Below are 72,089 nucleotides of genomic sequence, written 5' to 3'. Positions count from 1 at the left end.
ATAGCAATATAGTATAATCACAAGATGCTAGAAAACAGTCACCATTTACACAAACGTAATACACTTAAAAGCCGCAACGTATCCACTTAACTTGCAGATTAAGAAAATGCCTTACTAATTCTCCTTATTTGCAATTCAACCGAAAAATAAAGTGAATTAGATAAATAAAACACAATGTATAAAAAACTAAATTCACCGGATCAAGGTCAACGGATTCCAAATATGGATGCTGCCATCAACGAGGCCACCAGCAATGAGCCCGAGTGAAAACTCGTCGGAGCCGGATCCGTTCTTCCCCCAAGCAAGGCGGTTAAAACGCTCTGAGCTGGGGCATTGAACTACCACGGGAAGCTCCCGATCTTCACTCTGTAAATCAAGCTTGAAGATCTCGAGATTAGCCGATGAGCTGAAGGAAAGATCGACCGCCCCAGCCATTGTCCCCGCCGCCATGTACGGCGCGTCCGGGGCCAGTGCCACTGAGGCCGATCTATTGACCCATTTTATATACGCCATATGACTAAAATGCAAAAATTACGGTTTCTTATCCTCCAAAAATGCCCGTCAGTATATCTGTCGATACAGTGAAAAAGAAACAAAGATGGGTAATAATTATTCGGGCGTAAGTGATTGGAGCGTAATAACTACAAAGAAAAAAACTGATTTGGATTAAGATGGAGAGAACTCGGGGAATTAGGTTTTGATATGTTTTGTGGATTCAGAGAGATGTAGGCCGAGGACAAGGAGTAAGACTAGGAGGCGGGAGGGAGACTAGATTTTGGGTTTTCATCAATGAATCGATCCACTCGAAAGTCTGAGAGGGCAAGACTTTTTTTTTTTAATGATCTCAGTTGAAAATAAAAATTTAAAGTAAAAGGTAAAACTTGAACATTTATACTTTTTGCTAATTTGTCCAGACATGATATTATTGACCAATCCGATGATAGTAGGAGACAATTTCTCAGTACGTTACATAGCAAATATCAATTAATATTAAAAAGTATAAATAAATAAACTTATTACCAATTAGTCATTGATTTGGTGTGAATTTTTAGTTACATCAGTTACATTAAAATTAAAAATAGCGGTTATGGCATTAAATACTATAACAATAGAATTAAAATGTATTTAAATTTAATAGCAACTATAATAATGAGGTAAGAATAAAAATTAATTATTAAAGATATTAAATTAAGAATAATATATAATAAAAATGATAATTTATTTTATTTTTATGAAATTATTAAAACATGTTAAATTGTAATTTTATGTAATAAAATAATAAGTATCATAATATTTTTATAATACTTAATTATTAATTATAATAATTAATTATTGACCACATTAGTTGAAAATGAATTCATAATATAATAAATAATTATTTAAAATCATTTTATATTAAAAATAATTTATGTTTTTACTAAATAATGATTAAAAGTATTAAAACCACCTGTATGTTAAAAAATTAAATCATTTAACATGATTTTATTTTAAATAATAATTTATATTATATTTACTATAATAAAAATTATCTATTTATTGAATTATTGTATAAAATTATTTTTTCTATAATTGTTATATTATAATTCACTTTGAATATTCATTACATTTATATCTATATATATTATGTAGTAATATTTTATTTTCTATAGTATATACATTACTCTCAACCTGAACATGGGCTTTAAGATATGAAATGTTACATTTTTTGTTGAAACAATTACACTTTCATTTCAAAATTCAATAAGTCAGTTCATACAAGATAGTCGTCATTTAATACTTCTAAACACATCATTTATTCAACTCCGAGTTATAAGTAGGCTTACGAAAGCTCTCGTGATATTTTGGTAACATTTGAAAGGCTAAAATGTAAAAAACTATTAAAACAAGAGGTATTGTTTTGACATCATTGAGTAAGCGTCGCAATATTTTAGACAGTAATTTTATGTTGTAACTTTAAAAGAATTGAGTCATGACCATGAAAACAGTAATTTAATAGGCGCAAGTTGCAACTTAAAGAGAGAATTAAGTTAAACTATAGTTTTAGTCCCTTTTTATTATGTCAAATTTTAAAAATTTAATATATAATTTTTAATTTGGTATGATATTATTAGTAAGTCCAAATTGATATGGCTATTGTTCACTATCGCATTTTTATGAAGTTATCTTAAGCATTTTATTAAAATATAAATTTATTATTGCTTAAAAATAATTAACTAAATTTTCAAGTGCTTTTGGTTGTGTGGTTGAATAAATAAAAAATCATGTGTCTAATTATGAAAAATCTCTCTTTATTATGTTAAAAAAACAAAATCCATCTCGTCAAAATAATTTTTTCAAAATCCAACTCGTTACAAATTTTTTCAAAACTTATATTGTCAAAATTATTTTTTCCAGAATAATACTTAACAATTAAAAAAATTAAACCCTAAAATTCTAAACAATTAAAAACCTAATACCCTAATTTAAATTTTATTAAATCCTAATCAAACTTAAAATTCTAAACCTAAACCCTAATTTGTAAATATCTCACTAGAGATTACATTATCAAAAATATATCCACCTCAACACGCTTTTACCTAATACAATAAAAAAAGCGCTAGAAGCATTTTTCTAAATTATCCCCTAAAAATCCATCACTGTCAACACAATTTTGAATTTTTATCCATGCCTGTTATTATTTTTAAAAATAGGCCTATTTCCATAAATAATTTTAGAAATAATTTTAGAAATGTAACTTTATTGATCCTAAACCCAAGTTTGGAGTGGTAAATATTTCATTATGCCCAAAAAAAAAATCAGATTTGACTCTAAATAAACTCCATCACTCCCTGTCATTAAAAGGAAAAAGAAGCTGCAAAACTGCGTTTTGTTTGAGTTAGTGAAGTGAGGTAGTCAACCCTAGGTCTTCGTCTTCCTTGGAGACGCCTCATTCAGATTCTGGCAATAGCATACTAGAAGATACAGAAATTTCCAAAACCACAACTACTTAAAGCGATACTGCTCTTGAGTCGGGTGCTGATTAGAGATGAGTGGAGCAGAAAAGGTTGTGTGCGTAACTGGAGCGTCTGGTTACGTAGCTTCGTGGCTCGTTAAGTTTTTATTACAACGCGGCTACACTGTTAAAGCCACTGTTCGTGACCCAAGTCTGTAATTTTCTCTTTTTCTTTTACAAGAAAAGAAATTTCCCTGTCCCTCCGTTTCAGTTTGACATCAAAATGGTATGTTTGAACATGCAACAGATGATCCAAAAAAGACACAGCACTTGCTTGCCCTTGATGGGGCTAAGGAAAGGCTTCATTTGTTAAAAGCAGAATTGTTGGAGGAAGGATGCTTTGACTCTATAGTGGATGGATGCCATGGTGTTTTCCATACAGCCTCCCCTGTCATCTTGTCAGCTACCGACCCACAGGTCTATCCTTCCATTTGTAATGTCTTTGACTTTCTTTTGTATTGCACTTAGTTGAACCACTAGGATGTGGGTCTGGGAACCTAGTTAAGGGGGCAAAAGACCACTAAGATTGTTCTCAAACTGTTGTGAGAAAGGATCAAAGGCTAAAAAATAGAAGCTAAATTTCACTTATATATACAATTTTGGGGGCAAGCATGCACATTTCAATTGCAGGCTAATTGACTTTGGACTCCAACACAACTACAATAGATTTATGTTCTAATGATGATGAGTTATTGTATTGTAAGCTGTATGGTTGCACTACATGTGATTTGACCCTCTCTCGTAAGATAATGGCCAGGCCACTCTGTTTAACTTATTGTCATTGAATTTTATGCAAACCGTTTTATTTTTTCCCTTTTCAGGCTGAAGTAATTGATCCAGCAATTAAGGGTACGCTTAATGTTCTTAAATCATGTGCAAAAGTTCCGTTCATCAAGAGAGTTGTCATAACATCTTCTGTCGCCTCGGCTCTGTACAATGGAAAACCTTTGACTCCCGATGTGGTGGTCGATGAGACTTGGTTTTCAGATTCACGTTTTTGCAAGGAGAATAAGGTAACTTTTTATAATATGTCTTGGAAATGAGTTTTTTTTTTTTTTTTGTTTATAGTGTCATAGTTAATATAGTAGCATATATGCTTCTTGAAATTCCATGAGTGAACAGTAATCTCGGTTATACCCTCTTCTTTAATTAATCTATGTATAGAAAATGTTAATGGAGGTGAGGTTTCTAACTAAATTGCACTTTGATCAAAAGTCCTTGTAAATCTTATGCTGTCAAAATTATGTCAAGTCTGATTTTTATCGCCTTTCATCTTAAGGGTTCTATATTTTATCTTTTCTGAACCTTATGTTCTACTGGAATAGGTTTAGTTTATGATAAATCAACATTTTCAGATGACAAAAGAAAGTATACATAATGTCAAAGTACTTACTTCTCGATCTTTGGTTTTTCCAGCTTTGGTACATGGCCTCTAAAACTTTAGCTGAGGAAGCTGCTTGGAGGTTTGCAGAAGACAATATGATCAACTTGGTTGTACTTAATCCAGGATTCGTGATTGGTCCTCTTTTACAGCCAGCTCTAAATAGCACTTCAGAGATTATTCTAGCCCTCACGAAAGGTACTTTTTTTAACCTATTGAGGATGATGTACCTAAATATTCTTTCTCATTTTAATTGTTTGGAAGAAAAGTTCTTCATCTGTTTCATTTTTGTTCCAAAAACATTTTAAATCTTTTGAATTCAGGAGAATGTGCTACTCCTGGTTTTAGGTTTGTTGATGTTCGAGATGTTGCATATGCACATATTGAAGCATTTGAGATCCCTTCAGCTACTGGCAGATATTGCCTAGTCCAGAGACATGTACAGTTTCCGGAAATTCTGAAGACCTTGAATGAACTTTATCCTACTTTGGGCCTTAAAGAAAAGTAAGCAATTGGATTATCTTGCTTTTTAGTATCACTCTTTGCAAAGTTGCCAAATGCAACTTATTATTCTTTCACTGGATTCTTGTGTTCCATCGTTGTTTCACTCGACTGTCCTCACTTGGTAGAATGGTAAGAAAGTCTGGGGTAGTTGGATTATGTTAGTTGGCTCTGATGCAAAAACCTCTCAATCTAGGTCATAGGGAACTTTTAGATTGTACTCAATTGCAAAGCAATGGCGTGAAATTTACATGAATGAACTGCTGCCTGCATTTTAGAAGGTTAGAGGGCTAAAAGGAGTCTCATCATGTATTCATATGGATTAGAGTTGATATTGTTGGGAAGTTGTTTAGCAATAAAGTTCTTTAAGAGTGTAAATCAGCTCTTTTCTTTTTTCTATTAAACTTTTAGTTGGATAGGATTATGATCACTCGTTCCACGGCAAGTAAAGTTTCAAAAGCCCCATTGCATGCATGATTGAGACTTGAGATCTTACTTCTCTACCTAAAATTGTGATGTCTTGTTTAATTAACGACAGGTATGAAGATCATGAGAAGCCTCTTGAGCGTGTTTTCCAGATATCCCAGGAGAAATCAAAAAGTTTGGGTCTCGGCTTCATTCCTTGGGAGGTGAGTCTGAGGGAAACTATTGAAAGCTTTAAGGAGAAAGGCTTCTTGAGCATCTGAAGAAGTGTTGGTTTTAATGTTCCATCTCGTTGGAACATGTTATTATTTCCAGTATGTACCTGTGACCATCTGCCACTGCCGCCTCCAGGACTGTATTTCAAGTATTTGCGTCTTGGTTGATAATGTTAGGTTTGCTGTCTAAAGTGAATAATTAATTATGTTGACTATTAATATGGCAAATCAAATTGTTAAATGCTTTAATTAACTTATGAAAATAACCACGTGTTATAATAAAAGTAATATTTGCTTGAAGCATGGTAGATTAATTATATAAAAATAATAAATAATACAGATACTCCAAATAAAAACTCAGCTTCAGGTTGCTGCAAATAAAAATAATAAGAATAGAGAGATCTGAATGAGTTATCTGACTTTGGAGAAACAAAAGTGGAATCAAATGAAAGAGTTGTTTGATAACATTTACAGTAAAATGATAAAAGGAAAGGACTTTGTCCCTAAATCTATGGAGGAATTTTTCTGATAGGGGATCAAAGCGGTTTTCCTTGGAGATGGAAAATTTGCCCGCAAATCAGATGGTTCTATTTCTCAATCTTTCTAAAAAGATTGAGAAAAATCAAATGTAGAGAGAAATGATTTTCTAAGATGTGTAGTTTTTTGACGATTAATCAAAGCATCTAAAAGTGTAAAACCAACAAAATAGAAATGAGTAGTTTTTATGGGACATAAATCATGGTGATTTTAATCATGAAAATATATAATATTTTTTATGGTGAATATGGTCAATATCTTATTAACCTCGCAGTTAATAAAAAAATTGACATCTGTTTAATAGTTGTTAATTATTGCTTTCTATATGAATCATTATATAGTAAAATTTATATGAAAACCCCAAAAAGATTTTAATTGGAAGCATACTGAAAATTCTCGAAAAAATAATTTAATACACTTGCATAAATATTGATAATGATGGAAACAATATGGACGTATGTGGTATAACCGACTTAGTTAATAATAATTTCAATCATCAATTTATACCAAGCAGTTCAGGTTTTGTTACGGGCAAGACTTTGGTATGTTTTGGCTATTTCGGTGTGTTTTTAACCTGTTTCGACCAATTCTAGCTTATATCAATGCATAACGCCTCGTACATTTAGTACAAAATTTTGATTTTTTTTTGTCATAATCAAAGTATCCACCACCTGTAGTAGTGACTAATCCCTCACCACAGATGCTCTCCAAAAAGAAAAAAAGTCAACCATAAAATGTGTTCAACTCCTATGAGGCGGGATCCAACCCCTGACCACATGGTTAAGGAATGACGTGAAATTTTTTTTGATACTTTAAACTTAAATTTTTAGTTTTTATTAAATCTTAATCAATTTTTTATAGTTACATTTAAAATTTAAAATATAATTATCAGATTAAGTTATTAAACCTAATTAATAATTTTAAAGCTTATATTTACATATAAATATATTTATGTGGATGCAATTGAGATATATTTACATTTATATTTAATATAAAATTTAGTAAGAAATTAAAATTAGTCAATAAATATATATGTAAAAAAAATTAAAAATATCAATAAATCCGAAATGGTACATTAAAACACATAGGTATTGGTATGTATTAATATCAAGACTAAAACAGTATACTTATCAATATGATACTGACTACCTTGAATAAAAGTAGAGTTTATGACATATTTTGAGGCTACAATTCATGTATTATGGTTACAAAACTTATTTTAGGATTTCGGTTAGTCCAACATTGTTACCAAGTTGCTGAAAATTTATTATAATGATTTCACAACATTATTTTCTCCGAGAATGACAAATACTATAAAAGTGCAAAACATATGAAATTAACATAATTTGTTGTTAAGGAGGAAATTTAGAAGCAAATAATATCAACAAAGCACATTTGAATTGATCTCTTTATTGTAGATCTGGTGGCTAAAGACTTACAAAACAAAACTTTTAAAGAATAAGTATACAAAATGGGTTTTTGTTGTATTGATGGATGATATCTTATGGTAACGTGATATTTGCGCTAAATTATCGTGTTTTTAATATAAAATTAACGTATTTTCTATTTTTTATTATTGCGTTCGTGTAATTTATATGAAATTATTTAAAACAAAAAATCTTTTTAAGATATTTTGTGATGGTGATGTGATATATATGTTACTTAAGGAACTATTATATTGATTGTAACGTTGTAGTATATAGAATGACATATCACAATGTGATATATATGTTACTTAATTTGTATTTGTAATTCACCATAATGAATATTATATTTTGTTACGTGAGCTCTATATTTGTGCTATTAAAGATTATATTTTATCGCATTTGGTCAAGTAGAAAAATGTAAGATTTTAGCTCAAATTTATGGTCTAATGAAGTTTCAAATCAAGTGATCTAATTTAAAGTGGTTAATTTATTTACTTTAGTAAAAATTAAATTTTATCCGTTAATTTGGTTACTTGATGGGTGTACCGAAATAAATGTTGATTATTATAAATTGATTCTACATCTACTTATTAGAGTTACACATAAAAAAAAACTAATAGAAAGTCCATCATTAGGATATTTGTAACAAAAAGAAAAATGTCAAGAGGAAGAATTTGGTTTAATGTGTTGTTTTTCTTCGTGAAATCTAAATATCTAATGATGGACTTGAATTCCACATTAAGTAATTCTCTATATTCATGTAAATTATATTATTTTGAAGATACTATAATTAATGTTTATAAAATCTTAAGTTTTAGTTTACATAATATAAAAAATTCCAACATTCTGAATGATCTAGTTATTTCAATTTGTAATGAGGTGGGTGTTGTACAAGTGGAGGACCTTGGTGATTATCTAGGCATGCTGCTGTTACATAAAAAAGTAACAACTAATACCTTTGATTTCGTGGTAGACAAAATCCAAGGTAAGCTTAACAGATGGGATGCAAGGAGACTATCAGTGGCGGACAGAATTACACTGGTAAAATTGGTACTACTTGCTGTTCCAAATTATTTCATGAGCACAATTCGTGTCCTTGTTTCAATTTGTAATGAAATTGAGAAAATTGCTCGTAATTCAAAAGTAAGGAGACAGACGTTTTTTTTTATGGAGAGACTGTTGCAGGCCGATTGATGTTGGGGGTCTCGATTTGAGAAGTCTTGCTGATCAAAATAAATTATTTTTGTTGAAGTTGAGTTTTCAGTTACTCACTAATACGGGTACTCTATGGGTTCAGATTTTGCGAAATAAATATAACATCCAAGGGGCTTTACCGTTGTCAATTGCAAGAAGTAATTGTTTATTCATCTAGAAATCTTTAATGGGAGTTTGGACTGAGGTTATTGATAATGTTTTTTGGTCTATAGGCGATGGCCAGCTCACGAATTTTTAGAATGATGTGTGGCTAAAACAAGTAGGTTGCCTTAGAAGATTTTATAGAGGGTTCGATCAGTCGGATTATACTTTGTATGTTTACGATCTTATTGATGGTAATGGCAATTGGGACTGGCATCGGTTGAGGAGTTTACTTCCTGATCATATTGTTATACAGATAGCAACTATTTTACCTCTTTCCTGTTGGAAGCGTAAAAAAAAATAGCTCAAATACTAATTTTATTATATGCAAATAAAATACAATACAAACTCTTTTTTATTTTATTTTTCTCAATACTAGCTGCTGCTAGTTTTTTTATACTCAAAACACCTTTTTTTTTTTCTCTCAAACTCACTAAATTTTCCAGCCCTCATGAGCTATACATACATATATATAGACATAGTCAGCCCATTTTTTTCTTGCCGTGCAAAACTTTTCTATATGCTGCCATCATCTTGAAGTTTCAGCATTATCTAATTGACAAAGTTGTATTCAATTTGAAAGCCAATTTGTATGAGGTAGAACCCAATTTGGATATGACTTCTTTAGTTGTAAATTTTGACCTTGAAAAGTTGGTTTGATTTCTAACACTTCCCTTGCTGCAGGATCAGATCATTTAACGTGGAAATGGATGGCGATGGATGTTTTCTCCATGGCAGAAACTTATAGAAGTCTTCACCATAAAGATTTTTGGGAGTCTTCCAATATGTGGAAGCTAATATGAAAGGCTAAAGTACTGCAAAGAGTTCGAGTTTTCATATAGCTTTTCTGGCAGGAGAGGCTTCTCACTAATGGGGAGAGTAGGAGACATATGACTAATGAGGGCGATTGTCCTAGATATGGTGATGTGTTTGAATCCGGTCTTCATGCAATACGTGATTGTGATTTTTCGGGATCAGTCTGGATAGCTGTGGTGCCAAGTTTTGTCCATTCTGTTTTCTTCTCGAAACTTGTTAAAGATCGAATCTTGTGGAATATGCAAAACAAAGGAAATTGTGGCAGCCAAGATATGGAATGGGAGACCTTATTTCCCATAGTATGCTGGTTATTATGGAAAAATAGGAGTATTTATGTTTTTTCTCAGAACCATAGTTATAAGCAGGAGCTGTTGGATACAGATGTAACGTGGGATAGGAGTTATGCAATGTCATTTTCTAATCCATGTCAACCTAGTTAGTCAGCTACTACTAAGTTTTGGTCACCTCCGGATGGAGGATGGGTTAAGCTTAACATAGATAGGGCGATGTCAATGAGTGGCTCGAATACGTCTATTGGTGGAGTTTTCAGAGGCCATTATACAAATTGGTTACGTGGTTACTTTATGACAATCGGTAGGGATACAATTTTTAAGGTTGAGACTAGATTATGTGTAGCATGGGAAAAAGGCTTCTGATAAATAGAACTAGAGTGCGATAACACACTTCTTGTTGAGTCCTTGTTGGTCGGTGGCGCGGCTAACAACAAGTTGACGGAGTTGCAATTAATATATCAATGGCTAGGGCGTAACTAGAAAGTACGAGTTCACCATGTTTCGAGGACTCAAAATGTTGCAGCGGACTGCATGGGTAAGTATGTGAACAAGAGACCTACAAATTTACAATTGTTTGATGCACCTTCGGATTTTGTACAAAGAGTATTATTAGATGAGTAGTATTAAGTCTACATTGATGTAATTATTGAATAATAATATAATGGTTTAAGAGTTGTCAGTTTCTATCCAATTTTTATTAATTTTTTTTAAAAATATTAAAATTCCCTTTAAATACAGAACAAATACCATAGAATAAAGAATATAATTATTTTTTTAATATGGTGGCATAAATTTATCAGGCCACATCGATTTTAACTTTTTTTTTTCTTTTCAAAATGACAGTTATAAAGAAAAAAAAAAGTTGACTTGTGGGTGTTGATTATACAATTTCAGAACTTCCGTTTGTTGATATGATGATAATAATCCAATTAGCATGCAGTGATAAAATTCAATCCCATTAATTACCAAATTTGAGTTTTGAGATTCAAATGGTTTACCATATATGATGATTTGTCATGAAATAATAGGTGCCAAATTACACTATAATAATTACATATATTTATTTTTTAAAATATGTATGATTAAATTAAAATTAAAATTTTAAATATATATTTGAATCATATTAAGAGTTTTACATATATGATTGTATTAAATTAAAATTTATATATAATTTTTAGATTTAATCCTTGTCGGTTGTAAAATCAATGATTGTCACTTAAATAATAGGATTAAATTGCATTATAAGAATTATATGTATTTATTTTTTTAAATATGTATGACTAAATTAAAATTAAAATTTTAAATATATATTGAAATAGTAATTAAAATTTAATGTGTATAATTATATTAAATTAAAATTTATATATAATTTTGAAATTTATATTTTTTCTCTTGCAAAATCAAGCGGTTGTGGGAGAATTAAAAAGGTGAATTATTGAAACATTGAGTTGTCAAAAATACTACAGTGAATCAACTATTTTTGTTTTATTTATTGTATTTATTACTTAGGGTAAATATATAATATAATTAATATCAATGTTGACGTTGGAAAAGATGTCTTGCTGTTGGGAGTAAAATTATCCGTGGTTTGTTACTTTTTATAACTTACAAAATGTTTAAAAGAAATTAGTAATGAAATTTCATGGTTAGGTTAAAAAAATTATAAATTAACATGTTATAAAAGGTTTTTCTTGATAATATCAAATTTGATTTATCCTATGTTAACATTTAATATATACCGTACGTGGTGTGAAAAATGCTAAAAATAGTATTAATTGTGATACATTGATTGTAAGATTTCACTCGATAGTGGCATAAAAAAGTATTTACTAATCGGTCTTGAGAACGTCATTATTGTTAATTCATCAACTATTTTGTTACCTTCTTTGAAGGTATGGGTAACTTTAATTATTCAAGGAGATTGCAACATGTTTTTAATAGTACATGTCATAGTTGAGTAATGTTATCAACTACATTTTCTTAAATAGCTTGAATAGCTTCAGTGTTGTCTAGTTCAAGAATTATTCATTTTAGCCCAAGGTTCTAGGCGGATTGGAGACCTTCTAGAGCTCCCCCGAGTTTAGCATCGATAATTGAGCAACAACCAATATTTCTTAAGAAACCAAAAATCCACATCCCATGTTAATCGTGGATCAGACCACCTGTAGCAACATTCCTGAACACCTTACAGATTGCACCATCAATATTCATTTTATGCCACTCACCATCCGGTGGAATCCATCTGATCAACTTACAAGTTTTAACTTTTGAATGCCTTCGAGCCTCATGGATCTAAAGTTTTTACTTGTTACTTGAGTTTTAAAAAAGTAATTTTAAAAGTCAAATGAATTATAATAAATGGTTTGGACTGAATAAATTTATGATTTTTTTATGGGTGGTGTGGTTAGTTTCAGTGAGATGATTTAATATAGCTATGAGATTGAAATAAAAAATGTGATATATGTTTGGATTAAATTACAGTTATAACAATATAGTGGAAATAAAAAATGACTATTAAAAAGAAATTATGTTAAGTTTTTGTATATGTAAAATAAATAATAAAAAATACATTAAATAATAAAACATATATTAATTTATATTTATGTTAAACAATAATTGTGTTGTTAAATTAGTAAAAAAATATATTATATTTGTATTTATTTTTTGGTTTTTTATTTAAATAATATAAATATACCTTGGATTTCCTCGTGGAGACTGTCAAGGACTAGGAAGTTCCCGTGTGCTAAAAAATAAATAATTACTAAAATGAGATAATATGAGTATTATTTATCAAAATAGGCAAATTAACTAGTAAAAAAAAGTCTCGCTTGACCAATCGGCGGTACCAACCTCACTTGCCATCGATCATTGCACTGATAATTAGTTTTTTAAAAAATATATAATTTTTTTTGGTGTTGCTTGAGCAATCGGTGGCACCAATATGTATTAGCCCCAAATGCACCATATTTTTTTAATGTTTCACGTAAAAATATTTTTTAATGGTGTCGAGCAGCATCGCAATGAAAAGGATCTACGTATATTTCCCATACGGTCAAGTCTCATCTACATACACAAGTGGCTTATAGTGGGGAAAGGCTCGAATGCATGGATTGAATGTTTAAAACATCCGATGGAAAATTCTTTTCCCCGAATGTAGTTGGTCGTCCCGATCGTAATAAGGTTAAGTCTGCAACTCAATGACAGTCCCTGGAACGTATTCCCACATTACGGCTATCCAGCCCTGAAGTTCGTTATACGATGCATCCCAATCTCCGTACAAATGATCCATGACCATTTGTTTAACCAACCATGCCTTCCAATATGAAACTTTGTATTGGAATCGTTCTTGCATTTTAGCTGTCAACACTGATACAAGAATGGTAGGCATGTCTTTAACCATGGGCAGGATGCAGTTGCAAATAGTTTTTAAATCAAGATTGCGGTGGTCCTGCGCTATACGTGCAGAAGTGCATATATAAGGTCCAATATATTTCTGTATCTCCCACTATTGGGACATTAGGATAAATGTAGCTAATACTCGCCACTTGCACCCATTTGTCAACCTCCAACATATATTATCGGTTTAGAGTCAACCACTTTACAGTCGATCGACACATTCATATTATACCGCTTAATAGCAACGACGCAGTCGTCTTTGCTTGTGAATCTTTGACTCATTAATAACTCTTTCAATTCGAGATCCACCAATATCAGGTGAACAGGTATTATGTCCAGGTACTCAGGGAATTTGGAAGCATGCACCGTATCGGGATCGACGATCAACATGCGGGCCCCAAGATTATTGCGTATGATGATTTCATAACTCAGGTTTTTAACGAAAGGGGCATCATTTACATCCGCACTTTCGTCGTCGATATCATCCAGGATATCATCTACGTCGTGGTCACTAAACTCTTCACATTCGTGATCAGAACGACCATTATTATTGAGTTTATCTTCACCATGCACATTGGTTTCAATAACAACTGGATGTATCTATAAAAGAACATGGTATGGATTTTCGACCCATGTTGATGTGACTCCACCACTGTATTGGTCTGAACATCCAATGTTGAGATCGATGTCAAAACTGTACACAGACAATCTCCTATCTATAAATGCTCTGGGAATGTAACACCTTAAACCCGTATCCGTCGTCGAGACAGGGTTACGGAGTATTACTGGACTTATAACTCAATCAATCAACATTTCATGTACATTTCTCATTCAAATAAAAAACCATTTATAGACATTCATATAATCCTTAATACGAGCCCTCGAGGCTCAAAATAATCATTAAAAATAGTTCGGGGCTAAACTGAGTACACAAGAAATTTTTCACAAAATTACAAAATTTTTCTTAGGTGCAACGGTTACACGCCCGTGTGGCCAGGCCGTGTGGGCATTTGATGTGAGGCACACAGCCATGTCCCAGCTTGTGTCCATACCCTTGTAACTCTCTGAATTGAGTCACACGGCCAACCATACGCCTGTGTGCTAGGCCGGGTGAACAATTAAGTTTTCACAATTTGGTGTAGAGGTCACACGGCCAATCCACACGCCCGTATGCTAGGCCGTGTATTGCATACGATTGAGACACACTCATGTCTTTGCCAGTGTGAAACTACCTAAGCATTTTGTTTCTCAATTTTTAAGGATACAGGTAACATAAGGCCAATCCACACGCCCGTGCGCATGGCCGTGTGTCACATAGGGCTAAGACACACGCTTGTGTCTCTGCCCGCGTGGACATAAATAGGATATTTTTCAAGCCATATTTCTCACCCAAAAAGACACCAACCTAAACTCAACATTATGCATATAACCAAGATATAATAGGCATTCAAACTAACACAACATCAAGCTTAAAACATGTAACATCATTACATAAAACCATTGAATTTGCTAAATGCATATCCTACATATATCATTCATATCCAATTCATTTAAGCAACATCACTTTCAATATGGTATAATATATCAACCAAGTATTTACAATCATATACACTTACCAAACTAATACTCTAGAGTTCACTAAACAAAAGGGACACTATAATTAAATATGCATCCTAGGTACATTCCAAAACACAAAAAGAAAACATCACCAACATCGAGTACGAGATTCCTGCAGGATACCGAGTCCAATTATACTATTTATCTAACCAGCAACATGTAAATCAATTTATCATTAATAGGTTCCATTTATTAGCTAAACACAATTTCAATCTCCATTAATATGGATTTCTAACTTAGCCAAATAAGATTTCGATTCTCTCGATAATTCAAGTAACTTTATCGTGATATCGGTTAACGATGTGGCAACCGGTGCCTAATGGTAAACCGCAAAGAAAGTTGCCCCCAGTGGTAGCTGGATTAACCGACAGAAATGAAGGCGAGCCCAGCTCTAGTTAGATAAAACAACAATATTTGCACCCAGTGCTAGTCGGATATACCAACGATAATAATTGTAAGCCCAGCTCTAGTTGGATAACCCTGTTAGAATTAAGTGACCCAAATTCTTATTTAAATAAGATACGATAGAAAATAAAATAAAAGTAAAATTCATATAGAACTAGACTTCTTTTATTTTATTTTAGAATAAGGTTTTTTAAACCTTATTAAACTCCATCTATTTTATATTGATCAGGATAAGGTGTTTCAATCCTACTAGAATATGGCTTTACAAGCCTATAAATAGACATAGTCTATTCCTCTTGTATTGATTCAATTTTTCGACATAGTGAATTTTCTTCTCCTCTGCCCGTGATTTTTTCCCGAAAGGGTTTCCACGTAAAATTTGTGTGTTCTTTATTTTTATTTTATTTTATTTTATTTTTTCTCAAACCCAACAATATTTGCATCCAGTACTAGTTGGATATACCGACGATAATAATTGTGAGCCCAACTCTAGTTGGATAAACCAACAATATTTGCACCCAGTGCTAGTCGGATATACTGACGATAATAATTGTGAGCCCAGCTCTAGTTGGATAAACCAAAAGTATTTGCACCCAGTGCTAGTCGGATATACCGACGATAATAATTGTTTACTTCTACAATTTTATCATTTATTTTCCTTACATTTATTCTATAATATGTATACAAATTGTGTCATGAGTAATTTGGCATTACTTAAATTAAATAATAATTAGAAATAAAATTAAGTTCAAGTCTACGAACTTACCTTAACAAAACAGTCGTAATAATGAGGTCGCTAGCTACTCCATTTCTTTCGTTTTTCCACAATTCATGTCTAGTTGATTCGTTCCTTATCCAAAGTTCATAATTTCTTTATGAACCCCAAAATCCTAAATTTAATAAAATCATACTTTGCTAAATTTATTTACAGCATTTAACTAATTTCTAGTCATTGCTAATCAATTTCATATCACAAAATAATCTATATATACTTAATGAACTTAGTAAATAAGTCCCAATTTTTCCAACACAGAATAATCCATTAAAACAGTCCCTATACTTCACCAAATTAACAATTTAGGCTATGTTATTTCAAATTTATAATCTTTTAGTCCCTAGGAATTATTATCAATAAAACCACCACTCAATATGACCAATTTAATCTACAAAATACACTACTAAACGCAACCTAAAAAGAGTTGCAAATTCGCACTGTTAAATAAAAAAGTAAGAATTAATATAGGAAAAGTACACAACCATTATAAAGACTTTTTAATATAATGAGTTGATTGCGGTTGTAATAGGCCAATTATGTCCTGGCCCTATTCACAATAAAAATAATAAATAAACAAAAAATTCCAGATATTAAAACAGTCCATTAACAGTTCAGCCCATTAATTAAACCCAAACCCAATACAAGCCCAAATAAAATAAACCTAGCCCCAAAATTACATCGGCCCAAAATATTTTAAACTGAAACCCTAGGGTTTCTGCTTCTTGTGCCGCAGCCAAGCCCCTACCTCTAGCGCAGTACGGCCTCCTGGCGCCACAGCCAGTACACAGCCCCGTACGCTAGTACACAGCCCCGTACACGCGCCACGCATACCCCGTACCTGCAAGAAGAGACAAACGCAACAGCAAATACAAAAAATAGAAAAAAATTGTATTTTTCTTGATTTTTCATCGGCTATAAAGCCCAAGACAGAAGGAATGTATTTTTTGACACACGCAATATAAACATATTGAAAAAAAAGGGCAATTTCTTGAGAAGGTGATCTCCGTTTTCGATATTCTGTTATTTATTTCCTTCGATTTTTCATCATTTACATTCAAAAAGAAAAGAAAAGGGTGATAATACATTGCGTTTAGGCCATCGGTCGTCCTTTGCTTCATCGAAATCGGAGTTTTAAGGGGAATTTCGAGGCTACAAAGTAGTCCTTTGTAGCCTAAGGATGCTGGTCGCCGTTCGTGGTAGCGGCTTGGTGTTTGAGGGAAAGGGTCTAGGGTTTGCTGGTGAAGAGGGAATGAGGCTAGGGTTTGGTTCGATCGAATGGCTTGGTTTTGGCCTTTATAAGGGACTAAGAACGACGCTATTTTGAGCCTGATTCAGTGGCTCCAAAACGACGTCGTATTGATTAAACCCAACCCGATCCGATCCTCTACCCCCTGGGATCCGCGCGTTTCTGCGGAGAGGGGGAATTGAGGGTAAGGCCCTCCCTTTTCGCGCTATCATCCAATTAGGCCCTGTCCACATTTTCTCTACTTTTTTCAATTTATCCCTGGGATTTGGCGTTATTGCAACTTAACCTACGTTTAAACGCAGCGCTTTGGAAGCTAGTATATTTCCAGCTTTAGTCCCTTGGCATTTACGCGTACTGTGCGTTAGCCCTCCGTTTAACTTCAAAATTTATAAATTATCCCTTTTCATTTTAATTTTATTTCAATTAGGTTTTTGTTTATATGATTCATTATTTTTTAGGAGATTCATTTAATATTTTTTTTATGTGTCAAAACTTTTAATAATTTTTATTTTTGTTTAAATAAATCATTATTTTGAAATCTTTATTTTATTTTACATTATGTGTAAAATTTTATTTAAATATTCATATTGAGCTTGCTATTTGAAATACTTATTATTTTAAAATTCATTTAATGTTCTTATATATGTGTTTTTTTTAAATAAATTTGCTTTGTTTTTATTTGTATGGTTATTTTGAAGTTGGTTTTATTATATTATTTTTAGCATTTTTGATAATGTTTCGTCTAAATTTTTCCGGATATATTTGTACATATTTTAATGGGTTTTTTTATTTAAAAATATTTATTGTTTTTAAAATTCATTTAATCATGTGTGTAAAGTTATTTGAGAACTTTGTTTTTTTGTGTTTATAAAATTTTTATTTTGAGATTCTTCTTTATATCATATTATTTTAATATTTTATGTAGTATCTCATTTAAATGTTTTTATATATTTGTACACATATAACCAAATTAATTTAATCTTATATGTATTATCATTTCTATGTTATTTTTACATGTGATTGCTTTTAAATTTATATATATATATGTGTGTATATGCTTTCAATCCATTATGTATATAGTATATTTTCTAAAATTCTATTTTATCATGCATTTTGGCTATCCTTTCATGTTTATATATTATTAAATTCACCTTTATTGCATGTATTTTTAAAATGTTTTTAACACCTTGTATATTATTTGATTTAAGATATTTATTCTATAACACTCATTTAAAAGATTACATATATCTCTAGTTTTTTTAAATCCATCAATTCATATATTATACATGACGTGTTTATCATTATTTCAAACTAGTTGTATACCACATTGTTTTCTAATTTTCATTTTATTTTGTATATCTTGTATTGATTATGTTATATTGGGCTATGAATATTATTGTAGCATATTTTTTCGTCCTTGTATTGTCATATCAATTATTCTCTATACATGATTGAAATTGGGTTATATTTTTTAGGTTAGTTATATTTAATTATTTATTTTGTTAGTTGATTAAATAAGATACATTATCCTCATTCATCAAGTATTATATTTTATGTGTATATTATCCCATATCATTGTTTTCCACTTGGTTTACGGGATGTTGTTTTATAAGATCCAAATCTTTAAGATTAATTACTCCATTTTATTTCTAGTCAAATTAATATGTTTTAAGTTGGTTTTATAATTATTCGTTTAAAAATTCTTTAAATCGAAGGCAATGTTCAATGTTTAGGAATTCGGTTAATCGTGCCCTATCGTGCTGGGTTGCAATTTCTCGTTTGTTCAAAATAATCAAATATTCCTTTGGAATCTCACTCATGTTTTAAAAATTCTTTAAAATGAAGATAATGTTTGATATTTGAAAATTCGGGGAATCGTGCCCTATCGTGCTGGGTTGCAATTTCCTGTTTGTTCAAAATAATCGAATATTCCTTTAGAATTTCACTCATGTCTTCTAAATTCTAAAACAAGGTAATGTTCAACGTCTAGAAATTCGAGGAATCGTGCCCTATTGTGCTGGGTTTCAGTTTTTTCGTTGGACTAAATAATTGGGCATCCTTTTGTAATTTTCAACATATAAACTTTTGGAACTCGAAATTTATCGTGTTTTCGAGGGTATAAAGGATCGTGTCCTATCGTGCTAGATGTGATGCTGTATTCCTCTGAAACAAGAGAATTTTGATGACCAACTTGGGCTATTCAAATGTTTATAAAATGAACAACCTTTTAAAAATATTTTTAAATCTTAGACATAAGGACAATATTTAATCGATTTGGTACCAATTTTGGGCGTAGTGAGGGTGCTAATCCTTCCTCACACATAATTGAATCTCGAACCCCTTTTCTCATATTTATGTAGGCCAAAATTGATTTAAATGGAATAAAATATTTTATTAGGTGATCCAATCACACTTAAACAAAAAGGATTGGTGGCGACTCAATTTCCGCTTTCAAAGTCAATCCGCTTTTCCCTAAAAAACAAAAAAAATAATTTCGACAACGGTAAGGATTTACAATATATATAATGCAATATTAAATAATTATGATAATTTATTTATTATTCTTCATTTCAGTTTTATAGGTTGGGTGATTTGAATAAATGTTCACACTTATGTATGTACAAATAAAGATATAAATAAAATAATTAATTGCCGTTGAAAAACACCTTTAAATGAGGATTCGGAAAGGTTAAAATTATTCATTTGGAATAAAGGCAAACATTTCCCGTTAATTATGAAATTTGAGTTTACCATATGATGAATTGTGGTGGAAAATTATATTATAAGAACTGCCATAGAAGTGATTGTTACCCAATTTGCTCCAAAGTTCTTATATATGAATGATTTCTTCTAAAATATGATTGGGAGTTGGAGAATCAATTCAAAAGATGTGATTTTTTGACAATCATATGTGATTTATATCATATGGGGTCGAGCTACAAGTGATTCATATTGATAAAATTTGTCTTTTATTTATTTATGAAATAATGCCAGTTTTGTAATTTCCATTTTTGTCAAATTTGGATGGAAAATGTATGGCCACTATTAGTTAATTAAACAACCAACATTTCTATTGATGTGACATGATTTTTTTTTGGTGATCTTGTTGGAGAATCAACTGTTTTTGTTTTTTCTTTATAACAGTCATTTTGAAAAAAAAGGAAGAAGTTAAAATCGATGTGGCCTCATAAATTTATGCCACCATATTAAAAAGATAATTATATTCCCTATCCTATGGTATTTTGTTCTGTATTTAAAGAGAATTTTAATATTTTTTTAGTATTGACTGAAGCGTTTACAACATTACTTAAAATTATTTTTTTTCAGCGGGAATGATTTCACAGTGATGTGGTAGATTTTAGGGTGGTTCCGCGTGGCACTGGCAGCACCTAATTTTACTGTAGAAAACACCTATTTTTTGTAATTAATCTGTAACATATCTAATTTTTGTAATTAATTTTTTTATTATATTTATAAAAAAACGTACATCTTTTGTCTTAATTTTTTTTTGCGTGAACTACACTAAATATCACTATATTATTAGTAAATTTATGTTTTAGTCAATTAATTTTAAAAAAGTTATAAAACAATCACTAAAAATATGAAAATTTTCATTTAAATCACTAAGTTATTAAAATTATTGTTGTATGACATTCTCTATTTGTACTACTTGCATCAATTGAAAGCTCACATTTTCATTTCTTTCTACAATTCAATTTTTTATTTATTTATGAAATAGCATTAAAAGTCATGAATCTACGAATCAAAATTTAAGCTATTTTTTTCTTTGATCTTCAGCATTAACTATTAGATTGACTTAAATTTAAGGTAAGTTCTTCTAATCATCGACGGGTATTGATCCACTATATCGACCGTTGAATTGCCACTTGGAGCACTCTAGCCAGACTTTTTATAAAGAAACTTAACAAATCAATGACTTAAATAAAAAATTTTTAAATAGTTCAGTGATCATTTTGTAACTTTTTGAAATTAAGTGACTGAAATGTGTAAACTCAACAATATTAGAAAATAAAATTTAAATTTGAAAAACCTTGAATAATTTTCTTATATATAAACACACACACACCCATATATCTCAAAAGGCTTCTCTCCAACGTAACTAATTAAGGGTGTTGGTCTGCTTTGGAGACGGCTCATTCAGATCCTAGCTAACGCCGACGCAACTGCTGATTAGAGATGAATGCAGCAGAGAAGGTGGTATGTGTAACCGGAGCCTCTGGTTACGTAGCTTCATGGCTTGTTAAGCTCTTACTACAACGCGGCTACACTGTTAAAGCCACTGTTCGTGACCCAAGTCTGTAATTTTCTCTTTTTCTTTTACAAGAAAAGAAATTTCCTTGCCCCATCGTTTCAGTTTGACATAAAAAATGGTATGTTTCAACATGCAACAGATGATCCAAAAAAGACACAGCATTTGCTTGCCCTTGAGGGGGCTAAGGAAAGGCTTCATTTGTTGAAAGCAGACTTGTTGGAGGAAGGATGCTTTGACTCTATAGTGGATGGATGCCATGGTGTTTTCCATACAGCCTCCCCTGTCATATTTTCAGCTACCGACCCACAGGTCTATCATCCTTCCGTTTTTATTTTCTGTCTTTTCAGCTCTTAGTTGGATGCGGGAACCTAGATAAGGGAAACAAAACACCAATAATAATTTTACGTAAACACGCATGTAGCTTCTTTGGCCAAAAAAGCCAAATTATAAATCGTTATTGGAGAGAGAACTACGCCTTATGCGAAGAGTGCTTTTTAAAAAACAATTTTTTTTTACGCGCCAACTCTTCTAGTCACACAGTTAAATAGTCTCAAGATTGATTTCTCTTTTAACTATATTTGTACTTTTTATTTCATATTATTTCAAGTATTTTTAATCAATATTTTTAATTAATAAATATATTGTTTTTAATTTTTTAATTTTTAATTTATTTTTTTAATTAATAAATATTTTATTTATATAAATAAAATAATAAATAAATAATTATTAAAAAATTATTATTTCAAATATAATTATTATTTTTATGTGTAAAATATTTTAAATATCATTAAAAAATAGAAAAAATCGTTTTAACTGGTTCAATTAATTTTTAACTTGGTTCAATTATTGTATTGAATTATGAATTAACTGGCTCAACTCTTATCTCAGGACCAATTCTTGGTCAAATTGGTTGGTCTGATCTAATTCTAAAATCACTGGATTTGATCGATGAAATAATTTTCTAATATAAAACTCTCAACAATGGGTTAAAAGCAAATGGTAGCTTTCTAAAATTTGCAATTATATTTTTACTTCATAAATTATTTTGGAATTACTTTTACATTTTTTTATTTTTAATACATATGAATCCCACGTGACACTTTCTAATTGGACAACATTTCAATTGATTTTTTTAAAAATTGTGGACTGAACCGGTTAATAGAATATAACTTTAAGTACCAATTTGAGCAAAAACAAATATAAGTAACAAACGGGAAAAATGATATAGTTGACAAATAATATTTTAATTAACAAATTATATTTTAAACTTATTTTTAATTAATATAATAAATAAATTTTAATGTAAATTCAACACTTATAAAATAATATATTTAATTTTACTTATCTCAGACTTGTAAATTTAAAATATTATTAGATTAGTTGTGACTGACAGTTTGATTTTAATCAATTAATCATTAAAAAGTACATATTATTTTACACCCTTATACATAATTTAAAAGATAATTCATGTTTCGATTTTATTATCTTTACTTAAAATAATAATTTAAATTTGCCACATCATCAAATTTTAAAATTTTAAAGATATAAAATTATTATTATATACTCATCCATAGAGAAATTATTTTATGAACCCTTTAAACCATATAATTCATGTTCCCTTCTCAATTATTTAATTACATTTCAACAACTTTTTCATGTCATTAACACATGGTTTTGATAATTTTTTATCCTGAACCCCAAATCCAAAACCTTGAATTTAGAATCTCAAACCCTAAACCCAAATCATGAGCCCATAATCTTAAACTTTTGAACCTTGAACCCGATCCCTAATCCTGAACTCGTACCTTGAACCCTTGAACATTAAACCATAAACCCAAATCCTTAACCCTTGAACTTAAACCTAAACCTTGAATCTTGAACTCTAAACCCAAAATCCAAACTCAAACTCAAACCCGAACCCAAACCCTAAACCTCAGGGTTCAAGGTAAAATAAATACCAAAATTATATGTTAATGACATGGAAAAATTTGCACAAAAATTATTAATTTTTTTTTAAAAATTAGTTGCGCAAATTTAAAAATATTAACTCATAGAAAAAATGATTAAAATTTGTAAAAAAGAAAAAAGAAAATTCATTTTTTTATAATTTAAAAAAATAATTATTTTAAGTAATTTAATTAAAGTTAAATTAAGTTGGAGAAGATATTAGATATAGGTGAGTGTATAATAATACTTTGTTATCTTTAAAATTTAATGTCGTGACACTATTTTATCGGTGCCTACAAATTATACTTTTTAGGATAATCCTAATATAATTTATTCCCAAATAAAAAAATATTAACTTATGGAAAAAATGATTAAAATTTGTAAAAAAAAAAGAAAATAGGTTTATTTATAATTTAAAAAATTGATTATTTTAAGTAATTGATTTAAAGAGTTAAATTAATAAGTTGGAAAAGATATTAGATATAAATGAGTGTATAATAATATTTTATTCCTAATAAATAAATATATAAAACAACCGATTGAGTCTTAACTCGATTGACATTGACATTGTTGCCAGTGAAGTAGGACGTAGATTTGAACGTGTTTAAGTACATTTATTTTCCTATTTAAGGGTTAGGGTGGGATATGGATAATTTTTAGTAACTTTTATTTATAGGATTTGGTCACCCATATAGGTGTAAGGTAATTTAGCTTTATATTTTTTATTTAATATTAACCTAAACAGAAAAAAGAATTTTTTATTAAAATAATATAAAAAATTTAATTACGAAAATAATATAAGATGTAAATTAATTATGAAAATATATAAAAGATATAAAATGAATTTAAATCATTTTGGTAATTAAATTTTTTTTATTTTAATAAAAAACCTGATAAAAATCTTCATAATTTTGAGAAATATTTTTTGGAAAACAATTTATATGACAAAAAATGTACCTAAATGACACTTACAATATACAATTTTAGGGGAAAGCATGCACGTTTCAGTGGCAGGCTAGAACTTTGGATTCCATCACAACAACAGTAAACTTATGCGCTAGGGAAGGAAAATGAATTTATGAACTGTAGAATGATGGCCACTTTGTTTAGCTTACTATCACTGGATTTACTGCAAACAATTCCAACTTTTCTCATTTTCAGGCAGAACTAATTGATCCAGCAATCAAGGGTACACTGAATGTTCTTAAATCATGTGCCAAAGTTCCTTCCATCGAGAGTTGTCATAACAGCTTCTATCGTCTCAGTTGTATACAATGGAAAACCTTTGACTCCTGATGTGGTGGTCGATGAGACTTGGTTTTCAGATTCACGTTTTTGTGAGAAAAATAAGGTATTGATGTCCACACTTGTTCTATCCCTTTACGATGTCTTGCAAATGAGTAATTATTTACATGGTTTTTCCAGCTTTGGTATGTGGCCTCCAAAACTTTAGCAGAGGAAGCTGCTTGGAGGTTTGCAGAAGAGAACAGGATGGACTTGGTTGTACTTAATCCAGGATTTGTGGTTGGTCCTCTTTTACAGCCATCTCTAAACTGCACTTCAGAGGTGGTTCTAGCCCACACAAGAGGTACTGTTTTTACCCTTTATAGAGTTGTTCATCTGTGCCATTTTTGCTGTAAAAATCTTTTAAAATCTTTTGGATACAGGAGAAAACATTTTTCCGAGTTCAATCTATTGGCTTGTTGATGTTCAAGATGTTGCATATGCACATATTCAAGCATTTGAGATTCCTTCAGCTACTGGCAGATATTGCTTAGTGGAAAGAGTTGTAGAGTTTCCGGAGATTCTGAAGACCTTGAATGAGCTTTATCCTACTTTGGGACTCGAAAGAAAGTAAGCAATTGTGCTATCTTGCTTATTTAATACCAACAATTGCTTGATTGATGATGGAATTGGTGATAAGAGTCATGTTTTCCTTTAATTAATGACAGATGTGAAGAACATGACGACCCTCTTAAGCGTATATACCAGGTGTCCCAGGAGAAAGCAAAAAGTTTGGGTCTCAGCTTCACTCCTTGGGAAAGGAGTCTCCAGGAAACTGTTGAAAGCTTGAAGGAGAAAGGATTCTTAAGCATTTGAATTAATTGTTACTTCATTTTAATGCTCCATGAAAATGTTATTTCTAGTTTATATTTACGATCGTTTGCTGCTGCCGTTTGTTGAATAATTAGCGACTAGAGGACTTGGTTTTAAGCATTTGTGTCTTGGTTCTGTTTTCTTATCAGCTTAAACCAACTTATGTAACGTAAAGACTTTGGCCATTATATATGGTTGATAATGTTAGGTTTGCTGATTTCTAAAAGTGAATAATCATCTTGTTTCCCATTCATAAGAAAAGATAATGACTAACGCAGTCACCATTCACCAACTAGTATCTTAAAATAAAACTTGGATCGTTCTGATATCTTAAACAGTGCCTTTGATTATCTTATTCTGATATCTAACAGTTCAGCTATGACTATTCTATCTGCAGGGCAACTAATCTAGAAATAATTTACATGATTGTTATATGTATGTTTGTATGTACCTGAATTGCCAGTAGCAGCAGCATTTGTAGTGGTAATAGTAACTATTGTCTATGGAGGGATGAGCGCCTCATCTTCCTCGGAGTGCCGGTGTTGTTGGATGACCAAGAGGGAACCATTGAAGTTCATTTCTGAAGATGCCAAGAGATCCCCAACCAACCCAAGCTCTGGACACTCCTCCCAATCACTCATACCAATTGTCAAGGAGCTATTCGCTCTCCCTCCCTTCCCTACTATCACCAGTGAATACATGTTGTCCAATATCCCTCTCAGAGCCACTAATGTCTCTGCCCCATCACTCACGTACTTCTCAATCAAACTGGCTTTACCCTGTGCCACATACCTGTTACAAAAGGTGTCTACAAAGACATTGTCCATCTCGTTCTCCGTTCCGATACTCGATATTGCCATGACCACCTCCTCATCCTTGTGGGATGCATCGCTAATCCACGAATTCTGTATACTTGAATTGGCTTGTATGAAGCGGAAGACCGTCAAACTAACTTGACTATGCATCAAAATTCTCTTGCTACATGCTAAAGCCTCACGATCATCAGGGCCACCAAAGAAAAAGGTTGCTATATTTTGCACAGAGAGAGAGCCATGTGGTTGCTGGAACCCGGTTTGTCCACGATCCAAAAATATACCGACCGAACATGGGGCATGCCGAATAACTTTTTGGTTTATAGTCCGTATGCCCTCCATGCTATTTTCCATTTTCCCGTCAACTCTTTGGTGCTTGTGGAAAGGAAGGACTATAATAGACACACGCAAGTCCACAGCACCATTGCACACATCTTGGTTTATGGTTAAAAATGATGATACAATCTTAGCTTCATGGGCCGGAATTTTGGTCTCTGAAATGAAGGAGTCGAGAGCATTCGTGATCTGTACCACATCATTTCCACCATACTCTTCGTCGTCGCTGTACTGATCACCATCTTCCAGTTGATGGTACATCAATTTGCTTTTCTTTTTCTTGGGAAGCTCCACTAGATGTGCGACGTAAGGATTGAGAGTTGCATTAGGACAACCACTCAATGCTGAGATCAGGCTAAGATAGCCTGAAACATGGCGTGGGATGTATGCACAAGCCAGCATTCGAAGCTCACTCTCTGGATTAAGTATTTCCAGTGTTGTAGGGTAATGAGCACAAAACTCTCCTCTGTTCAACCAAATGGCAACCACTGGTGCTAGGATCAATGTCTTGAGAACTACTACACTCAAAAACAAATCATGAATATCATTTTCCCACAGCATCTGCAACAATTAACCACAGAATGAATGAATGCCACTAAATGCATAGCATGAACAACACTTGTATTAATGATTATAGTAAGGTGGTAGGTAGTAGAGAAATAAGGAACTATACTTTGGGTACTGGAGGAGAATTAATGATTATAAGGTCGTAGTTGCCTTTCATGTTGAGTAAGAAAGAAAGGATTAGAGATTCATTCCTTGGGATCTTGAGGTAATAACAAGCGGCAAGGGTGGCCACAATTTTAGTGCCAGCACTGAGCAGGATGATGAGGACAGTGAGAATAAGAGTTAGTTTATTAAAGATCTTACTTATATTAAACTGGAATCCGGTGTAGCCAAAGTATACGGGAAGAACGAATGTATTTACAGCGTAAGTGAGTTTATGTAGCAATGTCCGACATGTTTTGCCTTCCCTAGGGAACATGAGGCCTGCCAGGAAACAACAGGTTATAGCTGTGTAGCCAGCGGATTCCACAAGCAGTGAGATAGCCAAGAGAATAAATATGATGAGGAAAAGTTCGCTGTTAGTGAGGAATCTATTGTGGCGGTTCCTTTTGTTGAAAAAGAAAGGTAGATAATTGTTGAGAAAGATAAGGAGCACGGTGACAAGAGTAGCAATGATTGCACCCACGAGTCTTATGGTGGAGGAGCAGGCGGTAAGTGTAGCGACAAATGCAACGCAAGACATTTCACTGATGAGGGAAGAATAAATTGCCAAGCGGCCTAAATCAGCATTGTCAAACTTGGATTCTGCAATCATCCGAATGACTACAGGAGACGCTGAATTTGCTAAGACTGTAAAGATAAGAAGGTAGAATGGAAAGCGGCTCTTAGTCACTGTGAAAACCTTGATAAGCAACCACAAGAGAGGTACAGCACAGATGGAGGCCAGGATTATACCCCCTCCTGCCACTATACTTACAACACGAATGTTGCGCTTTAAATATGGAATATCTGTTTCCAAGCCAATAGAGAACATGAATAGCATTCGACATAAGAATGAGAAAAACATATAGTACTCTGCAGAAGATGCCTGGATGAAGAAATCCTCAACTCTGCGTATGCGGGACAACAATGTAGGGCCTACCACAACACCAGCCTGCTTTGTACACAATAACAACAAGAAGACATTCATCCACATTGCTCCAACAACATTCATTATTAACATCATATATACCATGCATAATATAGAAATGATGATTAATGCTCACAAGGAGTTGTGCAAAGGGTCCAGGTTGTCCCAGGGGTTTCAATAGAATGTGAAACATATGAGAAATGACAAGAATGCAGGAGACCTGAAAGATGGTTGTGATCAAAGGGTTAAAATTGTCCACTGATCGACACGTTGCCTTTTCTGCTGCCTCCATCTTTTCCATCTTTCCTATTTTTTTTTTATTTAGAAAAGAACAATTGATGCTGCTTTACCAAGTTGAGAACAGAGCTAGGTAGGCAATTCATCAAATTATCTGCTCTTTTTTTCTTCTTTTCCTTCCAAACCTCGACCTACACCGCACCCCTCTCTCTCACAGTATCCATTGCTTTCTGATGGACGACCTTTCTTCCGGGATATTTGGTCATATAAAAGTGGAGGGATGTTCACTTTTTTTCCTTTTCATGATAAAACAACAAAACCCTTCCATTTACCTTTCTAAAATTTAGTCCATCCCATTTTTTGTTACTTATCCAAAGGATCATCAAGTTCTATGTTATCTGCCAATGCCACGCCATCTGTTATTTTACAACTGTTAGAATCTAAGCACTCGAAAAAAAAAAGAAAAGAAAAAGAAGACCTTAATAGAATAATAAGTACTCAAATTATATATTTTATTTAGGTTAGATATTTAAAAAATTTTAATCGCACAAACTATAATTTTATGAGTATTATGGTTCTAATTAGAGGTATTTATGGTTTAGGTTAAGCCCTAATAAAATTTTAGATCCATTTAAGAAGTTCGAATTCAATCTAGAAAATAAGTTTAAAATTTTGTCCAAATTCAATACTGATAAAATGGCTAAAATCTGAGCCCAACTCGATCTGTCCATTTAATCTCTATGATAATGCTTTGTGCATAATAACCACAAACTTTAATCCACAATAGGTAATACATGTTCGAGCTTGATTGGAATCGTATAGAATCTAAGATTGCAATACATCTAACAATTTAAAAACTATAGAAACTCGAATCATAATATATACACATTAAACAATACGAATTTTTTGAATTGCCTGCCTTTTTAAGTTTGATGCAATTGTAAACCAACTAAAAATCTAATTAAGGTAAGTGCATCTATTAATTAATAGCATAGCTACAGTGATTAAATATATCGTTCTCAGGATGACTTAAAGTACTAGTAATTACCGTCTTTCTATTATTTAACTGATAAATTCGAGAAATTAATCAAAACTAAAATTAATTAAATTAATTAACTACAAATACGACGAATAAAAAATCAAGAAAATAAACAATTAAGAACCAAGAAGCGAAACAATACCCAAGAAAAAATTCACCTAGACTTTATCTGTCTCTATTAATCTAAATTACGCAATTTCTTAACTTAGTATCTTGATCCATAGAAATCTCTAAATTATACTAATATCTCTCTTCAAGAATAAGAGCAATTGACTCTAAGTTGATTAATTGAAATTTCTTTTTAATTAAAACCCCTATTATCGTATGCAACTTCACTCAATTACGCTAGATCTACTCTTAAACATGATCTATTCCTCATCTGATTTAAGTACATCAAATATGGATTAATAGTTTAGAAATATTAAACCAAGAATTAAGCACACATAATTGAGAACAAGATGCAAATATTTATTGCGTAAAAATAAAGATCAAATAGCAAAATCCATCTAGGGTTCATCTCCCTAGTTATTTGAAAAATTAGTTCATGTTGGTAAATAAAAACATCTAAAATACAGTATAATCATAATAAATAAAGAAACTCATAATAATCTCCAAACAAATTAAGAGGGAATCTTCCATCTTGATGAAAATCTTCTTCAAAATCGACTTTAATGATATTTTTCGAGTCGTTTTCTTAAATATTTTATGACGACTCATTCTCATCTTTTTATTTTTGTCATATATAGGTGTTAAAATGCCGGAAAAACCTAAAAAACACATTTTCCCACTAGTTTAGAGTGCGATTCGCGATTTCCACATGACTTGTCACATGGTTGCGTGGCAGACTGTGTGGCTCACACGTTCGCGTTCCAGCCCATGTGGAATGGTCCAGCCTGCGTGACTCCTGAAACTTGCTCTAATTTTTGCTCATTTTTCTCTCCTCTTGTTCCCAAATGCTCTCTTAAGTATAAAAATATGAATTTAAGGATTAAGAGTGTAAAATTTACCATTAACATCAAATAATTACTTTAAAACGCATTAAAAATGAAGTTAAAATATATTACTTTTAGCACATATAAAAATTAAACTAAAGTAACAGTTCAAAGCGAACCAAGAGCCAGTCAATTTTGAGAACTACATAAACTTGAATACTAATGTATACATTATATAGCACAAAATTTCTGCACTATCATGAAGCCAACTAACAATAACAGCTCCAAGTGAAAGCCAATTTAGCAAATCACGTGCCAAAATTTCGCCTTGTGGCTTCCATCTTCAACAAATGATCTTTAATATCTCCCTGTAATTAAGCTCTTTCTAGAGCTTGGAATTCTTTGAACTTTTGTTTGTCCCTGCTAAGCCTCCACCCTCGTTTTAGGATGTTGAATTACTTGATGATCCAATAACTTATCCGTAATACAACATGTTATTATAATCATAAATTATACTCAAATTTACTGAATATATTATTTGAGCCAACGGGGCCGAACGATAGAAAATATCATAATTTAACATTTTTCATACATAATGGTGGTCGAGTATAGACGGACGGATTTGAGAAACATATTGAGAAACTTAGAGAAAAACCTCTTAATATCTTGTTAAACATCTTTGAGAAACATGGAGAGAAACCGCTCCATTTCAGGCTTCTTCAAGGCCAAGCCAACTTCTATTCCTCTATTCCCATCTCTACTTTCAGCCACGGAAATAGCTTCATTCTTATCAATGGAAACAAGCACCACTTTCCACGGCCTTCCCCATCCAAAATCGGTTTTGTAAAGATCAAATCGTGGCGATCCAGCAACTATAAGTTTTTGCACGGATCCTGGTGGCTCCTTAGCTATTTTGAAAAGGGGTGCCAGCCTATCTTTTGCTCCTTCGAAAACCCCTTTCTCTTTTAATCCCTTCACCATATTGCTTACTTTTACTGCACCAAATGCAATCCCATTTTCGAAGTCCATGTAACCTCCGGCCTCTGATATATCTGCTAGAATAACATTACAGTTTCCAAAATAGGTTTCTGGGACAGGTGGGTCTAAACGGTGCCTGCAATCAGCTGTGAATCCAAGACAAACGCTTCTATCACCTGCTCCACCTCTTGCTTTGACAATGCAACTAGCTACATAACCCAGAGTAAGCGCAAAATCTGATAAAGGCGGAATTTTTGAGCTATCAGGTGATTTAGACAATACCTTTTCCCTCATTTTCTTGAAATCTTCCTGACTAAGCGTAACTGTGGCTCGAACTAGATTACGAGTTGCTCTTTTGTTTGTTGGAACCTTCAAGCTTTTATTACCATTAGAACATATTAAACGTTGGTTCAAGTATAGAATATCAAGGTCATGCCCTGTAGGATCTTTGATAATTTCCCTATCAAAATATGGGATTAGTTCTAGTGGCAACCCAGGGTTTTCTTTATTCCCTAGCCTGCATAGGTAAGCCCAGGATTTCATAAGCATGTGGTACCAGATCCAGGTTCGTACTTGGGGAATACGACCGTTTACGGTACTATTCACGTATATGGCACTATTCACGTATACAGTACTATTCACGTATACGGCACTATTCACGTATACGATACTGTTCACGTATACAGTAGTTGGGATTGAGGAGAAAAATGGCAGCAGCATCGTCATCAGCAAGGACTACTGTGACAAATGCAAAATTTGAAGTAGAGAAATTTGACGGTACCAATAATTTTGGTATGTGGCAGTGTGAGATCCTGGATGTCTTATGTCAGCAAGAGCTGGATATAGCCCTTGAAGAAAAACCTGACAAGATGGATGACAAGGAGTGGGCCAAGATCAATAGACAGGCGTGTGGTACAATCCGCCTATGTTTGGCCAAAGAGCAGAAGTACTCCGTCATGAGGGAGACATCAGCGAAGAAGCTGTGGGATACATTGGAAGAAAAGTTTCTAACGAAAAGTCTTGAAAATAGGCTTTATATGAAAAAGAAACTTTTTCGGTTCACGTATGCACCCGGTATGTCGATGAATGACCATGTGAACTCATTCAATAAAATTTTAGCAGACTTGCTAAATTTGGATGAGAAATTTGAAGATGAAGACAAGGCATTATTGTTGTTGAATTCCCTTCCTGATGAATATGATCATCTTACCACCACATTGCTTCATGGGAAAGATTCAATCACATTTGATGCAGTCTGTAGTGCGTTGTATAGATCTGAGACTCGAAAGAAAGATAAAAGAGATCACAGAGATACAACTGCAGAAGTCTTAACAGTAAGAGGTCGTTCACACAGCAGCAAACCTGGTAGAAGGGGTAAGTCCAAAGGGAGACCCGCCAAAGATGAATGTGCCTTTTGTCGTGAGAAAGGGCATTGGAAAAAGAATTGTCCTAAGTTACAAAAGGGCAAGTCTATTTCTAATGCATGTGTAGCGGAGCATGATGAGGAGTCAGACTTTAGCTTGGTTGGCATGGCAATGGCATGTCAAACGGATGAGTGGATATTGGATTCGGGATGTACTTACCATATGTGTCCTAATAAGGACTGGTTTTCTAGTCTTGAAGAACTAGAAGGTGGAGTTGTTTTTATGGGCAATGATAGTGCTTGTAAGACAATGGGTGTAGGTACAATCAAATTGAAGAACCATGACGGCTCAATCCAAGTTCTGACAGATGTTCGCTATGTACCCAGCTTGAAGAAAAATCTCATCTCATTAGGGGCCCTAGAATCTAAAGGGCTCACAATCACTTTGAGAGATGGATTACTAAAGGTAGTAGCTGGGGTATTGACGGTGATGAAAGGCACTAGAAGAAATAACTTGTACTATTTAAATGGAAGTACAGTTATTGGATCAACATCAACAGCTTCTGCGAAAGATGCAGATTCAGAGGCTACCAGGTTATGGCATAGGCGATTGGGACATGCTGGTGAAAAAGCTTTGCAGACTTTGGCGAAGCAAGGCTTGTTGAAAGGTGCAAATTCTTGCAAATTGGAATTCTGTGAACATTGTGTTCTGGGCAAGCAGACGAGGGTAAAATTTGGTTCAGCAATTCACAATACGAAAGGAATTCTGGACTATGTTCACAGTGATGTGTGGGGACCTACCAAAGTGGCTTCTTTGGGAGGTATGCACTATTTTGTCACTTTTCTTGATGATTATTCAAGAAAAGTATGGGTGTATCTAATGAAAAGAAAAAATGAAGTTTTGGATGCATTTCTGAAGTGGAAGAAGATGATGGAGACTCAGACAGGTCGAAAGGTCAAACGACTTCGATCAGATAATGGTACTGAGTACAAAAATGATCCATTTCTACAAGTATGTCAAGATGAGGGCATTGTGCGACACTTCACTGTTCGAGATACACCACAGCAGAATGGGGTGGCAGAACGCATGAATCGGACTATACTGGAGAAAGTTCGATGTATGTTGTCCAATGCTGGATTGGGCAAGGAATTTTGGGCTGAGGCAGTTACATATGCGTGCCATCTAATTAACCGATTGCCATCAGCTGCAATAAATGGAAAAACTCCTATGGAGATGTGGACTGGTAAACCTGCTACTGATTATGATTCTTTACATGTTTTTGGTTCCACTGCATATTATCATGTAAAAGAATCTAAGTTAGACCCAAGAGCAAAGAAAGCATTATTCATGGGTATAACTGGTGGTGTAAAAGGATACCGTCTCTGGTGTCCTGATACAAGGAAAATTGTTTTCAGTAGAGATGTAACTTTTGATGAATCAACCATGATGAAGAACGAGGATTCACAAAAGGATGACAAAACCAGTAGTACTTTGCAGCAGGTGGAGTTTGAAAAGGTTAATGATGATCCAGCTAATATTGAAAGAACAAATGATGAAGAAGTTTCGACCCAAGAACTTCTACAGCAACAAGATTCAATTGCATATAGGAGGCCAAGAAGAGAGATTCGTAAGCCTGCTCGCTTTGACGATATGGTGGCCTATGCACTTCCAATTGCAGATGATGATGTTCCTTCCACTTACACAGAAGCAATAAGTAACTCTGATGGTGTAAAGTGGAAGCAAGCTATGAATGAAGAAATGCAGTCTCTTCATAAAAATAGGACTTGGGAGTTGGTGAGACTGCCCAAGGGAAAGAAGGCAATTGGATGCAAATGGGTATATGCAAAGAAGGAAGGATTTCCTGGTAAAAATGAAATTCGATACAAGGCTAGATTGGTAGCAAAGGGTTACGCTCAGAAAGAAGGAATAGACTACAATGAAGTGTTTTCTCCAGTTGTGAAGCATTCGTCTATTCGAATTTTGCTAGCCTTGGTTGCGCAATACGATCTTGAACTAGTTCAGCTTGATGTGAAGACAGCATTTTTACACGGTGATTTGGAAGAGGAAATCTATATGACTCAGCCTGATGGATTCAATGTTGCTGATAAAGAAAATTGGGTTTGCAAACTGACAAAGTCGCTTTATGGATTGAAACAATCTCCGAGGCAGTGGTACAAGCGATTTGATCAGTTCATGAAAGGGCAAAGGTACACAAGAAGTAAATTTGATCATTGCGTATATTTTCAGAAGCTACAAGAAGGAACTTTCATATACTTGCTCTTATATGTTGATGATATGCTGATAGCATCTAAGAGCAAAGTTGAGATTGAGAGATTGAAGACTCAACTCAATCTCGAGTTTGAGATGAAAGATCTAGGTGAAGCTAAGAAGATTCTTGGCATGGAAATATGTAGAGATAGAGCTCATGGCAGAGTTAGCTTGTCTCAGAAGCAGTATTTGAAGAAAGTACTACAGCAGTTTGGCATGAACGAGCAGACCAAACCTGTAAGTACCCCGTTGGCTTCTCATTTCAAGCTTTCTGCACAACTATCTCCTTCGACGAATACGGAACGAGAATACATGTTGCAAGTTCCGTATTCTAATGCAGTGGGTAGCTTGATGTATGCAATGGTGTGTACAAGACCCGACATTTCACAGGCAGTTAGTATAGTGAGCAGGTATATGCATAATCCTGGAAAAGGACATTGGCAAGCTGTGAAATGGATTCTACGGTATATTCAGAAGACCGTGGATGTTGGATTACTGTTCAAGCAGGATAATACACTTGGTAAAGGTGTTATTGGGTACGTTGATTCTGACTATGCCGGTGATTTGGACAAGCGAAGATCAACCACCGGTTATGTGTTTACACTTGCTGGAGGACCAATAAGTTGGAAGTCTACACTACAGTCTACAGTTGCATTGTCAACCACAGAAGCCGAGTACATGGCTGTAACAGAGGCTGTAAAGGAGGCTATTTGGTTACAAGGTATGGCTAAAACCTTGGGGTTGGTTCAGGAGCATATTAACGTGTATTGTGATAGTCAAAGTGCTATTCATTTAGCAAAGAATCAAGTCTATCATGCACGTACAAAACATATCGACGTACGATTCCATTTTGTGCGGGAAATTATTGAAGAGGGGAAAATTTGTCTTCAGAAGATCAAGACTGCAAATAATCCCGCAGATATGATGACCAAGGTGGTAACAGCAACCAAGTTCGAACATTGTTTGAACTTGATTAATATCCTGCAAGTTTAACAGTTGAAGAAGGCACTATCAAGTATTGTTGTCAAAGGCAGAAAGAATTGTGTGAAGATAAGATTATCCTAATCAAATCTTCAAGGTGGAGATTATTGGAACCCACCCATTGTTTGAAAAGTCAAAAAGGGTGGGCACCGAAAGTAGAAAGTAAAATTGGTTGGCAAGTTGTAACACCCCTTAACCCCGAACCGTCGCCGGAACAGAATTATGAGGCATTACCGGACGTATCGAACGATTTACAACAATTCTTAAATAAATAACCAATATATTAAAATAATTCATAAAATTTATTAATTTGTTTACCAAATGACTTCATTTTTTTTTTTTATAAAAATTTCGGCAGCATTTCTGCTTATTTTTACATAAAACCCCCTGCAAATTAAAACCATATAGTTCCCAAATATCATCAATTCAACCAATTCATTTCACATTCACATTTTCTATTCTAAATACTTCTAATCAAACTCAATCTACACAATACCAATTTAAAAATTAACAATGTACTAATTAGATAAAATAGATAGACTTCTTTCATTAAAATCCATAAACTTTTAATACTAACATTTTTAACCATTATATAATAAAACATAATAACCTTTATACACAATCTATGTACATGCCACCTTTACCAAAGGAAAAATACATCACCAAGTTTTGCCGAAGCCGGGATTAATCTGGATGCTGAACCGAGACCTTTGACTTCTATTGACCTGCGCACGGAAACAACCGTACGCTGAGTAATTCATACTCAGTGGTATTACCATAATTCAAATTATAACAATAATGTACATGTAAAGCATAAATCGTATATACAATTTAAATTAAATATTTCAACAATAGCAATTCATCAACCAATATCGTATATCCACAATTTGAGTTTGAATAATTCACGAACCTTAGGTTCATTTCTCAATCTCATTTCACATTTCAATTCACAATTCAACTTTTTCATATCATTTCAATAGCTCGTTTGACCAACTCGTTCGGTTTATCATTTCATCATTTACCCTATTAACAAAACTCGGACTTTGGCGGATACACGGATCCAACCAAACACACCAGAATGGCACCCAGTGCCTCATCGGATAGTTCGAAGCAATAGTTGACACCCAGTGTCTCATCGGCAAAGCCGAAGAAAGTTGGTACCCAGTACCTCATCGAATCTATCCGAAGAAATATAGTGACACCCAGTGTCTCATCGACTCGAGGTCGAAGTATCCCTGAACTCTTCCAATCCTATGGCATGCCAACTATATCCGACTCAGCCCGACTAGTTAATAGGGTATTTAAATCACATATAATCCCAATTCAATCACACTTTCTCACACTTTCAATTCAATCATTTTTCCACCTTTCAATCAATAATTAATCCGCAATTAACATATTTTCACAACTCAATACATTTCCATTCAATTTAATATCGGTCACTATTCGATTTAAATTCATTTCCCGCTTTCAATCAACAAACAATTCAAATATTATTTCATATCAACTATTCAATTTAATTCCCACTCATAATAATAATAATAATAATAATAATAATAATAATACTTACCTCACATTTCATTTACTAGACACATAAATTAAAATTTAACATTTAATAATAAATAACTTGAATTATAGTAATACAAACCGTAATTTTCTCGAGTTTACTCCTCGATGACTTTCTCCTTTCCTTTCGATGCTGATGCTTTAGGTTCTTTGTTGGCTACGAAAATAATAATTTATAATAATCAATACAACATGATTCAATTTAATTCATGAGCCTAAACATGCAAATTTAACCATTTTTAATGTATTTATATAATTTCACCATTAAGCTGTCTACTTGGGTCATTGTTACTAAATTATTTATATCTTGAGCTACGAAACTCCAAATTAATATCCGTAAATTTTCCTTAAAACTAGACTCATATATCTTATAATCATAAATTTCCAGAATTTTTGGTCTAGCCATTTAATACAGTTTATTCGTTAAATACTCCCCTGTTATTTCATTTGACAGTTCTGACCTCTCTCCACTAAAACTAAATTATCTCATTGTACAGAACTTGAATAAGGTTCTTGTTTATTTATTTTGAAACTAGATTCATTAAGGAGTTCACATATATAAATTACACTCCATAATAATTTTTGTACAATTTTTAATGATTTTCCAAAGTTAAAACAGGGCATCTCGAAATCACCCCGAACCAGTATTACAAAATTTCAAATATCTCTTGATTCATCAATTAATTGCTTACATTGTTTCTACTATAAGAAACTAGACTCAATAAGCTTTAATTCCATATTTTGTTCATCCTCTAGTTCAATTTATAAAATTTTTAGTGAATTTTCAAAGTCAGACCATTGCTACTTCCCAAAACTGTTTTGATTAAAAATGTTAATAACCAAATTTATAACACCAATTCACACCTTATTCCTATTCAAATTTCATTTAAACTCAAATTTAACTATTAAATTTTTAACATATTTTCTTAATTCCGAATTTTCCTCAATCTAGTCCCTAAAACAAAAAAAACTTATAGTTTCTTTTACAATTTAATCCCTTTTTCAATTCTAACTTAAAATTCCTTCAAGTTAATCCCTAATTCATCTCTTTTGTTCAACATAAACTATACTTGAAAACCTATGAACTTACAAAATATCAACTTAATTCCATCAAAACTTTGTTTTAAAGCTTTTAAAACATTAGAATTAAGAGAAAATGGCTAATTTGACTTACCAATTTAAATTTCAAGCTTCAAAAACCCTATTTCCCCTTTTTTCTTCTTTTTCTTCTTTCTCCCCTGCTTCTCCCCTGTTTCGTCTCTTCTATTCTGTTTCTTTGTTCTTTCTATTCTGTTTCTTTTCTGTTTTGTTTCTTTTATATATAATAATATAATATTTATAATATAATTAATTTAATAATATACTTTATAATTAATTTATATATTTATATAAATAATAATATAAAATCTAAGATTTTTACAATGTTATGCCGCCTCAACTTCCAAATGTGGCTTGATTGCCCATTTGGTCCCTATTATTTTCCTTTAATCTATAATTAAACTTTTACTCTTATTCAATTTAATCCTTTTTACTAATTACTCTAAATTAAGCTAAATTTACTTAATTAAAACCTAATTAAACACACTACTAGTCTCGTAAATATTTCTAATAATTATTTTCGGACTCAATTTACTAGGACGGAGGCCCGATATTATACTTTTCCGATGCCCATGAATTTTGGGTCATTACATTTCTCCCCCTCTTAATAAATTTCGTCCTCGAAATTTACCTGAGAAGAGATGAGGATATTGTGCTCTCATTGTCTCTTCCGGTTCCCAAGTTGCTTCTTCCACACTATGGCTTCTCCATAAAACTTTTACTAAAGGAACCCGTTTATTTCTTAATTCTTTCACTTCTCGTGCTAATATTTGAACTGGTTCTTCTTCATAAGTTAAATCAGATCGAAGTTCAATGTCTTCAGTGGGAATAACATGAGAAGGATCCGATCTATATCTCCGAAGCATCGAAACATGAAAAACATCATGAATTTTCTGTAACTCTGGAGGTAAGGATAATCGATAAGCAACAGGCCCAATTCTTTCCACTATCTCATACGGCCCAATAAAGCGCGGACTTAATTTTCCCTTCCGACCAAATCTCAAAATTTTCTTCCACGGCGATACTTTGAGGAATACCTTATCACCAACGGAATATTCAATGTCTCGTCGTTTCAAGTCTGCGTAAGATTTCTGTCTGTCGAAAGCGGCTTTCAGTCTATCTTTAATCTTTTTAACTGTTTCTTCTGTCTCTTGAATCAATTCCGGCCCAATCACTTTTCTTTCTCTTAATTCTGTCCAACATATTGGTGATCGACACCTTCGACCATAAAGTGCTTCATATGGAGCCATTTGAATACTAGATTGGAAACTATTATTATAAACAAACTCGGCCAATGGTAAATAACGTTCCCAACCTGATTCAAATCAATGACACAAGCTCGAAGCATATCTTCTAATATCTGAATTACTCGTTCAGATTGTCCATCAGTTTGAGGATGAAAAGCTGTACTGAAACTAAGTCGAGTACCCAATGATTCATGCAGCTGCTTCCAAAATCTCGAAGTGAATCGAGGATCTCTGTCTGAAATTATTGATACCGGAATACCATGTAATCTAACAATTTCTCGAATATAAACCTCGGCAAGCTTCTGTAATGACCAGTCGGTTCTAACTGCTATAAAATGAGCTGATTTTGTGAGTCGATCAACAATCACCCAAATAGCATTCTTTTTACTCACTGACAATGGCAACCCCGTAACAAAATCCATGGTAATGCGATCCCATTTCCACTCGGGAATAGTAATAGGCTGTAACAGGCCTGTTGGTACCTGATGTTCTGCTTTTACCCGCTGACAAGTCAAGCATTTACTGACATATTCAACTATATCTTTCTTTATTCCTGGCCACCAATACAGTTCTCGTAGATCACGATACATCTTCGTTCCTCCTGGGTGCAAAGCAAAAATACTATTATGTGCTTCTCGGAGAATCAATTCTTTAATCTCAGAAGTAGATGGAACACAAATTCGATTCCGAAATCTCAAACAATCATGCTCGTCAATACTAAAATTTTCTACCGCACCATACTGTACCATTTCTCTTTTCCTCATCAACTTTTCATCTTTTAACTGTGCTGCTCTGATTTGATCAAACATCACCGGCTTGACTCTTAACTCAGCTAACAAACTTCCATCATCCTTAATACTAAGTCGAGCGAACATTGCTCGTAATTCAATCGCTGCTTTTCTACTCAATGCATCTGCTACCACATTTGCCTTCCCTGGATGATAATCTATAACACAATCATAATCTTTCAGAAGTTCAATCCACCGTCTCTGTCTCAGATTCAACTCCTTTTGTGACAGAAGATATTTTAGACTTTTATGATCAGTGTAAATATAACATTTCTCACCATACAAGTAATGTCTCCAAATCTTCAATGCAAAGATTACAGCAGCTAACTCTAAATCGTGTGTCGGGTAGTTGCGTTCATGTGACTTCAACTGTCGAGATGCATAAGCTATTACTTTTCCTTCTTGCATCAATACACAACCCAAACCATTCAAAGAAGCATCACTGTACACTATGAAATCTTTCCCTGATTCTGGTAAAGTTAAAACTGGTGCCTCTGTCAACATCTGTTTCAATGTTTCAAAGCTCCTCTGACACTGATCATCCCAGATAAATGGAACATTCTTCTGTAGTAATTTGGTCATCGGCAAAGCTATCTTCGAAAACCCATTTACAAATCTTCTGTAATACCCAGCCAAACCAAGAAAACTGCGTACCTCTGATACATTCTTTGGTGCCTTCCATTGAACAATTGCCTCGATCTTCTTCGGATCAACTCTAATCCCATCCGCAGATACAACATGTCCCAAGAATACTACCTCTGATAACCAGAATTCACATTTACTTAGTTTCCCGTACAACTGTTTTTCTCGCAGAATTTGTAGCACGGTTCTGAGATGCTGATCATGCTCTGACTCTGACTTCGAATAAACCAAGATGTCATCAATAAAAACCACCACAAACTGATCTAAATACGGCTGAAAAATACGATTCATCAGATCCATAAAAGCAGCTGGAGCATTAGTCAACCCGAACGGCATCACCAAAAATTCATAATGACCATATCGAGTACGAAATGCAGTCTTCGGAACATCACTTTCTTTTACCTTCAGCTGATAATACCCAGATCTTAAGTCAATCTTTGAAAATACTGAAGCTCCTTTTAGTTGATCAAATAAATCATCTATACGGGGTAACGGATACCGGTTCTTGATCGTCACTTTGTTTAACTGCCGGTAATCAATACAAAGCCGCATCGATCCATCTTTCTTTTTAACAAACAATACTGGAGCTCCCCAAGGTGAGATGCTCGGTCTAATAAATCCACGATCTGACAAGTCCTGTAACTGCACTTTCAACTCTTTCAACTCAGTGGGTGACATTCGATACGGTGGTATAGAGATTGGTGCTGTACCCGGATACACTTCTATAGCAAATTCAACCTCTCTGTTACTACATCGTGGGCGTCACCTTCTTCCCGTGTTCTGACCACATAAGCTCTGGCAGGTACTTTAGCCTCAGACTGCTGAGTAGCAATATCATTGCTTCTCCTAATACTTCCTCCCCTTGAAACCGAACCACCTCTTCCTAACCCTCTGCCTCTAGCTGTAGATACCGATCTCTGTGATGTCACGGGTACAGTACTATCAACTTTCGGACAGTCTCTGATGAAATGGTCTGTAGAACCACATCGAAAACAGCCTCTAGTTAATTTCCAACATTCCCCTCTGTGTTTCTTTCCGCAGTGTTGGCAGTCTGGAATATCTATTTCTCGGGAAGGACCTCTCACACTGCCAGTAGATGTCATCGTCTGTTTTCCCCTATTTCTACCACCTCTGTCTGACCTGAAACTGGATCTCCAACCACTTTGGAATTCCTTTGGTCTTTTCGGCTGAGGATTCGAACTGGTAGTTCCTGTACGCTTCCCGGTTGGTCTAACAACTTCAGTCTTTTTGTCGAGGCCCAGAACTTGTTCCACCATTTTAGCTCGTTCAATCAAATCTACTAACTCAGTGATCCGATGGGATACTAGCTGCACTTTGATCTCGTCTCGTAAACCCCGTAAAAATCTTTTACAACTATCGGCTTCTATCGGAATAAACTCGGAGGCATATCTACTGAGTCTCGAAAATTCCCTCTCATAATCTATTACTGACATATCACCCTGTTGTAGCAACAAAAACTCTTGTTTCTTGTCTTCAATATACATCTCCCCGATATATTTCTTTTGAAACTCTTTCTGAAATAGATCCCACGTTATCTGACTCTCTGGTAAATGTCGAACCACTGATTCCCACCATAGATAAGCTTCCCCTTGTAATAACGATACGGCACAGATTAAACACTCTCGGGGGGTACAATCCAATTGCTGCAAAATTCTTTTAGTCGACTCCATCCAATTTTCAGCTATGGATGGATCAACTCCTTTTAGACCCATAAATTCAGTGGCACCATATTTCCTCAGTTCCTTTATCGGAGCCCGTCTAACAGTAGGTACTGAAGTCGTAACAGGAGTAGTTCCTGCTACTCTTTGTAATGCATCAGCTATAATTCTCAGTAATTGGGATTCATCTCTATCTCTGACATTTTCTCGTTCTACATTAGAAGGTTGGTTGCCTAACGGATTCACACTCGGTGCAACAGATTCTGTTTCATCTAATTCTCTATCTTCACTATACATTCTTTCATCAGTATCATTTATTCTTTCTTCAGACATCTTTAATCTATAAAACAAAACAAACAAATAGGTCAGCATCCAAAAATCCCGACTCAGTTTAACTCGACAGTGGCATGTACATCTAGACTCAATTCCGAGCTCGATTTAGGCCGAGAATCGGCTAAACCTGATAGCTCTGATACCATAAAATGTAACACCCCTTAACCCCGAACCGTCGCCGGAACAGAATTATGAGGCATTACCGGACGTATCGAACGATTTACAACAATTCTTAAATAAATAACCAATATATTAAAATAATTCATAAAATTTATTAATTTGTTTACCAAATGACTTCATTTTTTTTTTTATAAAAATTTCGGCAGCATTTCTGCTTATTTTTACATAAAACCCCCTGCAAATTAAAACCATATAGTTCCCAAATATCATCAATTCAACCAATTCATTTCACATTCACATTTTCTATTCTAAATACTTCTAATCAAACTCAATCTACACAATACCAATTTAAAATTTAACAATGTACTAATTAGATAAAATAGATAGACTTCTTTCATTAAAATCCATAAACTTTTAATACTAACATTTTTAACCATTATATAATAAAACATAATAACCTTTATACACAATCTATGTACATGCCACCTTTACCAAAGGAAAAATACATCACCAAGTTTTGCCGAAGCCGGGATTAATCTGGATGCTGAACCGAGACCTTTGACTTCTATTGACCTGCGTACGGAAACAACCGTACGCTGAGTAATTCATACTCAGTGGTATTACCATAATTCAAATTATAACAATAATGTACATGTAAAGCATAAATCGTATATACAATTTAAATTAAATATTTCAACAATAGCAATTCATCAACCAATATCGTATATCCACAATTTGAGTTTGAATAATTCACGAACCTTAGGTTCATTTCTCAATCTCATTTCACATTTCAATTCACAATTCAACTTTTTCATATCATTTCAATAGCTCGTTTGACCAACTCGTTCGGTTTATCATTTCATCATTTACCCTATTAACAAAACTCGGACTTTGGCGGATACACGGATCCAACCAAACACACCAGAATGGCACCCAGTGCCTCATCGGATAGTTCGAAGCAATAGTTGACACCCAGTGTCTCATCGGCAAAGCCGAAGAAAGTTGGTACCCAGTACCTCATCGAATCTATCCGAAGAAATATAGTGACACCCAGTGTCTCATCGACTCGAGGTCGAAGTATCCCTGAACTCTTCCAATCCTATGGCATGCCAACTATATCCGACTCAGCCCGACTAGTTAATAGGGTATTTAAATCACATATAATCCCAATTCAATCACACTTTCTCACACTTTCAATTCAATCATTTTTCCACCTTTCAATCAATAATTAATCCGCAATTAACATATTTTCACAACTCAATACATTTCCATTCAATTTAATATCGGTCACTATTCGATTTAAATTCATTTCCCGCTTTCAATCAACAAACAATTCAAATATTATTTCATATCAACTATTCAATTTAATTCCCACTCATAATAATAATAATAATAATAATAATAATAATAATAATACTTACCTCACATTTCATTTACTAGACACATAAATTAAAATTTAACATTTAATAATAAATAACTTGAATTATAGTAATACAAACCGTAATTTTCTCGAGTTTACTCCTCGATGACTTTCTCCTTTCCTTTCGATGCTGATGCTTTAGGTTCTTTGTTGGCTACGAAAATAATAATTTATAATAATCAATACAACATGATTCAATTTAATTCATGAGCCTAAACATGCAAATTTAACCATTTTTAATGTATTTATATAATTTCACCATTAAGCTGTCTACTTGGGTCATTGTTACTAAATTATTTATATCTTGAGCTACGAAACTCCAAATTAATATCCGTAAATTTTCCTTAAAACTAGACTCATATATCTTATAATCATAAAATTTCCAGAATTTTTGGTCTAGCCATTTAATACAGTTTATTCGTTAAATACTCCCCTGTTATTTCATTTGACAGTTCTGACCTCTCTCCACTAAAACTAAATTATCTCATTGTACAGAACTTGAATAAGGTTCTTGTTTATTTATTTTGAAACTAGATTCATTAAGGAGTTCACATATATAAATTACACTCCATAATAATTTTTGTACAATTTTTAATGATTTTCCAAAGTTAAAACAGGGCATCTCGAAATCACCCCGAACCAGTATTACAAAATTTCAAATATCTCTTGATTCATCAATTAATTGCTTACATTGTTTCTACTATAAGAAACTAGACTCAATAAGCTTTAATTCCATATTTTGTTCATCCTCTAGTTCAATTTATAAAATTTTTAGTGAATTTTCAAAGTCAGACCATTGCTACTTCCCAAAACTGTTTTGATTAAAAATGTTAATAACCAAATTTATAACACCAATTCACACCTTATTCCTATTCAAATTTCATTTAAACTCAAATTTAACTATTAAATTTTTAACATATTTTCTTAATTCCGAATTTTCCTCAATCTAGTCCCTAAAACAAAAAAAACTTATAGTTTCTTTTACAATTTAATCCCTTTTTCAATTCTAACTTAAAATTCCTTCAAGTTAATCCCTAATTCATCTCTTTTGTTCAACATAAACTATACTTGAAAACCTATGAACTTACAAAATATCAACTTAATTCCATCAAAACTTTGTTTTAAAGCTTTTAAAACATTAGAATTAAGAGAAAATGGCTAATTTGACTTACCAATTTAAATTTCAAGCTTCAAAAACCCTATTTCCCCTTTTTTCTTCTTTTTCTTCTTTCTCCCCTGCTTCTCCCCTGTTTCGTCTCTTCTATTCTGTTTCTTTGTTCTTTCTATTCTGTTTCTTTTCTGTTTTGTTTCTTTTATATATAATAATATAATATTTATAATATAATTAATTTAATAATATACTTTATAATTAATTTATATATTTATATAAATAATAATATAAAAATCTAAGATTTTTACAATGTTATGCCGCCTCAACTTCCAAATGTGGCTTGATTGCCCATTTGGTCCCTATTATTTTCCTTTAATCTATAATTAAACTTTTACTCTTATTCAATTTAATCCTTTTTACTAATTACTCTAAATTAAGCTAAATTTACTTAATTAAAACCTAATTAAACACACTACTAGTCTCGTAAATATTTCTAATAATTATTTTCGGACTCAATTTACTAGGACGGAGGCCCGATATTATACTTTTCCGATGCCCATGAATTTTGGGTCATTACACAAGTTGGATTAAAAGTTGGCATGGGATAATTGCAATTTTGGTCCCTAATTGTATAGGGACATTGCAAGTTGATCCTTGAACCTCAACTATAAATAGGCCTAACCATTTCTTACTTTCTTCATCCCACACTTGCCATTCTCTACTTAAGGCAATTGTTCTCTCTCCCTATTTGTAAACTTTCACTTGTATTTTTGGAGTGAAATATATTTGGTAGTGCCCGAGGACGTAGGCAAAATTTGCTGAACCTCGTTAAAATTCTAGTGTTCTTTATTTTTGTTCTGCATATTTTGCAAGTGTTATTGTAGTGATTTATTGTGCTATTAAATTATGATAGAGGGATATTCTGGCTAGGAAAGATCTGGTATGTAAGCGATCCTCGTGATCCACCTCTCTTTCCTGGGAATTGAACTTAGTGTGATTTTTCAATACAATAATTTTACTCTTTCACACGCTTCCGCGCAACAGCATGGATGTAGTTTTTCCTTCAAGAACTGTATGATGAGCTGTGATTCCAATGAAAAAACCTTGACTAGGAAAAAATGTTATTTGAATAGCTAGAATTGATGCAGAATCATCTGAGGATCTCAGGTGGGGTATTAAAGGATGTAACTCAACAGCTTCATAGATTCCATTGCTGGAGAGACGGTGAAAGTCTGCACCAGACTCGGCAACTATGACTGAAACTCCATCATCTGGAGCGTACAAAATGAAGGGTCTGGGGGCATCCGATGGCCACTTGAGGCTTCCAGCGACGGGGAGGTAATGACGCAGCGTTAGAGAAAGAGATTGCTTGAGTTTGGGGAGGATTTCTGAGCTGAAATCTGCAGGGGTTAAGTCGTTAAGGTTGTAAAAAAGGAGTCCCTCAACTGGTGGGAATGTGAACCAGAAACTGTCGAAGAAAGTGAGCGGCAAAGAGAATTCAATGGTACAGTTCGGTAATTCAAGGGATGGTTTGATTTGAGCAATCTCAAGGATTTTCACAGTACAAGAAGATCCCATGGCGGAAACTTTCTCTTCTCCGTTGGATTTTTTTGGTCACTCCGGGAACTTAAATAGATACAACATGGAGTAGTGGAATTATATAATTTTTTGTTCAAACTTATCATAATTTAGTATATAATGTACTCACAAATATAATAAAAACATACGATACCAACTATGGAACTGCAGTGTGCAAGCCTGCAATTTGTTGGAATATCATGGAATGCATTATGCATATATTTCTATATGCTACGGCAAGAAAGAAATAGTAGGCTACATGGAAGATCACCTCAGGTTCTTTTTGCTTTTATTAGAAGAATAGTTCAACGTAGACTTATTAAATCTCCACTCCACTCTAGGTCATGATTTCAGGTTTTTGCATATGTACTGTTGCAGTTGGCAGGTTCTTTCAGATTTGTGGTACTGAAGAAGCTTGCCGTCCTTACACCTAAATAAAAAAGATAAATTAAAATAAATGGTTAAGATTTAACCTATAAATTTAACTTAAAAAGTATATCCTTTTCCCCTTTATAATTTATACTTAAATTACTTTAAGTTTGATACCTTTGCTTTTTGTTTTTAGTACACAAAACCATAATGTGATAACAAATATAATAATATACTACTAAGTGATATTAGCCAAACGACTAATATTTTCCTTTAAGTAAATATTCTACCGATATCACAATCTTTGTAAAAATTTACACCTCATTACAATATAAACTTAAAAATTTGATACCTTTCTTAATTTATTTGTTAGTAAACCCGTTAAATCTATTTTTAAAAAAAATGTTTAACAAACTAATCAGAACCTAAACTATGTTTTTTTTTTGCCAAAATAAATTGTTATTTTCTTCATTTTGGTATCAAAACGTTTTTTTGTAGTGATATTTAAACTATACGGCTATTAATTCCATCATCATTTAAATTATTATATTTATTTAAAAAATAAAGATAACAAAATAAAAATTGTGATTTGGTAAAAAAATGTATTTTTCTCTCTCTATATATTTTATTTTTACTTTATATATTATTTTTCTTTCTTCTTCCTCTTATATTTAATTTTTTTACAAGTGCGAATATTTTGAGATTCATGATTTTGATCAAGACTTTTATAACTGAATTGATGGTCAAATTGATTAATTCACTGATTTTTAATTTGAACAAATTAAAGTTTGATTCAAATTCAACATTTCAAGGAAAATCCACTCTTAGAAGGCCATCGCTAGTGTGATTTCAGTAAAAAATCGTCAGAAAAAAAATCAAGGAAATAGAGAAAAGGGTGGAAAATGGTTTTTTTTTTTTTAAAGATTGGCAAATGTTATTTTAGGAGAATATTGTAAACGACGATCTCTCGCCAATGTCATCGTCACCCTAGATCGATTTACATTCTCCCTAAACAAAATGCTTAATAGTCAATGACAGAGAGATGAGACATTGCTATTGCTTGAAGAAATGTTCACCATGATGTGCGATGGCAGTTGGGTATTGAAACACGACCGTTTTGTGTAAAGGATTTATTTAAAATAATTACACACTTGATAGACATTATAACGGAGGAGGAACTAAATTGCTCAAATTTATTAATATTAGTGATTAAATTGATAATTTTTTTATAGTGACGAAAATAAAAATGTTATAATGTTAAATTGATTAATGAGGTAATTTATCAAAAAAAATTGATATATATAAATATAAGTTTGATAAATACACATAAATACAGTTAAAAAAAGTCTCTTCTTGCATCCATTTCCCTTTTCTTATGTCCCCTCCCGCTATTAAGATTTTGATGATAATCTTTGTAGTGCAGAAAGTCCAAGGTTGATCTACATTAGTGTTCCCAGTTGAACTAATGATGACTAGCAACTATACACTCATTAAATTTTTACCTGATAATTTTTTCGATCCAGTGACTTATTTGTATTTCCTTACCATTACACCTTTTAATGAACTTTCTCTTCTAAAGGTGTCTTTGGATGAATAATGTATTTACATATTGTTAACATAAAAACAACGGTAACAATAAGATTAAATACTGTAACAATATTATAGTGTGAGATAAAAAATTTTAAACATATCGCATTGTAAACCGCCATTTAAAGGGGCTCTAAGTAGATTTTCATCCATCTCAACAATGAAGTTAGAAATGGCTTCGACTTTGGAATTAGGAGCTCCAATTTGTACAGTTGAGGCATGTTTTAGAATAAAAAGTGTGAGTTTCAAAATTGCTTTTTGAAAAAGTATGATTTAAAGTATGATTTGAAAAAAGAAAATTTGTTTTTTTTTAACTTAAGTGTACAATGATTGAATTCACAAAAGTTATTATTTTAATAAATCATTTTTATATTTTTCAACTACAATTATTACGTCAATATAATTTAAATTTTTATTGAAATGAACCTTGAATTCATTCATTTCAAAACTTAAATTTTTTAAAAATTAAAATAATATATATCTATAAAAATTAATTTTTTAAATTTTATAAAATTATAAAAATAATTAAAAATAATTTAAAAGTTAAATTCTATGCCCAAGTTTAATCTAGTTTGGTAAATCTTGCTCATCCAAAAATTAAGGAAATAGTAGTAAAACAAAAACAAAAGCCGTCAAAATTAAGTTCATTTTTTAGTTTCCTAAAATATAATTTAAACTTTGTATCTCTTAGATTTATATTAACTCCCTTATGGTTTAATATTGTAACTTTGTTATACTTATTATCATCAGGACCCATATAGAGGTCCCTTAAAAATTTTCCAATGCCTTTATAAAGTTAATTTTCTAATGTCCTACAATAAATTTTAATTTTATTTATTTATATATTTATTAAAATATTTTTTATATATTCTAAAAAATACCAAATGAATTAGAACATTAATACATATCTTTTTAAAAATATTTTTAAAATTTTATATAATTTAGAAAAATCATCTTCAATCAACTACACATAATATTTTCGACATAATATTTTCTAGCTTCACATTGAATCTGTACATAGGCTTTAACTTCTAAATGTTTTTTATTATAATTTTTTAATTTTTTGAACTTTTTGAATTTATTTAATATTTTTATAAAATTTAATAATATTAAGTTTTGAAATGGAAAAACCTAAATTCATTTACCCAGTTCATTCTAATAAAAAATATATATATTTCTTTTAATTTTTTTAAAAAAATTGAATTTTTTATTGAACTACCACGTCAACAATTTAACATGAGCACAATGACAACGTTGTTAATGATCATGTCAGTATTGTAACAGTAAAAGACGAAAGATATTGGTCAGAAAACTTAATTGATATAATTTAAAATTTAAAAATTAATTAAATGTGTTTTTCACTCTTAAGTATGACTCCTATTTTAGTCAAATTTGAGAAATAAATTTCTATTAAACTCTGATTATTTGTTTCAATCAAATACTGATTAGTTTAGATTATTTTATTATTATTTGACATATAAATAGGCTCTATTACAACCTTAGAAAATACACCCATGAGATATTAGAACTCATAACACATTTAGAGAATTTTGTGTTTACGTTTTGAGAGTTCTTTGTTTTCGAATTTTCGGGGTTTAGTCTTTATTTTCATCTTTTGTACTTTTCGTTTTTTTATAATTATAGTAAAATTATCTTTGTCCGTAGTTTTTTATCTTCTTTAGAGAGGTTTTCCACGTTAAATTTGTGTGTTCAATTTCTCAATTTATTCTGTTATTTTTCTTATTCGTTGCTTAATCAGGTCGATCTTAACATTCATGAAAAGACTTAATTAATTTTTTCACGAAAATCAGTGAGTATATGCGCTTTTACCCCATAAATTATTACCAACCTCATGATGTTCTATATATAATAAATTATAGAAATAATTATAACTTTTGTAATGTATTATCTAACATTTAAGCTTATGAAAATCTCATTCTACAGAGCTTTCCTTACAATTTTCCTCCACCACTAATAAATAGACTAGTTTGAGTTGATTAAATGTATTTAAAATAATTAAACATTAGATAAGTATTAAACATAACAAATATATAATAACTTATGTATTTTATTAATTTGTACAAATTTTAATATAATTCAACATATTTAATCTTTAAATATTATGAGATAAATAACGCTTTTATAAAAGAGCAGTAAAAACTAAATTTAAAATCAACTTTTATGAATTTTCAAGGGTCTTCTTTTTACTTATTTTTTTTTCAAATTCACAAAAAATTAAATGTATCAATTAACAATTAAATTAACAGTTTTAATAACGAAAAAATCTAATTAAAATTTAAAAATTAATTTAAAATATAAATCATAGTTTAAGGATATTATAAAAAGCAAAACCCATCAATTTGATGATGTATATGCTTTTTGTTTAACAAAATTACGTTGTATATTGAATATATGACATGAATGAATTGAAATAGGTTGATGGTCTTTGCACAATATTGAGAAAAACTTTTTTTTTTTAAGAACCAATGTATAATTCATTTCCGTTTCACAATTTATAAATGGTTAGATTTGTAATTATTTTTTTCAATAATATTATATTCAAGTTTCGAATCTAAATTCTCCCTTAGTTATGATAATAAATATATTTTAATTCTTATAGTGCAAAATAAACATTATATACATCTGCATAAGTAGGAGTGAGCAAAATCCGATTCGATTAGAAAAACTCTATAAAATATTCAAATTTTGAATTAAACAATTCGACTTATTTGAGTTAATCAAGTTATTTGAATCAACTCGAATAAAAAATTAATTTTTTTGGTTTAACTCGAATATGAATTACACAATTTGAGTTATCTGAAAATCCGAATAAGAAAAGACAAAACTACGCCATTTTGATAAATATTTACCTTTTCTAAAGTTAAAAGTTAAAACCATTAAGTTAAAAAGTCAAAATCATTATATTGTTTATGTAGTTAAATAATTTTATACTTCATTTACTAGTTAAATAATCGGTTCATGTAAACGCAACATTCAGTATAAATAATAGGATTCGTTAACTTGACTCAAAATTTTTTTACTCGATTCGAAGAAAATTTAAATTGAATTTAATTATTAAAATATGATTCGTCAATTCGACTAATTCAAAATTTTTTAATTCAATTTATCTCGACTCAATCGAATTCTTACCCTACACATAAAGATAATATTTGATGCATTGTATACGCATAAACAAACATGTCAATAATCAATCATAATTTAATAAATATAATGTACGAACTCCGAGACAGGATTAAGAAACTTTAATTAGACGGGAAATGTAAATTTAGCGAAAGAGTACAAAAAGCACATGATCTAATTAGATGGGAAAGCATCACAACATATATGATTTTATTTTTCAATAAATTCTAGAAAAAAATCATTTTTTTGTATTCTTTTTTCAAATTATTAATTATTTATTTTTAATTGATTTAATTGAATTTAAGTTGATTTTAAAGGAGTATTAAATATGAATAAATGTATAATAATAATTTTATATCTTCAAAAAATAATAAATTAATATTTTTATTAGTGCCTAAAATTTAAAATTATTAAGAGGATCATCATATAAGTTATGCATAATACCATATTTGGCCCTCCAACTTTATAAAAATGTTATTCTAGCTCTCTATTTAAATTTTTTTCTCCCTTAAACCTGTCTTGTTTGTCAAATCATTCTAAAATGACTGAAAAAAATTAATGTTTGTTATTAAAATTTTAAAAAATTAAAAAATTTAAAATGATTTAAAATATTTTTAATAAATTAACCAGTTGCTAACGTAGCATACGCGTGACACTCCACATGTATGTCACATCAACAAAGTTAATAAACATTAATTTTTCATCCATTTTGAGGTAATTTGACAAACAATACAAATTTAATGATTAAAAGAGACGAGAAATTAAATGAAATTATAAAATAGAGGAGAAAAAATCATTATGCCTATAACTATTCGCATGATTTTATATCGATTTTTACATATTATTTATGTTATTTTTGTGTTGCGTAATATTTTAATTATGTTATATCATATCTTTGCACACCTATCTAAAAAATAAAATCATTTTTCGGGGGTCTCGAGTTATTTTACATTTTCTGAATTATTATAATTAAATATTGTATAAAATATAAAGGTGTAAGAATGTAAAAATCCGTCAAACTTAAAAATAAAAAAAATTTAAGCCCCTCCTCTTTTTTTTGCACTTAATTAAGGACTTGAACTTTTAAAATGCATCAAAAAGGCCCTCAAATTTCTTCAAAAAAAAGCAATTAAGCCCCTACTTTTTTCTCACTCACTGGGTACTTAAACTTTTAAAATGTATAAAAAAGACCCTCAAAATTTTTCAAAAAAACAATTAAGCCACTGCTCTTATTAAAAATTAGAAAAAAAATAAATTTTAGAAAAATTATTAAATTTTATTAAAAATTTAAATTTATTAAAAATTATATTTTTTAAAAAAATTGTAAAAAAATAAAAAATTGTAAAATTTTATAAAAATCATAAAAAAATTAAGGACCCTAGTTTTTTCAATTAAAGTCATCATGTGTCGCAACACAGCGTGACATATGGCGAAAAATGATAAAAACTAAAATTCAATAGAAGTTATAGAAAAATTATAAAATGATTCTTTTGGTACAATAATTTTTATAATTTATTTTACGAAATTTATATTTCTTTACATTTTGTATAATTTTCTTACAAATTTATAAAATTTTACAAAATTTTATATTTCTATGTATTTTATAAAATTTTACAAATTTTATATTTTTTCTAATTTTTAATAAATTTTTAATATTTGAATTTTTTATTAAAATTTAATAATATTTATAGTTTTTATTGATTTTCATTTTTTTAATTTCTAATAAAAGCAAGGGCTTAATTTTTTTGTGAAAAAGTTTGAAAAACTTTTTGATGTATTTTTAAAGTTTAAATACCTAATTGAGTGCAAAAAAAATGTAAGGGTTTAATTGTTTTTTTTTTTAAGATTTGAAAGTTTTTTTATTATATTTTGAAAGCTTAAATACCAAATGAGTGAAAAAAAAAGAACTTAATTATTATTATTTTTAAATTAAGGGGTTTTTTCACCTTAAACCAAATATAAATAATAGTAAAAAATCTAGTTGCTGACCGTATCTTCCTTGATCTTATTATCTTGGTCACTTCTCGTCGTCTCCTCCTCGCTTTGCCACATTAATTAGTTTTACACTTGTATTAAATATGTAAATTCAATAATGTTTTAAATTTTATTATTGCAAATACATTACCTTCATAAAATAATATAAGTATGGAAACAATTACAATAAAAAAAAATTATAACATGTGAAGTAACAGTAAAGAAATCAATTTTATTAATTATTAAATCAAAACTTAAATATATTGTATAACATAAATGACTTGAAAATTGTAATTATATGGACTGTCATAATTCATAGACAGGCAGAACTCGATTAATTAGAAGAGGTTGAGGAACATAGATGTGGAATGGAATGAGGAGATTTGTGCTTTGTTTTTTTGTTGTTGGAAGAATGAAGAGGTTTGTAGTTGAGCCGCCAGAACTACCACAAGAGATTTCCACCAGATCAACGTGAAGAAGTAATGGATTGACCTGACCCTGTGCCATGGCTAGTCCATGACCAACACTTTTGAGAAACAGAGAAAAGGCTCTAGTTTATTTCTTCCACCCTGATTATCTTATTAAACAAAGTCTTTGAGAAACACGTTGAGAAGCCTCTCCATTTCAGGCTTCTTCAAGGCCAACCCAACCTCTATTCCCCTCTTCTCATCTCTGCTTTCTGCCATGGAAATAGCTTCATTCTTATCGATGGAAACAACCACCACTTTCCACGCCCTTCCCCATCCAAAATCAGTTTCATAAAGATCAAATCGTGGCGATCCAGCAACTGTTATCATTTGTACACTTCCTGCTGCCTCTTTAGCCAGTTCGAAAAAGGGTGTCAGCCTATCTTTCGCTCCTTCGAAAACCCCTTTCTCTTTTAATCCCTTCACCATATTGCTTACTTTTTCTGCACCAAATGCAAACCCATTTTCAAAGTCCATGTAGCCTCTAGCCTTTGATATATCTGATGGAACAACATTACAGTTTCCAAAATAGGTTTCTGAGATAGGTGGGTCCAAACGGGACCTGCAATCAGCTGTAAATGCAAGACACGCAATTCTATCTCCTGCCCCACCTCTTGCTTTGACTATGCAACTACTTACATAACCAAGCGTAAGCGCAAAAGTTGATAAATGAAGTGTTTTTGAGGTATCAAGTGATTTAGAGAATACCTTTTCCCTCATTTTCTTGAAATCTTCCGGAGTAATCGTAACTGTGGCTCGAACTAGATTAGGAGCTGCTCCTTTGTCTGTTGAAACCTTCAAGCTTTTATTACCAATAGTATATGTTAGCCACTGGTTCAAATACAGCACATCAAGGTCAAACCCTGTGGGATCTCTGATAACGTCCCTATCGAAAACTGGGGTTAGTTCTGGTGGCAACTGATGAGAGTTCTGTATGTTCCTTTGCTTGCAAAGGTACGCCCAGGATTTCATGAACATGGTTGTAGTTTTACCATCAAGAACCGTATGGTGAGCCGTGATTCCAATAGAAAACCCTTTACCAGGAAAAAGGGTTATCTGAAGAGCTAGAATTGATGCTGAATCATCTGAGGATTTCAGGTGGGGTATCAAAGGATGTAACTCAACAGCTTCATAGATTCCATTGCCGGTGAGACGGTGGAAGTCTGCATTAGACTGGGCAACCGTGAGTGAAACTCCATTGTTTGGAGTGTAGGAAATGAAGGGTTTGGGGGCATGTGACGGCCACTTGAGGCTTCCAGCGATGGGGAGGTAATGATGGAGCGTTAGAGAAAGAGAGTGCTTGAGTTTGGGGAGGATTTCGGAGCTGAAATCTGCAGGTGTTAAGTCGTTAAGGTTGTAAAAGAAGAGCCGCTCAACCGGTGGGATCTGGAACCAGTAAGCGTCGAACAAAGTGAGCGGCAAAGTGGATTCAGAGGCAAAGTTGGGGGATTCAGGGGATGGTTTGATTTCAGTAGTCTCAAGGATTTTCACAATACAAGAAGAGGCCATGGCAGATAATGTTCTCTTCTTTGTTTGGTTAGTCTCCCAACTTAGTTAAGAGATATGGGGGAGTGGAATTATATTTATTATTCAAACTTGTCAATAATCAATCATTATTTAATATATTTCTTTCGAAAGCAAATCATAATTTAATAAATATGATGTACCAAGTCCAAGACAGGATTAAGAAACGTAATTAAATTGGACATGTACATTTAGTGAAAGTGTACAAAAATCACATGATCTAATGTTAAAAGAAAACAAGAAAACACGCATTATTTTTCCGGAATCCGTATTTTTAAATTCTAATTAAAATGTCGACTCTCTTAACCTGGTCAGCCTTTTAGGCTTTAAACATGTTTTGTCCTTTCACATAGATATTGACAAATTTATCATTATAAATTTATATACCTTTTTTACTAATAATTCACAAATTTATTTACGTTTATTTTTCATTATAAATTTAGTGTTTGCATCTTGTCTTAATTAATCATATACTTTTTCATACGTATTTAATTTCAAAAGAATATATTTAAGTGTGTTAGGAATTTACAACTTGGTAGCTAATAATATTTTATTATATAAAAAAGTTAAGTATGTTACAATTATTGATGACTAATTATGTTATGAAATTTTTTTAGGTAGAATGACGACACTCGTCATAAATTTGGAGATTTTTCCACCCTTCTAAGTTTAATTTAGCCAAACAGTCTATAACACGATTGTCTTCTCTAACAACATGTCGAATCAACCAATGCTCTTCCGTGTTCATTACCTTTTGGACTCTCTTGAGAATTGTAATACTTGAGTCTCCTAATAAATTATCCTGTAAAGTTTGGGCTACTTTCAAATATCAATGTAAATCACAACTCTATTAAAACCATTACTAAACGGCATAATCATGCTATCCAAAATACCCCAAAGTTCAACATAAAAAATGTTGCATTTTTCGAGAAAACGATTAAAGCCAAATGCCCAATTCCTATTTTGATCTAGCAACACTCCACCAACAGGCGCTGCTCCAGATCCTCGATCAACCGCTTCATCAATGAACAAGTTTATCCAATTATCTGACAAGGTGCTTGGAGGATTAGAAATATGGACATTTAACTTATCCCCATAATGATTCCGCTCATACTATTGTGCCCATGAATAGAAGATTTTAACAATTTGAATGACTCTCCAAGAAATACCTTGGAAAATAAAAAGGTTCCTGTACATAAAATTATAACTTTATATAAACTTACTTATACTTATGAAATGGTATCTTATAGAAAGATACAGTTATTTAATATCTATATAAAAAGCTTTTCTATTAATCATTTGTAGTGTGTTTGCTTGGAGTGTTGATGGCCTTGTTGTTTCTTGGAGACATTTTAAAGCCTTGAGAATTGAGAAAAGTGCTTTATATGCCTCAAAGCCATCATATTTTACTAATAGTGTCATTTATTTTTCTTGTTTCAATTTTTTATTTATTTTACTAACAATCTTAAAGCTTTAAAATGCATTTCATGTGAAGCGATAATTATTTTGTAGATACAAAATGTAATGTTTTAAGATCAACTTTGCACCTTACAGGTTTCATCTAAAACTATCGAAGTCATTTAAGTTTTCTAACTTCTAATATATTTTTTAAAATAAATTTAAGATTTAGTACTCGTGCATGCTTCGGTTACACTTTCTATCCGTATCGGTCGTTTGGAACGGGTGAAAGATGTTACAACTAAAGTTGATACTGGTCAGGTCGAGCCGATGCTAAATTTAGATTGGTTTTCTAGCCTCAGACCTAGCCCGACCCAAAAAATGGGTCTAAAATTTTGTCCAAACTTGACCTAGATAGAAATGCTAAACTCAAGCCCAACCCAACCCACCTGTCTTAAATTTTTTATATAGAAAATTTTAAAAATATAATACACCAAATAGACTAAAAACATTAAAATAAATGTTTCCCAACAAATTAAAAATATATTAAAAAGTCAGTATACTTAAATAATACTAAAATAGTTGCAACATAGCAAGCAAATGGCTCTAAAGTAATAGTAAAATTAACAATAAAATAAAAGTTATACAATATTTAAACGATAATAACAAAAAAGTAGTAATATAATATCAAAAGGGCAGCAAAGCAATAGCGGCAAACAACAACAGGGATAAAAATGTAGGCAGATTTAGGTCAGGCCTAGGCCAAGAAAATCTTACTCGAAGCTCGGCCTGTTTAAAAAATGAGCATTATTTTTTGTCTAAACTCATTTTTCGGACCAATATTTTTGCCCAATTTGTTGCACTTTTAGAGTGAATCTTCGAACCTGGACAAGTGATCTGGCTTATGATAAGCATTAGTGTTGTTAAATAAGCAGATGTGGGGTCTCTTTTATTTTTAGGTCTCGATAAAATAATATAACGTCATCTATTTTTTAAAGACATACAAATATTCTTTGCACTCATACATATTTAATAAAATCCTCTCTAATTTTATTTAAAAAACAAATAATTAAAATTTTAAAATGAAAAATAAAAAAATTTTAAATTTTCAGTCTTGGAATTTATGTCTTCCCTTTCCATGGTTACTGTCAATAAAATATTTATTAACATTCAATACCTATGATCTATAAATCCCATCTACCATAGAACTACAAACATCAAAGCAACTTCCAATGACAAATTTGGATTGGACACCAATGGAAACAATTTTACCATGAAAAATATAAACTCCAACCATCCATACAAAATATTATTTTAATTAAACATGCTTTTGCTATTAAATGTTAAATCAATATTTCATTCAAAATTACAACAATGGAAGCCAAAGCTTCACAACATATGATTTTATTTTTCAATAAATTCTAGAAAAAAAATCATTTTTTATTTTGTTTTTCAAATTTTTAATTATTTATTTTTAAATAAATAAATTAAATTTAAGTTAATTTTAAAAGAATATTAGATATGGATAAATATATAATAATAATTTTATATCTTAAAAAATAATAAATTAATATTTTTATTGGTGCCTAAAATTCAAAGTTTTTAAAAGGATCATCATATAAGTTATGTATAATAACATATTTGGCCCTTTAAATTTATGAAAATGTCATTCTAGTCTTTATTTAATTATTTTTTTTAATTTTTAAACTTGTATTGTTTGTCAAATCATTTTAAAATGGATGAAAAATTATTGTTTGTTATTACAATTTTAAAAAATTAAAAAAATATTGAAAATGTTTTTAAAAAATTAATCAATTGCTTCCGTAACATACACGTGACAATTCACATGTATGTCACATCAACAAAATTAATAAACATAATTTTTTTATCATTTTAGGGTGACTTAACAAATAATATAAATTTAAAAACTAAATGAAATGATAAATTAAATGAAAAATTAAAATAGAGAGAAAAAAAATCCTATAAGTAATGGCATGATTTGATAACGATTTTTACATAATATTTATATTATTTTTGTGCTGCATGATATTTTAATTATGTAATATCATATCTTGTAGACCTAACTTAAAAACGAAATCATTTTTTAGGTTATTTTATATTTATTATAATTGAATATTGCATAAAATAATAAATCTAGTTGCTGACCGTATCTTCCTTCATGTTATTATCTGATTTGATTTGATAAAAAAACCTGGGAAGTCTAAGTATTCATAATAAAATTAAATAAATCAGACATAAATTTCTCACCCACTAAAGGTTTATCATCAAATATTATAAATTTGTCAGAGCAGAGTGCGAGCTGGCACTTGGAAATCCGTAATAGGCACACATCTGTAAACAATTCCATATATTCTGCCAAACCCTTCTCTTATCTCTAAAAGTTTTTATATATATAAAGGATGAGGGTTTAAGTTATTTTTTTTAGAAAAAGAGCAATTCCATTAATCATAAAAAAGTACATCCCAAAAGGCCCAGAAGCCCAGAAGATTAAGACAAATAGTACAAGGGCAATCAAGGCCCAAACCAGTCTAAAAGGAGCGAATCCTAAGCACCGCTGTTTCGGGCCACCTTCATTAACAAGCGAGGAGGGAGGAGAGTGGCTGGAGAGATCAACATCTTCAGGGCTGTTGTACCCATCCCAACAGATCCATCACTGGAAAGGGTCCAAAAGGACCACCTTCATCCCCGTGGAGACTGTCTGGAACACCGACGGCTGTAAATCCATAGCTGTTGGAAGAAGTAAAATTTAAAAAAAAAATATTGCTCAAAATAAAAAATATATAGAAACTATATAATTTAACCTAAAATTTCAATTTGAAATGATATTTTAACATGTCATGTCAGTTTTGTTATTAAATTACCAAGACTTACAAATTAATAATATTAGTGATCATTTTGTAACAAATTAAAGTTAGTAATCAAAAACATAATTTAAATAATTTATAAGTGATTAGTTTTATAGTTTACTCGAAATCTTTTACCTCAACTACGTCTTCTCTTTATTTTATCCGTTAACTTTTGATTATAGCAGTAGAAAGAAGTCCAAACTTGGTCAAAGAAGAGAGTTTGGAGCATGGCATCATCTTCCAGTGCAGTGAAAATCCTTGAGACCTGACCACCCGAATCACACCATCACCTGCAGCACCAGTTTCTGCCGATGAATCCTCCCTTCCACTCATTTTCTGCTTCAAACTCCCTCCAGTCGAGCCTCTCAACCCAAACTCATGCAATCTCTCTTCTCTAACACTCCACCATTACCTCTCTATCGCTGGAAACCTCAAGTGGCCGTCAAATGCCCCCCAAACCCATCCTTTCCGAATGATGGACTTTTGACTCACAGATGCCAAGTCTGATGCAGACTTCCGTCGTCTATCCAGCAACGGAATCTATGAAGCTGTTGAGTTACATCCCTTGATACCCCACCTGATATCCTCAGATGATTTAGCATCAATTCTACCTCTTCAAATAACCCTTTTTTCTAGTCAAGGTTTTTCCATTGGAATCACAGCTCATCACATATTTCTTGAAGGAAAAACTACATCCATGTTTATGAAATCCTGGGCTTACACGTGCAAGCAAAGGGACTAAAGAAAACTCAAAGGTTGCTACCAGAAGTAACTCCACTTTTTTTTTAGGGACATGACATCATCGAAGATCCTAAAGGGTTTGATTGACCTTGATGTGCTGTATTTGAACCAGTGGCTAACAATTACTATTGGTAATAAAAGCTTGAAAGCTTTCAACAGACGAAGGAGCGTCTCCTAATCTAGTTCGAGCCGCAGTTACAATTACTCCAGAAGATTTCAATAAAATGAGGGGAAAGGTATATTTGTTAAGAGATTTTAAGGATTTCGAAAACGGGGTTTGCATTTGCTACAACAATACGGTGAAGGGATTAACAGAGAAATGGATTTTTGAGGGACTTTGTTCGATTCAAGGAGCCAGCAGGATCTGTACAAATTATAACAGTTGCTGGATCACCTCGATTTGGATTAGAAAGGCCCTGGAAAGTGGTGGTTGTTTCCATTGATAAGAATGAAGCTATTTCCATGGCTGAAAGCAGAGATGGGAGGAAGTAGGGCAATTGAAGTTGGCTTGGCCTTAAAGAAGCATGAAATGGAGCGGTTTCTCTCAAACATGCTTGCAAACCAAAAATCAAATCGGAATACATAATTATCCGATTTGAAACTGATCCAACCATTACAGTTTGAATCAGTTGGATTTTTTCCTCAGCCCTGGCTGATCAGGCAACACTTCATAATGGAAATGTAACTTCAACTGTTCAACATAACTTGCTCCTGAGTTGCAGAAATGATTTTCATAAAAACTAAACTAAAATAGACAAGACACTGCATCGTGCAAATTGCAAAACTATTCTATTGTTTTGTCAGACATCAAATGAAACTCGGATATAACTGTACAGCTTGGATAAGAAATATATATATATATACACGCATCTGCATTCTTCTGCAGACTCATGGATGAAATAGCATCAGAAAATTGGGTAAAACCTGTGTTGAAATTTACAAAGTGGCAATAACTACAGCTAACAACTCTACCTAAGGGCAGCCGGAGACAATAACAAAGAGTTTTACCTCTCCTCGAAACATTATGTTAATGAAGGGAAACTTTATCATGTAAGTAACATGATGGTGGTTGAAGTTGCTTCAGCCGTCGGACAACTTGCTTCATTGTTGGCCTAGTAGAGAGCGAATCAACAGTACACACAACAGCCAAGTGTAGAATTTCAACCAAGTCATTCTGGGGCCCTGCATCCCATAACCCTGCAGTGAAGAACTCCTTGGCCTGGCCCTGCCGTAAGAGCAAGCATGACCATTGAACAATGTTGAAACCATTTCCGTAAGGAGAAAACGATGGATCCAAAGCTTTCTTATCTGAAAGCAACTCAAGGAGCACCACCCCATAGCTGTAAACATCAGCTTTATCAGAAACACGGCAAGTCATTGCATATTCCGGAGCAACATATCCAAAAGTTCCAGCAACACCCGTGGTAGCATGCGTTTCAGATGTGCCCAAAAGTCTGGCCAAACCAAAGTCTGATAAATAAGCATTGTACTCATCATCCAAGAGGATATTGCTGGGCTTAACGTCACGATGGAGAATCCGTGGGACACACTGATCATGTAGGTAGGCAAGAGCACGGGCTATGTCCAGAGCAATCTTGTACAGTATCCTCCAATCCATAGCTCTTGCGGACCTCTCCTGAATAAACTTTTCTAAGTTACCACCTGGAAAATAATTGTATACAAGGAATGTTTCCATTTCACTGGCATGATAACCAATAAGAGTGACAAGATTTGGGTGGCGCAACCTCCCAAGGATTTTAATTTCAGCATCAAACTGTTGAAAGCCTTGCAACCGTCCGATTGCAAGCCGCTTTATAGCCAACAAGACTCCAGGGGAGATCTCTGCTTTATAAGTTGACCCAAAACCTCCATTCCCAATACAGTTGCTAGCATTGAAATTCCCCGTGGCCACAACAACACTGTCAAATGTCAAAGGGACCCCAATGTTTGTGAAAATCGTGACTTCTTTTTTCGTGGTGCTGATAATTTTGGATTTTGAATTCCACTTCCTGGTAAATATGAATAAAATAATAAGAGCCAGAAGAACTGAAACAATGGCTGAAGCAGATGTTATTGAAGCTATCTCAATTGAACTGAAGCCATTATTTCCATTCCTTCGGGTTGCGGATCCCCTTGGTGATGCAGCATAATTTTGTGAATTCCCTGCTCTCGCTTGATCTGAAGATGACATTGAGGAGTATTCATGGCAAGGCTGTAGAAGTGGGTTCCCGAGAAGATTGCTGCATTTCATCAAATTATAACTTGACGGTAGTGGCCCGGACAAGTTATTGAAGGATACGTTGAATGCGGAGAGCTTGGTCACATTTGCCAAACCAGAGGGAATTTGCCCAAAGAGTTTGTTGTTATTGAGCAGAAGAACAGTCAGGTTTCTCAAATTAACCAGACCTTCAGGAATTTCACCAGAAAGAGAATTTGACGACATCTCCAAAATTTCTAAAGATTGCAACCGGCCAAAGGTGGAAGGAATAGATCCGGTCAGATTGTTATCAGACAAAGAAAGATACCGGAGATTCTTGATCCGCCCAAAATTGCTCGGAATCCAGCCTCGTAACAGGTTCCAGCTCAAATTAAGCGAAACAAGTGAAACCAAGTCTCCAATGCTAGGCGGAATGGACCCAGTAATTTGATTCCCAGACACATCCAAAAATTTGAGAGATTTGCAAATTTTACTCATTTCAGCTGGAATCTGACCAGATATTCTATTGTAGCTAACATTAACATAAAGCGAACTCAACTCATTGCAGTTCTCAAACAAATTCTGTGGAAATGGTCCGCTGAGCAAGTTCTCTCCAGCATAAAATGCATAAGAAATCTGTTTCCCTAACCTTTTTGGTGGGATTGGCACCGACAAGACACTGCCAGTAAAATTGTTATCTCCAAAGTTGTGAAACACAGTAGGACCACCATCTCCTCCAAAGAACTCAAAATGTGCTCCAACTTGAAGTTTTCTTGCCAAAAATGATAAATAAGCAGAAGTCGGGTTGAAGGGTTCAATGGCATATGAATCTGAGGTCAGAACTTCAGGGCATCCCTGGTTGTAGAATCTAGGGATGGAACCTGACAAGGAATTGTCACTAACATCAAACACACTCATACAAGGAACTGCAAGTTCCTCAATAAGCTCTCCAGCAAGCCGCTTATTGGAGCTTAAGTCAAGGTACCGGAGCTTCTTGCAGTAACTAAGACCGATAGGAATTTCCCCGGCAAAAAAATTCTGAGCCAAATTTACCATCTCCAAATCATCACAAGCACCCCAATCACTTGGCAGGTTGCCCTCAAGCGTTGCCCTCGGAACCCATAATATCCTCAGCTTTGAAAGCTTTGTGATTTCAGAAGGAAGCCCACCTTGATAAAAATTAAAATCATCCTTTACAGTGCTTCGATCGCCTTTAGAGATGGCAAGGTCATCATATGGATTAAACATATTTGAGAGCACAAGCACAGTCAATCCAGAACAATTTCCAAGCTCAACAGGTATTGGACCACTCAAGCTATTCCTTGAAACATCCAACACTTCAAGATTTCGAAGCTGACCGATTTCGTGAGGAATTTGTTCCTCCAGTAAATTTGTATACAACAACAACGACCTCAACTGACTACAGTTCCCCAAACTAGCAGGAATCTGCCCAACCAAGTTATTCCCAGACAAATCCAAATGCTCAAGCTTACAACCTTCACCAATATCAGGGGGCAACAAGCCACTGAGCGATGTAAATGACAAGTAAACACCTCGAAACCTTCCAAAAGATCCGGGAACGGTTCCATTCACGAGATTACCAGCCAAATTCAATACCTCCATTTGTTTCAAACTTGAAAGCCAACTTGGTATCTCTCCACTAATGTTATTAAACCCCAAATTAAGAACTCTCAAGTTCTTTAACCCAGAAACACTAACAGGCAATGACCCAGATAACAAACTGTTCTCTAGATCAAGTACTTCCAAATTCTCCAAGTCCCAAATTTCAGCAGGAATTTCACCACCAAATATATGAAAAGGAAGTGATAAAATTCTAAGTTCACTCAATTTTCCAATAGAAGGCAACAACTTCCCATACAAACCCCCATTACTTTCCCCACAATTCCTTCTAATACCAAATCCATAAAATGGAAATACACTATAATCAGAACAAGAAAACGAGAGAAAAGCATTCGTATTGTTGAATTTACCTTTTTTCCCATTCCCAAAACCAGTTATGTTAAGAGACAAAACCTTAGAGTTTTTATCACATGAAACACCAGACCATGAACAGTGACAGGAATTTTCTGTCCAAGTTGATAAAAGCCCTGAAGGATCTGAGACAGACTTCTTAAACTCAAGAAGAACAGCTTTGTCTGAAGAATTATCACCCAAAACGACACTGTTTAATACACAGGAGAAGAGTAAGAAAAATGGCTGCCACTTGATCACTGAAGATGAAAAGAAACCCATTTTCTAGATACAGGGACTCTAAAAACACTATAAAAATACAGCTTTCTTTAAGTTTATTCTACAACAATCCGATGATGAAAATCTCGGCTTTTCTTCCGGTTTCTGTGAGTGTTTTTCTAATATCCTAACCCTAATATTTTTAGGCTGTTTGGAGGGAGAGAAAAAATTGGAAGAAAAAAGTGGGAAAGAAAATTTTCAACAATGAAATACGCGTCTTACTTGGCTTTTTGTTCTTCTTTCGTCTCTCTGTTTCTCTTTTTCAGAATTTTTCTATTTCAATTTAGGAACAATTTATGGAATGGTATGCTAAGTATGCTTTATTTATGAAAGCATCCGAAATATTTTAAAATTTTTAATTGAGTCCTTTTGATTGGATTTTTTGCTTATTTCCAAATACAGTGGACAGATATGCTCTGGTTCACTTAACTGATTTTATTTTCTAATGATTTGACGGCATTTTTGAAAAGAGAATTTCGTAATATTTTAATTGGAAGGAAACAAATAAAAATTATTCTAAGTTCAAACATACTGGAATATTTAAATTTAATTTTTTGTATTTATTTTAAAGAATTTAGTTTTTATATTTTTTGGATTTAAAAATACAAGTTCAATTATTACCTCAATTAAATTTTTTTATTAAATTTAGGTTATTACAATTTCATTTTTTTCTTACAAGGATGCTAAGTGAGTTTTTTTTTTAATATTACTCTAGTGAATTTATCGAAACAAACTTTACATTGTTAATTAAATTTTAAAATATAAAAAATAAAAAAATTTACATTATTGAAAATAAAAGTAGAAAGTGAATATATTTCAAATATACAAAAAATTAGAGGAACTTAAAATATATTTTAACCATTATCTAAAGCTTTTTTAGTTATGTCTTATACATTTTTTTTTTCAAAAATTTTGGCTTGTGATGGGTTTTTTTTTTTTGTTTGATTTCTTAGTCCTTGAAAATACTCAATAAACAAACGTAAGGAAAATAAGAAATTTTCATATGTTTGTTTTCAAGAGTTTGAGAAAGTTGTCAAAAACTTTGAGGGGGCTTTTGGAAATTGAACAAAAATTTCATGGTTCTATTACAAATATTTCGACTTTAGATTTTCAAATTATCGACGTTATCTTTTTATTTTGGAAATTTTCTTATATTAGTCCCTATACCATGCATAAGTTGTGTATTAGCCTTTGTACTTTATTTTGGTCAATTTTAATACTTGTAATTTTCAAATTTTAAAATTTCAACCTTGACCGCAAACAATAGTAGTTAATTTTGGTTGGCTAAATTTTGCAATTAATATTGTGCGTGAAGTTGTATCTTAAGTCCATATTCTCTATTTTGACAATTCTTAGTATATATATTTTTCAAATCTTAAATTTCTAATCTCGACACAAATTATAGCTATGATTTTATTAACTAATTTTTTTAGTAATATTTGAAAATGACAAATTGATGTAGTATTATAAATGTGTTGATATGTTAGTAGCATAAGATTTTTTTGGAAGCAATAGAATTTAATAAATTTAACAGGATTGAAATTTTGAATTTTGAAAAATACAAGGATGAAAAAAAAATCAAATTAAAGTATAGGGATTAAATCAATAATATACACGTAATACAGAGTCTAATAGCAAAATTTAACCTTTTAATTTTCCTGTTGGTTTTCCTTTTAAATAGTTCAAGCCATTAGGATTTGTCGCTTTTAAATGGAAGAGCAAACCAACAAGAAGGTGTTTGGGTCCCACAGACCGGTATAAATGCATGAGCACCGTCAACTTATGGCCCTAGTAGTCGTTAGGAATTTAGCTTCCAATATTATCCTTTAAGGTCGATTTATACATTTTTTTTAACTTGATTGGTTATTTTCCGTAAATATTTATTAATATTAATAAAAAGGTAAACTTCTAAAATAGTCACTTTTATTTGCCTCAGATTACATTTTAGTCATTTATGTTTGAAATGTTACGTTTTAGTAACTTACGTTATCGCGTTGTAACATTTTAGTTACTAAGTCGTTAATTGCCATTAACAATGTAATGGTAAGCTGATGTGGCATGTTAACTCATCATTTCAAATGATAATTTTAGATTAAATTCTATAATTGGTCCCTATATTTTTTCATTTTGAGTAATTTAACTTTTTCTTTTATGTTCTTTTAACTTTTATTTTTTTCCATTCTCTTATGTTTCTTCTCTGTTTTTCTCCCTCCTTCATTTCTTTTAACGTAGTTTTTCTATGTTTTTCATTTGTTAAAACTAGTCCACAAGTTCACCACACTCAAAAAAATTAAATTGTTCAAAAAATAAAAGTATAGGGACTAGTTTTAACAAATGGAAAACATAGAAAAACTACGTTAAGAGAAATAAAAAATGGAGGAAAACAGAAGGAGAAACAAAAAAGAATGGAAAATAAAGAAAAAAATAAAGTTAAAAAAACATAAAATAAAAAAACTAAATTGCTCAAAACAAACAAATATGGGGACCAATTGTTTAAATTAACCTAAAATTTTCGTTTAAAATGATGATTTAACGTGTCACGTCAACTTACCGTTATACCGTTAACGACAATTAATGGTTTAGTAACTAAAATGATACAACGCGATAATATAAGTGACTAAAACGTAATATTTCAAATATAAGTGACTAAAATGTAACCTAAGGTAAACAAAAGTAACTATTTTAACAGTTTAACCTAAATAAAATTTGCTACATTACTTATTGGTTTTCTAAAGTATTAAGTACAGAAATCTGAAAAAGATTTACATATTGTGGATTAAATTAAAATAAATATAAAAGTCACACGTAATTTATATGAAATGAAACTTCATCTTGAAACATCAAAATCCCAAAACCTCGAATTTGTTATCATTAGTTAAAATTAATGTTAAAAACTTTTGTTTTATTTCATACTTAAAAAGAAGGGTAAATTATACAAATGGTCACGCAACTAGATTCGCGTTTTTGTTTTGGTCGCCCAACTTTAAAAATTTTTAATTTAAGCACTAACGTTTAAATTCGTTCTATCAATACTTACTTATTCTATCAATTTAATCCCAATTTTAAATAATTTAATAAATTTAACCCTTCATATTTACAAATTCTATCAATTTGACTCTCAAACTTCTTAAACAAAACTTCCAGCTTTTAAAATAGATGCATTCCAAATCTATTAATTGATTTATTTTTGGTTGAAAGTATCAAAATCGGTGCATAACTCTTTTTGTTTATATTTTTAAGAGGATAGTAGTAGAAATTAACTAAACATCATTAAAAACAATAGAAAATATAAATTTTAAAAATATAATATAAAATAAATTTATATAAATAATTTAATATTTCTAAAAAAATAAATTTCACTTTGTCTAGCATAATTTGAGTTTTTAATTAATTTGATAAATGATTTGACACTAAATCAAGTTATTAGTGATACATATTACTTATTGTAAATTTAAAAATAAAAAACGAATAATTAAAATTAAATAAAACACATAATCGTCTCTTAATCAGTTTATAAAATAAAAAATTTAATTATTAATGTAAATAAGAAGAAATTCAATTAATTCTTTCGCATTTTTTCTTATGAAAAATTAAATGTTTTCTTATATGATTATTGGTCGAACAATTGGATTTTTTAAAGATATTTTTTAACTCTTGATTTAATTTCAAATATCAATGTCCAATTTCGAGGGCTATTTTTATGTACCTTGAAGAAATATCATATTATTTATAACAAAAGTAAATCTAAAGTGTTTTTGTTAAGGTTTTTCTATTTCCTTTAATCAAAATTTATCAATCAAACTCAAAAGGTTATAAAGCATTATATTTAGAAGAAAACAAATAATAAAAAAAAGGAAAAGGAAATAAATTTTCAATATAAACTTATTATACCAGTTAGAAAAAGACTTCCCGTTATCAATTTAATGACAAGTGACTAAAATAGGAACAAATTCAAACATTAGTACCTAAATTAAAATTTTTTAAAAGTTAAATCACATGCATAATTTAACAACCATTTATATAATTTACCCTTTTAAAAAGTATAAGCATTGCATGTTACCTTAAGTTTTAAATTTAACATTTAAATTATATAATCAATATAATAATTTAATTTAAACAACAACAACACAATATAAGAAAAATAAATAAAATATTATACAAAATAATATAAACACGATATAAATATAAGAATATATTAAAAAAATTTATACCACTTTCGCAAATCCCTTACACGTTTCCTTAACAGACGAGCCTCATACCATACATGAGTCATTATTAGACAAACCTCACATTAGGCGTAACATAGGCATTAGACAATATCATGACAAGCTCTATCTAAGCTATCTCCACTAGGAGTGCATAGAACTTTAGATCCATTAATTACTTGGCCATTCTAAAATGACTTGTCTCCAAGAAGGTTATATCATCGCGATTGCAAAGAGACAGAGTGTGACTCTAACCATTAATAAACTCAAAGACGCATGACATCCCATGTCTCCTTTATATGAGCCCACCTACAGCACTCAAGGGACCATAGAGCACTTAACTCCTTCCTAAACACACTCATCCTCTCAATTCCTCTTACCATCATCAAATTCAGTGACTCTCTACCTCGAATTAAAGTGAACTGATATCATTATCACTATCTATTTCTTATTGATTTCACTTGTCAACAAAAATCTATCTAAAATAAATTTTTCATATGTAAAATTCAACATTAAATATAGTTATGAAAATATAAAAGCAGCGTAAATTTCATTTATTTTTCTTATAATTTTTTTACTTGCAAGCTTTATATATTAGTTACAAATTGTTATGCTTTTTATAACCTAATAATTCTACTTGACAAGCTAAAGGAAAAGCAATCCCTCAATGTGACAAAGTGCTTTAAATTAGTGCGGTAGTCAGTAGATACACTTTAAAGCTTTATTTAGATTTCTGAGGTGGGTAAAGAAGTCCACGTGCGTATCCTTCCAGAAGGTAAAGTGGGTCCATCATCCTTTCTTTTTAATTTTCTTATACGCTTTTTGAGATTACCTTTATTTTTAGGGGGACACTATATATTAAGGTAAAAGAATAGGGGTCCCTATGGAAATAAATTTGATTAAAGTGAAAGTAAAATTAGTGAGATTTTCCATGGGAACCCAAATTGCCAAGTTGCCATGTTGAAGTTGAGGTTCTATTTTTTTAAAAGAAAAATAAATATTTTCATTAACCAAATGCGTCAAGCTCTGGTTTCAGATTCCACAACATTGACAGGGAATTTGCTCAGTATGACTACAGTCCCAAATATTAATCATGATCTTAAGCAAGAAAGCAACAAAAATTAAGCATAGGCACTAAACATGAAAAAAGTACATAAGAATGGCTGAAATCAGCATATCAGATTCATTGACTTAAACCATAACGTCTGTAAACCATAACGTTAATTCCCATGCTGCTTGATAGAGATGCGGCCGTTCCCGATCCTTGTTCAAGGTTTTATGTTGCCATTGCTGAAGCTGATATTGTAGTCGACGCTGATGGGGGTGTGTTATTTTATTTTATTTTTGTGTGTGTACGATTGCAGATATTCTTCTATTACTATAAGTAGAGATAATGTGGCAGAGGATAACTTCTAACCTTTTTGCTGATTTCATTGAATTACTGTCTTAACCAAATTTGATAATCTGCTCCTTTATCAATGAACTTTTGCCATCTCCCATCCAACTG

At 32.0% G+C, this 72,089-nt stretch overlaps 7 protein-coding genes and 3 pseudogenes across 11 annotated transcripts in view; 3 read left to right on the top strand and 7 right to left on the bottom strand.

Annotated features, from left to right (window-relative positions):
- Positions 1 to 856, bottom strand: part of LOC107911845 (protein transport protein SEC31 homolog B-like) — a 9,471-nt pseudogene extending 8,615 nt beyond the window's left edge.
- A 1,879-nt stretch (positions 857 to 2,735) lies between these two features.
- On the top strand, positions 2,736 to 5,812 carry LOC107911844 (phenylacetaldehyde reductase). Its single transcript, XM_016839797.2, has 6 exons — positions 2,736 to 3,143; positions 3,240 to 3,409; positions 3,814 to 4,005; positions 4,409 to 4,571; positions 4,697 to 4,877; positions 5,413 to 5,812. The coding sequence occupies exons 1-6, from the start codon at positions 3,026 to 3,028 to the stop codon at positions 5,558 to 5,560; spliced, it is 972 nt and encodes a 323-aa protein (XP_016695286.1). The 5' UTR covers positions 2,736 to 3,025; the 3' UTR covers positions 5,561 to 5,812.
- Positions 5,813 to 21,484: 15,672 nt separating this feature from the next.
- Positions 21,485 to 25,989, top strand: LOC107911843 (phenylacetaldehyde reductase-like; annotated as a pseudogene).
- Positions 25,990 to 25,995: 6 nt separating this feature from the next.
- On the bottom strand, positions 25,996 to 29,028 carry LOC107911842 (cation/H(+) antiporter 2). Of its 2 annotated transcripts, none has more exons than XM_041080864.1 (3): positions 28,618 to 29,028; positions 27,519 to 28,505; positions 25,996 to 27,406 (listed from the first exon to the last, which is right to left on the bottom strand). In XM_041080864.1, the coding sequence occupies exons 1-3, from the start codon at positions 28,780 to 28,782 to the stop codon at positions 26,198 to 26,200; spliced, it is 2,361 nt and encodes a 786-aa protein (XP_040936798.1). In that variant the 5' UTR covers positions 28,783 to 29,028; the 3' UTR covers positions 25,996 to 26,197. The 2 variants fall into 2 exon arrangements, with proteins under 2 accessions (XP_040936798.1, XP_040936799.1); XM_041080865.1 differs by having other exon boundaries at positions 28,702 to 29,028.
- Positions 29,029 to 31,358: 2,330 nt separating this feature from the next.
- Positions 31,359 to 32,216, bottom strand: LOC107910876 (malonyl-CoA:anthocyanidin 5-O-glucoside-6''-O-malonyltransferase-like). Its single transcript, XM_016876277.1, has one exon. It carries the CDS (start codon positions 32,214 to 32,216, stop codon positions 31,359 to 31,361), a length of 858 nt encoding a protein of 285 aa, XP_016731766.1.
- A 15,091-nt stretch (positions 32,217 to 47,307) lies between these two features.
- On the bottom strand, positions 47,308 to 47,862 carry LOC107910875 (phenolic glucoside malonyltransferase 1-like). Its single transcript, XM_016838798.1, has one exon. The coding sequence runs from the start codon at positions 47,860 to 47,862 to the stop codon at positions 47,308 to 47,310; it is 555 nt and encodes a 184-aa protein (XP_016694287.1).
- Positions 47,863 to 55,514: 7,652 nt separating this feature from the next.
- LOC107910874 (malonyl-CoA:anthocyanidin 5-O-glucoside-6''-O-malonyltransferase) lies at positions 55,515 to 56,909 on the bottom strand. The gene has a single exon (XM_041081731.1). The coding sequence runs from the start codon at positions 56,907 to 56,909 to the stop codon at positions 55,515 to 55,517; it is 1,395 nt and encodes a 464-aa protein (XP_040937665.1).
- A 4,770-nt stretch (positions 56,910 to 61,679) lies between these two features.
- On the top strand, positions 61,680 to 62,566 carry LOC107923550 (phenolic glucoside malonyltransferase 1-like; annotated as a pseudogene).
- Positions 62,567 to 62,697: 131 nt separating this feature from the next.
- On the bottom strand, positions 62,698 to 66,605 carry LOC107924582 (LRR receptor-like serine/threonine-protein kinase RPK2). Its single transcript, XM_016855096.2, has one exon. It carries the CDS (start codon positions 66,378 to 66,380, stop codon positions 62,958 to 62,960), a length of 3,423 nt encoding a protein of 1,140 aa, XP_016710585.2. The 5' UTR covers positions 66,381 to 66,605; the 3' UTR covers positions 62,698 to 62,957.
- Positions 66,606 to 71,609: 5,004 nt separating this feature from the next.
- The window catches only part of LOC107924098 (uncharacterized), a 14,567-nt gene continuing 14,087 nt past the window's right edge, over positions 71,610 to 72,089 (bottom strand). Inside the window, exons 15-16 of one of the 4 annotated variants that reach the window (XM_016854378.2) lie at positions 72,000 to 72,089; positions 71,610 to 71,896 (exon numbers count right to left, since the gene is read on the bottom strand). The exon at positions 72,000 to 72,089 is cut by the window's right edge and continues 204 nt beyond it. In XM_016854378.2, coding sequence (XP_016709867.1) covers positions 72,021 to 72,089 — 69 coding nt within the window. In that variant the 3' untranslated portion in view covers positions 71,610 to 71,896; positions 72,000 to 72,020. The other 3 variants (XM_016854377.2, XM_016854376.2, XM_041080862.1) reach the window with 3 other exon arrangements.

Source organism: Gossypium hirsutum, chromosome A11 (assembly GCF_007990345.1).
Source record: "Gossypium hirsutum isolate 1008001.06 chromosome A11, Gossypium_hirsutum_v2.1, whole genome shotgun sequence".
Lineage (NCBI taxonomy): Eukaryota > Viridiplantae > Streptophyta > Magnoliopsida > Malvales > Malvaceae > Gossypium > Gossypium hirsutum.
Note: the sequence above shows the minus strand (reverse complement) of the source record. Positions and strands in the feature narration are given on the sequence as shown.

Excerpts from the sequence above, each read along its gene's own strand:
- LOC107911844 (XM_016839797.2), top strand. The coding sequence starts at position 3,026 with ATGAGTGGAGCAGAAAAGGTTGTGTGCGTAACTGGAGCGTCTGGTTAC. Across the intron at positions 3,144-3,239 it reads AGCCACTGTTCGTGACCCAA|ATGATCCAAAAAAGACACAG; the intron begins GTCTGTAATTTT and ends AACATGCAACAG. Across the intron at positions 3,410-3,813 it reads TGTCAGCTACCGACCCACAG|GCTGAAGTAATTGATCCAGC; the intron begins GTCTATCCTTCC and ends TTCCCTTTTCAG.
- LOC107911842 (XM_041080864.1), bottom strand. The coding sequence starts at position 28,782 with ATGGAAAAGATGGAGGCAGCAGAAAAGGCAACGTGTCGATCAGTGGAC. Across the intron at positions 28,506-28,617 it reads GACCCTTTGCACAACTCCTT|GCTGGTGTTGTGGTAGGCCC; the intron begins GTGAGCATTAAT and ends TGTACAAAGCAG. Across the intron at positions 27,407-27,518 it reads ATTCTCCTCCAGTACCCAAA|ATGCTGTGGGAAAATGATAT; the intron begins GTATAGTTCCTT and ends TAATTGTTGCAG.
- LOC107910876 (XM_016876277.1), bottom strand. The coding sequence starts at position 32,216 with ATGCTTATGAAATCCTGGGCTTACCTATGCAGGCTAGGGAATAAAGAA.
- LOC107910875 (XM_016838798.1), bottom strand. The coding sequence starts at position 47,862 with ATGGGATCTTCTTGTACTGTGAAAATCCTTGAGATTGCTCAAATCAAA.
- LOC107910874 (XM_041081731.1), bottom strand. The coding sequence starts at position 56,909 with ATGGCCTCTTCTTGTATTGTGAAAATCCTTGAGACTACTGAAATCAAA.
- LOC107924582 (XM_016855096.2), bottom strand. The coding sequence starts at position 66,380 with ATGGGTTTCTTTTCATCTTCAGTGATCAAGTGGCAGCCATTTTTCTTA.